This window comes from Nuphar pumila, chromosome 2 (genome assembly GCF_984573655.1).
Source record: "Nuphar pumila chromosome 2, dmNupPumi1.hap1.1, whole genome shotgun sequence".
Classification (NCBI taxonomy): Eukaryota; Viridiplantae; Streptophyta; class Magnoliopsida; order Nymphaeales; family Nymphaeaceae; genus Nuphar; species Nuphar pumila.
Window position 1 is genome coordinate 20,837,341 of NC_143250.1, and position 67,660 is coordinate 20,905,000.

The 67,660-nt window shown below is 38.4% G+C and overlaps 2 protein-coding genes across 3 annotated transcripts; one reads left to right on the forward strand and one right to left on the reverse strand.

Annotated features, from left to right (window-relative positions):
- The first annotated feature begins 2,504 nt into the window (after positions 1-2,504).
- Positions 2,505-5,055, forward strand: LOC149844984 (uncharacterized). Its single transcript, XM_089997406.1, has one exon. It carries the CDS (start codon positions 2,774-2,776, stop codon positions 4,550-4,552), a length of 1,779 nt encoding a protein of 592 aa, XP_089853532.1. The 5' UTR covers positions 2,505-2,773; the 3' UTR covers positions 4,553-5,055.
- A 13,760-nt stretch (positions 5,056-18,815) lies between these two features.
- LOC149844985 (deoxyhypusine hydroxylase-B-like) lies at positions 18,816-59,972 on the reverse strand. Of its 2 annotated transcripts, none has more exons than XM_089997409.1 (7): positions 59,647-59,972; positions 49,621-49,754; positions 49,254-49,486; positions 49,016-49,154; positions 20,970-21,096; positions 19,263-19,319; positions 18,816-19,190 (listed from the first exon to the last, which is right to left on the reverse strand). In XM_089997409.1, the coding sequence occupies exons 1-6, from the start codon at positions 59,801-59,803 to the stop codon at positions 19,285-19,287; spliced, it is 825 nt and encodes a 274-aa protein (XP_089853535.1). In that variant the 5' UTR covers positions 59,804-59,972; the 3' UTR covers positions 18,816-19,190; positions 19,263-19,284. The 2 variants fall into 2 exon arrangements, with proteins under 2 accessions (XP_089853535.1, XP_089853533.1); XM_089997407.1 differs by having other exon boundaries at positions 19,263-19,381.
- Between the last annotated feature and the right edge of the window lie 7,688 nt (positions 59,973-67,660).

The window sequence follows — 67,660 nt, forward strand, 5'->3', positions numbered from 1 at the left end:
GCGATATTTTTTAAAATATCGCAAAATCTTTATAAAAGTCGAAAACAGTGATATAATCAGTGATGTCTTGAAAATATCACTCTTTTATTGTTAAAAGAGATACATTACCATAAGGAAGGAAATGATAATTTGTTCTTATCAGCTGCAAATTCTCACGACAAACTTTGTTTTGATTTTGAAATAGTTTTAAAATGTTGAATTGTTACTATACACATGTATGTATAATTTGCCTTTTTTTTTCAGAGAAATTGTAAAAAGGATCGATAAATAAAAAACTGATAAAAATTTTAAAGAGTTGAAATTGCAGAGAAATTGTTACTCTAGAGAGTTGAAATTTTTTAGTTCTTTCGATAAATAAAAGGCCGATAAAATTGACGTTACTTTTAAACATAGACTATTTAACTCCTGCTGAAATATTTATAATATTAAAAAATAATTGGCGGGGAAAAGTAGCTTGAAGGATTAACATGTAAATGCTGCTCACATGGCATGATTAAGTCAGTCAAGCTTCATTTAAGATTAAGCATTTAACTCATGATTTTGGCAGAGTCAAATTGCTTTACTAAGTTGACCAAGTCCAGTTGTATGGCGCAAAGACTTTGGTTGACTTGGCTATGTGTTCAATATTATAATTCCACGTATAGGCTGGGCTCTGCTTGGTGGATCTAGTCTTAACCAAGTTCAAGTATTGTGTGGTTTTTTCTTACTAGGTTCAAGTTTGCTTTGCCACACGAATTGGCCGCCTTGTGTATTCAGCTAAGTTATTGTAGACTTGATTGAGCCTTTGACTAGGTCTGATACTTGGGGTTCACGGTCAATGGCTTTAATGGCCATCAATCTTGAACAGCGTCGACCTTCCCCTAAGGGCCAAAACAACCCTAATTCTACAGGTACAATCTCGTCCTAGAGATAAAGTCAACGGTCAACGTTTTTTGAGATTCTTCAGATCCCTCACCATACATACCCGAGAATCTGATGGTGCGGTGTAAATACCTAGATTTAATGTGTACGGCCGAGCCACCACCGGTTTGAACTTTGAACGGATAAGGGCGTTTTAGTCATTTAAAAAATTTCAGGTCGCTTTCTGTCCTTTGACTAGATACGTGTGAACATTTTTGTAGCAGCCCGGTTTGAATTCAAGCTCCGGATTGTTTGGCGCAGTTATTCACACTTCACTCTCACGCGTTTGAAAGAGTGACAATCGGCTACTTTGCATTGACCAAAACGCCCCTTGTCTACTTATCAAGGACGAAATCAAGTCTTTCTCCCTACCCCCCACCCACTTGAAGATGGATAGCTCACTCAGCTCTGCTAGCAAGCTGGGTTCGGCCTGGGAGGGCTTACTAATGATTCATGTTTGACCAAGTTCTTCGCCTTCTCGTGTCTTGCTACTGATCGGACATGGGTTCCTACAAGGAGACTCAATCCAAACATTTTTTTTCGATAGAGAAAGCTAGGGTTAGTCCGACCCCTACCAGTTATAAAACCCTACTATTTGGGGTTCGAACTTGCAACGTCAAAGATTTGGCAACTTGGTTCTAGTCTTGCTGAGCTCACACAACCCAATAATGTTTCTAAAATACCTTCACCGGAATCGCGCCATCTATCCTCTTAATGGGTCTCCTCCCTTACATGATTTTTTCATAAAATCGAATCCAAACTTGGACATAATGGGTCACATGAGCTGGTCAAGCCTTTTTTAGGACCAATGGCTCATGCATGGCGCAAGTTGTTCTTAGCGTAGAAAGGTTGAGGCATCGAACCATATTTTCTGTGTAACATATCACCAAGGGTGCCCGCATGGCCAGCAGGGTGGTTGCTGGGGTGCTGAAATGAAGGCACCAGATCAAACCCTGCTGGTGCACGGCTATGTCCATAGCTTTTAGAGGTGGGTCATAAAGCAGAGTGGTCGTGGGGCGCCACCAGGGTTCCTCATCATAAAAAAAAAATACCATTAAGGGTGTTATTGTCATTTTGTAAAATAAACCCTAGAGATAGTCAATGGTTCAGACCATCACAGCTGGTTATGCTTGAAATGTAAGAGTCAAAGGTTTGCGCCGTTTTGAAACTGCAGCCGAGTTTCAAAAAAAAAAAAAAAAACTCGCCGATTAATCGTCAATTAAAGTAGGTCAGGTACCCTTAACTTCCGGGCAGGTAAGAATTAAAAAAAAAAAATCAATTATGACGAAAAGCAGATCCAACAAAACCAATAACACTCTGACTTTGTTTTTACACTCTCTCTCTGTCTCTCCATTAAGTCTCAGAGCTATCCCTCTATCTCCTGCTAACCAAAAGGCCACTATTAATAGCATCATTATTCATCTTCAGGAGCTCAACTGAATGGTACCCACAAAATAATATCTTACTGGTCTTTGTGTTCTCTCTCTCTCTCCCCTCTTCTTAACTCTTCACTCTGTTAAATATCCGCCATTCATCTTCAAATGCTCAATTAAACACGGTTCTTGAAGTTCTTTCCCTCCTTTTCCTTTATCTCTGTGGTCCTCCCTCTGTTAGACCCTAAGCCATGTGCAAAATCTCCTCTTCCTAGACAGTCTCTTTGAGAAAAGCCTCCTTTTTCATGTTCAGAGTTTCATCTGAAGACAGCCCACACGAAGTTTCTCAATGTTTTGGCTCTCTTCTCTCCTCCTCCTTCCCTCACATTTGTGACCAACATTCCTAAATCTACCTCTCGGAGAAGGCCCCTTGCAGGGAAGGCCTTACTCTTACAAAAAGGCGAAAACCACTCTCAGAAAGAGAAAGAAGAGCAGTGAAGATGGTTTCCGAAACTTGGTTAGTCAAGATGGGAAGCCAGGTGAGTCACAATCTCAAGCATGCCTTCTTTCTTGACGAATCAAACAAGAAATCCACCGTGAGAAAATCCCAAACCATTGGGATTTTGTCCTTTGAGATTGCTAATGTAATGTCCAAAACCATCCATCTCTATAAGTCTCTTAGTCCCCAAGAAATAACTAGAATAAAAGACGTTTTCAAGTCTGATGGTGTTGCTTATTTGGTCTCTGATGATGAAGAGCTTCTGCTGGGTCTTGTTTTCATGGAAAAGCTAGCCGAGTTGAACCGAATTTCTGGGGTAGTTTCAAGATTAGGCAAGAAATGCAGTGAGCCTGCTCTGCAGGGTTTTGAGCATGTGTATGCTGATCTGCTGAGGAAGAGGCTAGATTTTCGGGAATTCGGTTTTCTGGTTAAGGATATGGATGGGGTGATCAAGAAGATGGAAAGGTATGTTAGCGCTACGTCTAATCTGTACGCTGAATTGGAGGCGTTGAACGAACTGGAGCAGAGTGCGAAGAAATTCAGGCAGGGCGAGGGTTTTCCGAGGGAGAGCTTCCGGCATTTCGATCAGAAGATTCAGTGGCAGAGAGACGATGTCAAACATCTTAGAGATGTTTCATTGTGGAATCAGACCTATGATAAAATTGTGGGGGTCTTAGCAAGGTTGGTGTGCACAATTTATGCAAGGATTTGTCTCATTTTTGGGAATACTAATTCCCCATCTCCTGCTGATGTATGTGATCTGAGTGGAGGTTTCTCCGCCCAAGTCGAGCTTCGGGAGCGTATTTCTTCCTATATATCCGGTCCACTTGAGAAAATTCCGATGGAGAAGAGGGGAATTAACACCAAGTCTGGACGATTGCTCCAAAATACAGAATTGGGAAGCTTCAAGGGCACTAATTGTGTTTTGCCTTGCGTGTCTGGTCCCGGGAAGCTTTTGAAAGAATGCCTGAGTTTAACTAGCTCAGCTTCATTTAGATATGATGATGCTGAGTTCGAGACACGGAGTACCAGTAGTAGCAGCAGCATACATTCTAGACAGCTGAAGAATGGTGCTGTCGGCAGAAATTCAACTAGTTCCAATCCTCAAAGTCGGCCAATGAAAGAGAGTCCCATAACGGGTTTCGATCGAATCAGAGCAGTTTCTCCATTTGGTGGAGATCAAGAACACTCTCCACCTATTTGCGGATTTATAAAACATTCTAAATCTCAATTCGGTCCAAATCTAAAAAGTGGGCTAATGGATGCACCACCCTCAACAGTTGGCGGATCCGCTCTTGCGCTACATTATGCAAATGTGATAATTATAATGGAGAAGTTTCTCCGCTATCCTCATTTGGTTGGTGATGAAGCTAGGAATGATTTGTATCAAATGTTGCCAACCAGCCTTCGGACATCCCTGAGATTGAGTCTGAAGTCTTACACTAAGAATTTAGCTTCTGCTATATATGATGCATCTCTTGCTCATGATTGGAAGGAAGCCATGGATAAGATCTTGACGTGGCTGGCACCGTTAGCGCATAACATGATCAGGTGGCAAACAGAGCGAAATTTTGAGCAGCAACAGTTTGTTCCTAGAACCAATGTCCTTCTCCTTCAAACTCTGTACTTTGCAGATAGGGAAAAGGCTGAGGCCGCCATATGTGAACTTCTTGTTGGTCTCAATTACATATGTAGGTATGAGCACCAACAAAATGCACTCGTGGAGTGTACAAGCAGTCAAGAGTTTGATGACTATCTATCATGGCAGTTGCAGTATTGAGATCTACTCTCCACAGCAAGATTTGTTTGTGATTGATGATACGGACCTCTGGAGTATAGTAGCATGATGCATTTGCTTGAGTGGCATTCTGGATTTTTTAAGTTGGAAATTCTAGAAAGTGAAAAGATATAAAATCCAAAGAATGCAGAAATGCCACTCATATTAGTAAAAGGATCATGTTACTAAATTCTGGATCACTATGGCTTACGCATGTGGCATAGAACAGAAACTAAAATTAGAATCACTCATTTGTGCAACATAGAGTAGGTTATTGCTCCGTAGTCTTCAAGGTATGAAACTTCCAATGTATATAATCTTATTTTTTTGTGGAAAAATTAATGAATAGCATATATACCACAGCATGGTTATGTGTTTCTAATCAGTGTCTCTTTCCTCCACATCTTAACAACTGGGTTTGACATGATTGCTAGAATGATTATCATGCCTGGTACACTGTAACAAACATTGTCTTAAATTGTAACCATTCATCTTTCTCCTTGTTCTTCTTACCTCTCTCTTAATTGTTCTAGTCAAGTATTGAGAAGTGGTGCCTCTCTCTCTCTCTCTCTCTCTCTCTCTCTCTCTCTCTCTCTCTATCTCTCTCTCTCTCTCTCTCTCTCTCTATATATATATATATATATATATATATAGCTACAAACACCTCTGGATCTCTATGGTGCAGGTTGTTTTGTTCTTGTTGGACCACACAGATGGATTCAGCACGTCCAAAATAGTGAGAAATGGCTTTTCAATTGAGTTGGAAAGTTCGCACATTGTAGGCCGTTGATTTTTTAAGGCATATAAAAACCTGCTTACAGTTCATAATCGGACTAAGAGCCAATTCCTGCTAAGAAAAACATGCTGTAAGGTTAGTTTCATGAAAAACAACAAAAAAAATGAAAAAAATAGGCATTTGTACCAGCAAACCACTGAAGCAAATATATATATATAAGATCCATGTGGTTCTGCAAGATGGCTAGAAGTATTGAATCATAAAGTGAAACTAATACTTCAGATGTGATTGAAACAAGGATTGGTCATGATAGCAATTATGGTAATTGACATCCCAAGTTGATGAAAAAAATACAACAGCCAATTTTGAATAGAAAAACATTGGCATGTTGATTTGAGTTTAGTTATTCCTCTTAGGCTGCATTCTTGGGAAACATCCATTTTCTCCTGTTGAGCATCATAGATATGCACTGATGGAAAAAGACAAACAACCAAAACATAATTCTGTTGTTGCCACAGAGTAGATTTTTCTCTGATTATTAGAGAATCTGGTGCCATTTTTGTGAATACTGGGAAATGCTGAAGCTGACCCTGATTTTATAGGAATAGCACCACTGTTAATCCATTTGGTGCCTACCTCCAAACTAGAGTAGGGCCAGGGTTTAGGTCCCCGATGCAACCATCATTTCATTATCTTTTTGTCCTTTTGTATTTTTATTATTTTCTTTCTGCTGATCAATGCACAAGATGACTTTCCATTGGTTAAGAATTTGAAATGAAGAACATGCATGACCATTAGTTAATTCATGGATATGAAAATATAAAATAATACTGATGTAAGCTTGGATCATTTAATAAAAGCACACTTAACTTTTTAGCTAATCCACAATAACTACTCTTATAATATTCTTTGTTTTTTAACAGAGAATGGTAGGTTTACTATGATCTGTCTCATTAGTGAACTCACTAAGTTCAAAGAAACAGTCGATTAGTAAGAGGTTTTGCCATTGTTGCTAGAAGGAAGCTTTCTTCCCTGTGCGCGAAGTCCTACAGAAGCTTTAAACTGATGCAGCTGTGGAGGCTTCACGTTGGATCATTAGTTCACTGTTATCATTAAGTTTTAGCTGCGTTAAAGACTCATAACGTTAGTAGCTTTGTGCATGCAGCATTGTTGCTTAGTGGGAGCAGGTTTACCATCTACTTAGTATTTTTCTACAGAAAAGTAAGATTCTTGTCTCCATTGCGATTATTTAAAATGGCAGATTCTTCCTGCGTGTGCAGCGCGTTGGGCGATGAAGTTACTTTTCTGTTGTTACAACAAATTTCAACACGCTTGAGATTTTCAATGGGAGCATGAATCAGTTCATTTAATTTTTTGACTTATTACCACACAGCCACAATCTTAGTTCACCAAGTTTAGACATTTAATCATTTTTGGTATTGGTCTATTATCGGACCAGTCCAATAGAAGTATGTAGGGTGGTTAATTTTCAGGGCTGCGCCTGACAAAGACAAAACATGAAACTAGCTCATGTGGCAAAGGGGCTGGGTTTAGGGGATCCTGTTCTGCATGTAGGGATGGCAGCGGACCAGGGCCCTGCCAACCCCCCCCCCCCCCCCCCCCCCCGTTTGGACCGGAGATGGAAAACATGAAACGGAGAATGGATCGGGGATGAAGATTAAATTCAAAACCCGTGTGGGGATGGAGGCGGGGATGAACTTACTCTTGTTCCTGTTCTCTATTTCAGTTAAGAAATTTACTATTATACTGTTATATACAACAACAACTACGCCTTCATCCCAAAACAATTGGGGTCGGCGATATGAACCAAAAAAGAAAATCATTTTGGGTCTTCCACATGAATCCTTCTCCTCCAATCATTTCTAACCAATGCCATGTCCTCGGTGAGGTTCAAAGCATTCATATCCTTTCCTATCACCTCCATCCATGTCTTCCTAGGCCTACCCCGACCTCTTTTAACTAATATATTTTCCCATTTCTCCATCCTTCTAACTGGAGCATCATTAGGCCTTCGCCGAATATGTCCAAACCATCGTAAACGATTCTCTCTCATCTTATTTTCAATGGGTGCAACACCTACCTTCTTACATATCTCCTCGTTCCGAATCTTATCTTTTATTGTATTTCCACACATCCATCTCAGCATACGCATCTCAGCTACACTCATTTTTTGAATATGATGTCTCTTGGCAGCCCAACATTCCGTACCATATAGTAGAGCGGGCCTAATAGTCGTCCTATAAAACTTTTCCTTCAACCGCAATGGCATTCTACGATCGCACAACACTCCAGTTGCACTTTTCCATTTCATCCACCCAACCTTTATCCTATGATTTACATCTCCATCAATTTCTCCATACTTTTGAATGATAGATCCCAAATATTTGAAACAATCATCCACAGGTATTTCTTGCTCACCAAGCTTCACTACACTCCCATCACTACTTCGTTGCTTACTAAACTGACATTCCATGTATTCTGTCTTACTCTTACTCAACTTAAAACCTCTTGCTTCCAATGTCTGTCTCCATAATGCTAACTATTATATATATATAACCCTAACATAAACCCTTTATCAAATCTTCGCTTCTTTTTAATGAGTAGCGCGAGCTCCTATTTTTCTCCTCTTCTTCCTCTAACAGCGGAAGGACTGGAAAAACGGAGCCCCATCCTGCTTCGGCCCGTTTGGATGGGAGAGAGGACATGAAACGAAGAATAGAGCATGAATAGAAGTTAAAATCAAAACCCATGCAAGAATGGAGGGGGGAATGGAGGGCAGAATTTTGAAATAGAGCGGGAGTGGAGACCTTGTCCCCCGGCCCCATCCCTGTCCACTGTCCACTGCCATCTCTATCTTCGTGAAGGTATACAACCAACTTCCATGAGGGTGTTGGTTTAGTTTTTGATTCAGACTTATTCGTGTAGTATCGGCCCAAAATCGATTCAGTACGGGCTGATTTCACCCTCGACTGATTCTTAATATTTGAATATTTTTTAAAATGTTTTAATAATTTAATAATCTATTCTTAAATTTGAATGATTTTTTTTTTAATTTAAAAAGGTAGAAATGATCGATTCAGCTCCATTCACTTCAGAATCGAATCTGCTGATTCTCTGAATCGATTTGAAAATTGATTCCGGTCCGATGTCAAGACAGACAACATTGGTCATCAGCTCTGGATTGTACCTTTTGTCCAGGCCCTTGGGGCCAGATTATCAACTCAAGAAACATCACGCCAATGCCAACCAATTGCATTCCAAAAGCATCTTGACTAAAGCTCTGACCTGTTTGATGGGACAGAGTTCAGTTTGGATCTGTCTTTTCTCTTGCGTTACAAGCAGGTACAACCCGACAGTGACTCGGGCTCGACATGGGAAATCGATTTTTTTTTTTTTTAAATAAGATACGGTGGCACGGGTTTTTTAATCAATGAAAACTATTTTTTTAATATGTAAAAATGTATTTTTTACTGAAATATTATTTAACTGTATTAAAATATTAAAAGCATTAAAGTAGTGTCCACGTCGTGTCCGATTCGCTAGCGACATCCATGACATGTAAATGGCGTGTCATTGCAACCTAGCTTTTCTCCTAAAACATAAGCAAACATAATTGAGGCTTGCACTGGGCGCGTGCACACACACACACTGAGTTCTTTTTGATAGGCAAGCTGAGGTTAGGCACAGACCCCACCAGTTATACAACACTCAACTGATATTGAAATAATTAAAATATCAGTGACATTTTTTAAATATACTTATTTTATAAAATTGCTTTCACTTTGTACCATAAAATAAAAAAAAAAAAACTTTTGTAACCTTTTAAAATTTATGTTATATCTATTTTTCTTAAGAAAATAATTTATATACATTGAAATTTGCCAAAAAAAGTATATGGCTTCAAATTCGTGGCAGCAAACAGTGGTATTTCGTTTAGAGTTGTTGGTGGTTGGTGTGAAGGAAAGGAATCACCAGATCTTCCAAGGGCAGTCCATATACATCCATTGGCAAATCATGGCCGATGTTTTTCATATGGTCGCTGCATTCTGTAAGGAGGAGAGAATCTTTACTGGCTTAAGCCCATCTTCTTTGCTTGGAATCAGTGTTGTTAAAAGCGTTGAGGCGTAGCGAGGCGCTCCACCAAAATCCGAGGCGAGGCGTAAGCCTCGAGGCGCAAAGCGTAAGCCTCGAGGCGCAAAGCGTAAGCCTCAAAAAAATTTTTTTTTTAAACTTAAAAAAAACTATAAAAATGATCTAAAATTATAAATAAATAAGAAATGCTTTATTGATGAAGCGCCAACCAACACGAAATAAAAAATCTCAAATTTTTAGCTACAAACTGAAAATTCATATCATGAAGAGAGAATTCAAACTTATACTAATTCACAGACAAAAACATACACAGATTCTTTTTTTCTTTAACATCCAAAAAGGGCATCGGCCTGCTCGTGGTTTCATCATTCTGAGGGCCTTCATGGCATCAACCTGCTCGTGGCTAGGCTATAACAACACACTTTCAATCCCTCTTTTCCTTCATTTAGTGAAGCAAGCATAGTGTTTTGCATGGCACCCATAACCACATTTAGGTTCCAGTCATCCATATCGCCATTCCTGTCATTAGGACCTCACTGATGCAAGTTGTTTTCATCAAATTGGACCCTGTGTATGTGATCTACATCATCCATTTAGTGAAGAACGGCATTTGAATAGACATAATCCGACTTATGTGCAAGACTTTTTTGTTGATTCAAAATTCAATAACCATTAATAAAAACATGGTTTTTTTGTTAAAGAACACTGTCAAAATAAATTGAAAATCATGTTTTTTTTTGTTAAAGAACACTATCAAAAGATTGATTTCTATTAAATCAATCGTGCTGAACCCATAGATAGGGCCAGATTGATCAAAATAACTTAGTACCAATGAGATCCCAGAGGGAGTTATGACCACAGAGGATGATATAGGGATGAGTGGAGCCGGGTTCCCCATAAACGTAGGTTACACGGTTTCACAAAGAACAAATGACAAAAGAAGAAGCTGGGGAAAAACACACAGATCTTACCTGTCACCGGAATGCGCAGAGGTCGCCGGAATGGACGGCGGTGGCGGTGAGTCGTTGGCCGATGGCGAGTGGTGGCCGGCGGCGAGTGGTGGCCGGCGGGTCGCCGATGGCTTCTTAGCAGAGGAAAGAAGAAGGTGGAAGAGTGGTGGCCGGCGGGTTGCCGATGGCTTCTCAGCAAAGGAAAGAAGAAGGTGGAAGAGTGGTGGCCAGCGGCGAGTGGTGGCCTGCGGCGAGCAGTGGCGGGGGACGAGAGGGGACAAAGTGGAGAGAGAAGGGGCGAGGGCTTTCCCTTGCCCCGAAGCGTCTGTCTTTTTTAAAGACAGGTTCTCGATCTTTCGAGAATACGGGCCCGAATCCGGGTCGATCTCGGGTCCGGGCCATCCGATTTCTTAATGCGCGCCTCGCCTCAAGGCATACGCCTTGAGGCTGTTGCGCTTTTTAAGTGCGCCTCAAGGCGAAAAGGGCCTCGCCTCGAGGCGAGGCGCGCTTTTTGCGCCTTGAGGCGCGTTTTTAACAACACTGCTTGGAATACTTATTTTCTGCTCTTATAGATAATTGCTCATCATCTTGAATAACTCTATGTACTTGTGCTTTGGTACTTAATAAAATTAGTTTCTCCCTTCGTTCTATATATGTATATAGAAAGTGGTAGCTGTGCAGCTACCAGCGGGACTCCACTGGCCGTTCATCGTGGTCTTGATGCATGGCAGGTGAAAAAAAATGCAGAAAAAAACGCAAAAAATGAGTTTTTTTTTTACATTTTTAAGCTTTGGCAGTGGTCCAGCCGAACCTTTAGCGACGGTCAGAAACCTGTCACTAAAAACCCAAGTTTGACTGGGGCCTTCAGTGACAGATTTCAGACTAAAGATCCGAGTGACCTTTAGCGGAACCACCACTAAAAACACGAAAAAGTTCATTTTGCATCTATCACGCCTGTGATGGACAGCAATATGGTTGTGCAGGTAGCTGTGCACCTAAGGGTTGTATAGCTACCACACACTCATACATGTATATGAGAACCGAACAAGCTAGGGTCCAGTTTCTATGCCCCATAGTTTGAAGTGTTTTATGATAGATCTGAACCATTAGATGTATTAGTGAGAATCAACTCTATGAAAAAAATGTATTTTTATGATCCTAAAAAAATTGATGCCTTCATAGCCATTGATTTTGGATCACCATAAATACTTGTATACAAGTCAAATTCCAGTGATCCAAAAGCTGGTTTCCACTAAACAAAACCTATAGATCACATTTATGGTGTTAGATGTGAGGAAAAAAAATTCAAAAAATGATGATTTTTGAAGGAGCCTAACAGGGCAGAACCAGCAAAATGAGCACATAACTCTCTCTCTTTATATATGAAAATTTATTTGCTATTAATAAAGGTAAAGAACTAATGGGCTAGAAATAATAGGTGCAATCAACATTGTTTGTTTGCTAAGGATCATGCTTTTTTATGTAAAAATGTGATATTTTGAGTTTTAAAATTTAATTCCAGGATTTGGATGTAATATTTACATGTCTTCAGATTGAGATCTGTGTTGGTTTTGGATTCACTTGGAACAATCAATACTGAACCCAGTTCCGATTCTGATTTGGTCAGATACCAGGCCTGAATCTGAACCATTCACATCACTAGGTTTCCCTCTCAATTTTTCCTTTCTCCTCTCCTTTGACGACCTTGGGCCTTGTGGTTAACATTTTTCTTTTCTAAACTAAGTCACTCTGTTGATCAATATTGTGGCCATCGTTATCACCATTATTATCATTATTGCTGATGTCTCCTACTACCACTACCATCTCATTATTATCATCATCATTATATCCTCCTGAAAGCCCATTGAAGCATAAGATTAATATAATTTTTTTTGTTTTTTTTTAAGGCAAGCTGGGGTTAGGCAGACCCCTACCAGTTAAACAACTATACCATTGGGTTTTGAACCTGACACGCTCCAACACAAGGTGACCTGCACTAGCTGCTCCTACCATACAAGCAGAGACCCCGTTGGTATATGATTAATATAATTACTGCCGCAGAACACATCATATTTTCCAAATGAGCGCACCATCCTTTATTTTTTCTTTTCTTCCAAAGGCAAGCTGGGGTTAGGCAGACCCCCACCAGTTATTATTCAGCCTACCACTGGGGTTTGAACCTGCAACGTCCCACTACAAGGGAGACGTGCATTGACAGCTCCTACCAAATACAGGGAGCCCACTTTGCTTTTATTTTTTTCTATAATTAGTTGCAAATACACCCTTTTGTCTAAAACTAGAAAATGACTCCTGGTTGTAAGGTAAACCATCATTTTCTTGGCCTTTAAAGAGAAAAAAAAAACGATAAATTTTCTTTAATAGTTCCAGCTAACTCACTAAAACCCAACCACCGAGGTGGTATCCCATGTGGTAAGCGAGGTTCTTTGCCAAGAAGAAGGCCCAGGTTCGAATCCCTCTGATACATGGGGCTTAAGAGACATTTGGTAGGGGTCGGCCTAACCCTTAGGGATGGCAGTGGGGTGGAGTGGGGTGGGGGACAAGGTCTCCACCCCCGCCCTGCCTCAAGATTAGAACCTCCATCCCCGGCGAGGATGGATTTTAACCTCCACCCCCGCCTTCATCCCCGGTTCAAACGGGGATGAGGCGGGGAAAAGTGGCAGGACGGGTGGGGCAGGGTGGAGAAAAGGGTACGTCCATCCCCGCCTCCATCCTCGAACGGGGATGAATTGGGGCGGGGTGGGGCGGGGCGGGAAAAAGGGTACGTCCATCGCCGCCTCCATCCCCGAACGGGGATGGATTGGGGCGGGGCGGGGTGGGGGACAAGGTCTCCACCCCCGCCCTGCCTCAAGATTAGAACCTCCATCCCCGACGAGGATGGATTTTAACCTTCACCCCCGCCTTCATCCCGGTTCAAACGGGGATGAGGCGGGGCGGGGCAGGGATGAGGCGGAGAAAAGTGGCAGGGATGGGAATGAGGCGGGGACGGGGCGGGGCGGGGAAAAGGGTACATCCATCCCCGAATGGGGATGGATTTTAACCTTTGTCCCCGCCTACATCCCCGTTTCATACCCTTCATCCCCGGTCCAAATGGGGCGAGGTGGGGCCCCACTTTCCCCGGTCCACTGCCATCCCTACTAACCCTAGCTTGCCTTTAAAAAAAAAAAAACTCACTAAAAACGAACTTGGATAGAAGCATAAACAATTAAAGGGGATGAGTTGGTGCTCGTGCTACACCGATGCCTAGTTTACAAAGTACAGCCTGGCGCCAGCAAGGCAGGCAAATAACCAAGCTGGCCTGGCCACTGTGCTACCTTGGAAATATTGAATGCATTAGGAGAAATAAGAAGAACCATGTTTGCAAACAATTGGTTGGTCAGATCGACCTGGATCTGGACATAACCCTTTTGGGCTGAAATGGACCTGATCTTCTCTAAGGATCCAGATCTGGATCTGTCTCAAGTGGGCACCTCACGGGATCCAAGAAGAAAGTCTTAGGAAAGTGGTTTGTGTCTTTCTTCATAGTCTAACTTTGCCACTATTAATCGGGTTTCTCGGTTAGATCTCTTTAATTTAGCTGAAAATGAAAGTGCAAGGCTTTGTTTTCATTTGATTAGAAGATTCTTACTTGGAATCATGGGTTTCGGATTCAGTTTTATCTGATTCCATCCGACTCCGACTCTGAATCCATGCAAATCCGATTAGGTCGGACTTGGTAATGCCTAGATCCAACCTGAGTCCAACCCGTTACATCCCTTGATGTAATCTGATTTGGATATCCATCAAATCCAGATATCCGATGGACTCGGTAGCAAGAAATCAAAACCATACCCACATCTGATTATAATTGGACATGGTTTTGGCTTATCAAATCCTGCTAAATGGAATTGTTTTAGGTTGGATATCGGATAAAATCCAATCGGTTGACATCCCTATCCACACTATTCTATGCTTTATTCAAACAAATGAATCTTGGGCTCACAAGAATCCTCAGTACTGACAAATTCTAACACCCAAGATACCTAGACAATTCTTGAGCATATAGAAAGTTTTTTTTTCTGCATTGTCAATCTCTGGTGCCATTCTAGACCCATCGAGCTTAGAACCCAGCAAGAGCTGTGCATATGGTACTACGAGTGAAATCTTCAAGTATATCTCAAAAGAGCTGGTATATGAAAACTATTAAGTATATAGGTCATGCCTTATGTAGATTTTGCCTTAGTTCAGAAACATGACTCCTTATAAGAAAAAATAGCACTGCTAATACCACCTATGGTTGGGATCTAAGCCTTTGAAACTTGCCCCCATTTTGCCTGGCAAAGTCTGAATATTTTCTGGCACCATGTGGTTTTGGTGTGTATCACCAATAAAGTATTGGACCCTACGTGATCATTCCTCCTGTAAATAGGCAAAGCCATTTTCTCTGTAATCAAGACTTGGTAGCAAACCAATTAAGGCATGTATGGCCGTACAGTAGCTAGCCTGGTACACTCAGTACATTTTGGCATATAAGGATGTCAATACTTCATTTATTGATTGAATCGGTTTTAACTGTGTATTGTGGACCCTACAAGATTCAACTAATTGATTGAATCTAGGGGAATCCCACAAACACAAAAATGAGTTGGGATTGGACATCTTTTTTTTTTTTGAGCAAAGTAGGAAATAGCCCCTGGGAGGTTGAATTCCGGATCAGATCTGCCGATCCGGCTATCACATAAGAAATGGATTAGTCTTTACATTTCAATGAAAAAGAAGAAGGGGGATTAATCCCCTAGTCAGGATTCAGTTGGGGAACTTCCAGCTAGGTCTGCGAAACAATATGAGCCGCTCATTGCTACGCTCATGCTCATTTGGACTCGTGAAATAAGTTTGGCAAGCCAAACAGGAACAACAAGTATTTAGCTTGTCTTTGCTTGTATAGTCTGGTTAACTATATAGTAATAAATATATTTTACATATACTTTATATCATAGTGTAGATGGTTGAAATTAGAGCTGGTAAACGAACCAAGCAGCTCATGGCCCTGCTCGGTTTGGCTCGCCTGAAGCTTGTTATCGTGATCGTCGAGTTGGTTGGCAAGACGAGCCATGAGCTGCTCGTACAGTGTAACCGAGCCAAGCATGAACAATGGGTGTTCGCCTCAGCTCGGCTCGTTTAGATGAACTTATATAGGATTTATGTGTGATGCATGTTGAAAAGCATATGGAAGCTCAATTGGTTTAGATGGATATGTAGCCAACCAAGAGGTTAGGGTTTCCATTTTCACTATGGGCCCTATAAAAAAATGGTTCTTAATTTAATGAGCCAACTCATGACTCCTCTCATCTGGCTTGGGTTCATACAAGCTCGAGCTCGGCTTGCACAAGCCAAATGAGCCGAGCTGAGCAGTGGCTTGTTGTAAACGAGCTGAGCCCCAACAACCCTTGTTCGATTTGTTCAGCTCGTTTACCAGCCCTAGCTGAAATGTTTGGCTAACAAGCAACAAGTTTAAAGTTCCAATCCTATAACTTATTGCATTGAAGCTGTCACGAGCTTAGAAGCGAAGGCCCCCGCTGGTCCGGAACAGAAGCAATGCATTTATTTTGCAAATCAGTTAGAGCTTGCTCAGTAGGTTTAGAGTCCAAATTCTATTATTTTCAGCTTTGAGAAAATGCATTTTCTTTATAAACGAGTCAGCTCAATTTCGGTAAGAACAAACCGAGATTGACACCCTCTGTTCAGTTAGTTGGGCTTGTTTAACATCCCTCTATCCAACTAGGCCCAAGTCCATGTAGGAAGCTGCTTAGCCTGGTACTGTGACAATACTGTACAAGAAGTCCTCACGCATTGGATTGAAGAGTACAATTAATAGCAGCACAAGGTTGGAAAATGTAGGTCAAGCCCCCACTAAAAAAAGGAGGTTAGGTGCCAAACATAAGCTGTAGCATGTGCCAGTTCTTGTCCTACACCAATGCAGGCTGCTAAGCAGATCCCATCCAAGAAGGCAACAAGAAACAACAGTAAATAAATGTTGCTTCAATTTTTTTTATCATCTGGAGTGTGAAATGCTCAAGTCCAAACCTAGTCTGATCTCACATCAGAACCCCACACCATTGATTGATTACTGCCTCCTTGACTAATAAAAACAAACAAAATAAAAGCAATTCTTCAACATCAAGTTACCAAACTTGGTCTCTATTGTCCATATTGTGGACAAGGCCTAACCTCAACCAAGAAACGACATAGACCAACATGCTACACGTTCAGCCAAGCCAATTAATGCATTAATAATTATTTATCAATATGAACAGAAAGTCGGGGCCAAAATACCAGCATGTCAGAAATGACCAGCTGGCTTTCTTACCTGGCCCACCTGTGCTAGCTGCACATTTTCACTGATATTACGAACACACCCATGTTTGAAAACTTCAATTTTGAACAGAGAACCTATAATTTATTCAGTATTGTGCAATTTGATATGTGGCAATAATAATTGATCAATAATTATTCGGGGTGCAATTTATGTTTGCATTCCATTTATTATGGTAGAAGTGATACAAGATCATGAAGTTCAACATGATACTGGAGGTGTTGGAGATTGGCAGTTCATGAACTTGCTCTTTGCTTCATGTAACCAATAAGATAGTACTTTCCTTTGGCTCCTTGACAAAGACCAAATGATCCGTATTCCGCCTGTTTAAATCAATCTCTAACAAAACAGCACTGAACCTCTCAAGCCATGCTAAGGATGATTATTTGAGTCCAATAATGGCTGTCTTCATTGCATACTTTCCCTTGCTCCCCTTGAAGAGCAATGGCCAGCGTTGCCAGATGAAGGTCATTGGTGTACAACTCACTCGGCCATGTTTTTTTTTACTGTTGAATTACCAAGTTGCACCCTTAGGAGAGTGATGACAGCAAGGCTAGGCAACCCAACAGATTATACTTAAATGGTAGATACAGACTGATGAAGTTACTATGTTTTCGGACTTAAATTGCCTATTCAACTCAAGAAAGGCCTAACCATTGAGGACGAACCATGACACAAAAATTGAGATCGTTCAGATAAGATATTCGAACCACTTTACAGGAAAAAACTTCCAGTTCAAAGTTGGTTGGATTGTCATTGAACTGGTTCAACTGAATGGTTGAATCCACTTTTCAGAATTTGTAGTTAGAAGATTTCAAAAAACCAAGTCATTCAGTTTGAATGTGATTGATCAGGTCCAACAATAAGCGTTTCAACAAGCCTTACAACGGGCTCTAAGAACTCTTGACTAATTGTTAACGGTGAGATACATTTATGCACCATCGGTACCAACTTTTTTTTTTGGATAATCCAAGGGAACAGCCCTCCAACCCACCCCTCTTCTCAATAATCACCTACTGTGGCTGCCCTCCGGTTGGTAAAACCCTTAAAATCCCCCTGCCCACTGGGGAGTACACCCAGCTTCGACCTTGCGGCAAGGGACGCCACCTGTGGATTTCAAACTTGTGATGCTTCTTCAACTTGGTGACATTCACAAGTCGCCCCTACCAGACTTTGGCATACTAAGGCCATAAAAAAAATAACCTTTTAGTCCTATAGGTATTGGACCGCTACATAAAAAAGGTTGAACCCAGGAGAAAGGCAGCCATCATTGTTGAAATGGACGAGAATCCTCACTGAAAACAAACTTGGCCACATCCAACGTCAAAGCAAATGGAACCAGAAACGTAGTTCACAGAACACCATTCTCATAACAGAAATATAGGATGGTCTGTGTGTAAACCCCATTTTTTTTGGCAGGCCTCCAGTTGGTAAAACCTCAAGGATTTCATTACCTACCAAGGAGTACACCCAGCTTTGACCTTGTGGCAAGAGTATGCTCCCTGTGAGCTTTGAACCTTGGTCATCTCATGTAAGGTGTCTTACCACGGTTGCCCCAAGCCAGGAAAGCAGAGCCCTTGTAGGCCTTCATGTAGATTTGATTATGCAGGTCAATCATATTTGAGAGTCCAAATGTGTCTGTGAAATCCCGTCTCCCACCGATCAATCATCTCAGTTTCGTGTTTGCTACTCCAAATGCAAAGGGCATACAAATGGGAACCAAGAAAATAGCTCCTCGTCCAAGAGTTGGTGTGTTATATGAACACCTTGTCAGTGCACGTCTCCTTGTGGTGGGACGTTGCAGGTTCAAAACCCAGTGGTACCTTAAATAATAACTGGTGGGGATCTGCCTAACCCCAGCTTGCCTTTCAAAAAAAAGAAAAAGAAAAACACTTTGAGATCAGATGCAGAATGTTTCTTCCCATTTGTCGCGAGCCACTTATTTCTCCAAAACAAGAGATCAAAGTAATTTTCCATGTTAATTGTGAAGGGCCATAGATGACAATGGCCCAGCAGAGGTCTTGCAAAACCAACGGGGTCCACCGAAAGACCAAAATGTATAGTCACAAAATCAACGTTACAAGCACACATCGAATATGAAGCTACCAACTTCAGCAGATATATATTATTATAACTCCACTTACATCAGATTAAGTTATTGTACATTACATTTCAAGTGTGAAACTATGAAAACCCTAAGTATGTGAAAGTGGAGACCTTTCTGGTAACGTCAGAAACTAAAGCCCACACGCCACTTGAACCTGGAGTAGGTAGTAGGCTGATGTCGCAGAAAATTCTCAATTGAACCCTTCAAAACATCCAAGGGTGGAATACAAACACAAGTTGTGCAATTTCAGCGAAAATTACAGCAGACTTCATATTGGTGTTGAGATCAAATTCATACTGTGACATTGCTTTATAGGCCGAGGCATCAGATCCCTATTTCACTTCTGGTGCCTGCATGTAAAAGAACTGAAAAAGGATTGCTTGATTAGAAAACCTTTTTCCAAAACCCAGGAAGTATCCCGAATTCACTTAGTTTACCTCAAAGGGCTTGCAGCATCTTTCAAACTCGAGAATGCTGAGTGCGACCTCGCAGCTCTGAGAAACAATGGGTTCAGGATCCCTTGTGAATTCCTCAAGAAGTGCAATGCTTTCACAATCTACAATTCAATCACGACAACACAATACAGTTTTTCCACAAGCATATCAGTTCAAACTATGGGATATCCTATTGAGCAGTGGAACTTCACCAAAGTCATCAAAGATGTAGGAACAAGGGGTAAGCCATGAAGCTGAAATGACACGCAGTATTTATATGTTGAGAAAACTCACTATGAAAAAGAAATTGTGCGGCTAATTATTCCAGGAGCAATTCATGATGAGTTATAAAAGTTTTAAACAAGAAAAAAACAGCTAATGTTTTGTGAGAAATGCAAAACTTTTATATTTCTTACATTTTCTTGGTGAAAAATTACCTAAAATAAATAAACTAAAAATAGGATAATATACGTAATAGGAACACAAAATAATAAATACATAAAATACATAACAAAGATTTTATCCCTAAGATATATAGCCAATAAAAACATAAATATCGCAATAAGATCATCATATCTTAAAAAAAAAGGTTTTTTCATATACACCCCTGCCTCATTGGCAATAGACAAAGACACCCCTTGTCTTTCCCATAATCCTCCCAAAATGCCCTTCAGGTTAACTCCCATATCAGGCCTTGATGGAAACAGTTAACTCTTTGTGAATAACTTTTTTGCCCTTCATCAAGGATGCTTTTGGAGAAACCAAATAAGGGAGCACACTCCAAACAGGATGGTGACATTAAAGACATTCTACAAATCGAGATGGTGACTTAGCCGACCGCTGGCAAGTCCAAGCAACACCCACATTGGTTCCCTTAGGCAAAAAGGGAAAACCAATTTGTCCAGGGGAAAACCGGTAGGAAGAAGAATGTGGCTGACTCCTTGATTCAGCCAAACAATGGATGGTAGAGAGAGAGAGTTGGATTATGTTTAGGGTTCAGGGGCAACAATTTCAAAATATCAGAATATTTTTACTATTTAAATCAACTGACAAAATATTGCCGAACTTTAAAAAATCTCCGCAATATTTGTCACACAGATTAGAACTCTTATGTACCCCTTCCTAATAGTGACTACCATACCATATGAGAAGCACCCAACCCATAAAAATGTCTAAGGGCATGCATATAGAATTATCTGGAAACCCTTGGGATCTTGATTATGCTAACCAAACTCAGATGACTAAAACCACCCAATGTCATTGTCTGCTTTGTCCTCTGCTCTGTACCTCCAAAGAGGAATGCTCAAGCAACAATTGGAGACTTGGTGCATAAGCATGACTTTGTTGAATATCTTTTTAGAGCAGTACTTGCGGAAGGAAAAGCAATTAATACAGTTCTGTAGGTAAAGCATATATTGAATATAACTTCTAAAATTTCGTAAGTTCTAGAAGGTGAGTCACACTGCTGAACACAACTGGAAGGGTCATCGAGCATTGGGAACTTGAAATTTAGAGTTCCAAACTAGCATGGTTTTATACCAAAATGAGGTAAAATTGTGCTTCCCCTGACTTGTGCATCTCATACTTCTAGTCTCTTTCATCTTCAGATAGCATAAGTTTCCTCGATGTATAGAATGGTCAAAGTAGTCTATCCCATCTTCCACAACCCAAGGGACCAAATATTAAAAATGTTAGTTTGTCAAACAATACCTGCAATAGAGCCAAGGGCTTCAGCAGCTTCATGCCTGACCATTGGATGCTCATCATTGTTTTTAAGTACCTCCGATAGTGCGACAGAAGCTGATTTATCCTGCAGTTGCCCCAGAACATATGCAACCTGGCAAGTAATTTAAGCCCCATGAGTGGTAGAGCACACAGACTTATTTCAAGTGAGTAACACAAAAAGAAAGAATTTTAAACAAGGCTGACATGATTCAAACATCTAATTCTATGACTTCATGGTAGAAATGATCAACATAGCATTATGGCATATATCATGCAAAAAGGACAGAAGTTTCAAGGTATTTAAAAAAGTGCTTCTATTAGTGCAGAGAACATACTTTTCCAAGCTCACAAAACAACCATGGCAATGCTCTGTAACAGGAACAAAATAACCTATACCGCAAGTAGGCAATATGCATGCAAAAGCTGACACTATAGTAACCTCACTGAAGGTACAATGAATGGATTAATTCATGTCTAGAAGGATTAGCCAAAACTGGAACAAAAAGCAATAAAATATGTACATTCCAAGGAGGGAAATGTGCAAGGGGCTGAAAACATCCATACAAGATGAATGCATATAGAAACAATTTGGCTACACGTCAGGTACATCCAGGTTAACATATACTCAGTTCTATAACAAAGTCACCAAGGAAGTTGAATCAAGAAGCGATACAAGAAGCGGAAGCAAGAATCAAGTGCTTTTTAGGCCCATGTGCAATAGGAAGTAAGAAATGGCTATGAAATGTTTAAGATGTGAACTAAGAAGAATTTTTAAATTAGAAGTAAAAAGGGACAATTTTCATACTATATATAGCACTATTACATTAATGGTTAACAAACTAAACATTTTTTACTTTAAAACATACTGATATAATCCTAAGTAAACTTTCTTAGTAGACATATACGATTAATTTCTTGTATACATACTACTATAGAAAAAGACAACAATCTGTATGGATGTATTAAAATGAAAAAATCATGACTCATTAATGTTGTAATAACAAATAATAAGAAATAAAGTTTAGCAAATTAAATATCTGGGTTATATGAAAAAGAGTACATAATAGTGTATACCTTATAATGAGAAAGAAATCTTGAAGACTTAAACTTTTAAATGATATCTTAAAATGGAATTGATTTTGACTAAAAAACATATCCTTTATGCAAAAAGTTAAAAGTAACTTATCATTTATAATACATTCTTTGATTCAATTAAAAAAGTCAATGCCAGTTTCCTTCTTAAAGGAATAGAAATTACTTAATTCTTGTGAGCATTTTACATTAATAGTTCTCATGTTTAATTTCTAGCTTCTGAAATGGTCCAGGGAAGTGAGCTTCCAAGGATGTCTAGAAACTTTGGTAACCATGTCCCATAATTAACTGGATTGATCATCATCCATGTGTGACCCATTTATATCTTGTGGACGTGTGTAAACATGTGTGTGTGTGCATGTGCATATGTGTGATAATATAAAAATGCAAGTTAGATATGGATGGATACAAATTCCATTTGAATCTTGATCCTTAAAAACAAATATGGTCTGGAGAAACAACCAACCTAAATATGCACACATATATGACAACGACCTGGACGTATCGAAAAAGTACATGGCTTTGCAATAGGAAATAAAAAGCACATAAAACATGCGTGTAATAAGAACCAAAATATGACCAAACTTCAATACCTAGATGCAGAAATAGATGGCAAAATATAGTGGAAGAAAACTTAGTTCAGTGATCCCAGTCAAATCAATCCATTATTTCATTTTGAGTCAATTGAAGAGGTTTTAGCCTATGTCACGTGGATATGGATGTGAGAGAGGAACACGACACGGATACGCTTAATACGATATAATAATTTTCAAAAATTAGAAGACTATGACACGGCCATACACACATATAGATGTATGTATGTGTGTGCATATAAAACAACAATTTTAAATCACTACATTTAGGAACATTGAATAATGAAACTAAGTTGAAATTGACACTAAATGTAATTGATGACAAATTTTAAAAGAAAAATAACTCACTTGAATATGAAATAAGCAAATAAGATCATAAAAGCAAACAGATAAACTTAATGACACAATGTTGACTGTGTCTGAAACTGGTTTGACTATGTTGGTGAAGTGTTGTATCATGTCCGAGTGTCATGTTGTGTTGTTACGGGATGCACATGTGACAGGTTTTAGTATATTCTAACTGCATTGCATCATAGGATATAAATGTCTATTCTTTAGAATAAATTTTTTAGTTTTCCTGTTATACTGGCTATGCCATGTGGTTGTCATGAAATGGCATGAAACCCAAGGCACAAGCACTAAAAAATGATAACATCAATGAAGTCAAAATGCATTTGACTAGATACAATAAACCATGCATAGCCATGAAGAAACAAGACATGAAAAATAGATATTTTATTAATGAAAAATGTACAAAAAATATACAAGAACACCTCACTACAAAACTCATGCACACAGACTCTCTACAAACATCCATCCTCCCTCAAAAGCACATAATGACGCATATGCCTCATATAAATAACCCACCAAAAGAATAGTCGTTGGGATAGTCTAGCCGACTAGCCATTAGATTATCCTAACAGTTAGAAGATCCCAACAACTAGTCCAACGGCTAGTTGGAGTAACTACCAATAATACAAAAAATAAGAATAAAAATAAAATAAAATAAAACAAAATCCTAAAAACCAAAATCCTACAATCCAATGTCGGGATTATACAAGTATACATGAGTATATTTATCCTAAAAACCTTAAGAAAAGGTATACCTAAAGTATACCTTGAATACAATTAAATTAAAAATATATAAGAATACACACAAAAAAGAGGAAAATACCCAAAGTGCACTTGTGTACTTTGGTATAGCAAGACAAATAACATAGGGGAATGTTACATGTATCTTAACACTCCCCCCTAAACTTGAAGTGGATCACCTCCGAAAGTTTGCAAAAACAAGATAAAAATAGGTCTTCAATTGCCTCCATAAATGATCTTCAAGAAAAGATCTCAAGCTTCAAGGCTCCTTCAATCATCATTAGAATTCTAAGCATGATAATCTTCAAAACTCCACAAAGCTTTGGTTCCATCCACAACTTTTCTTAGTTCTTATATGAAGGAAAACATAGAGCAACAACCACAACAAAGGGATTATAACACTATATATCTATATCTATATCTATCTATATATATATACAAAAACAAAGTTATAAAATTAGATGTATATACATATGGAGAGAGGATGGTCAAGCTAGCCAAAAACACAAGATAAAAAGTACAATAATCACTTAAATCACAATCAATCATGAGAAAAACTATTTATAAATATTCCAAAAACTTTTTCAATAATCATTGAGACAAGAGTTAGTAGCCATAATTTAAATCACGAACATTAACGAAAAGACACTAGAAAACTTAGAGATGTGATAATCCAACAAGTCAAACATCCATATCAATGTATCACAAAAGGTAGAAACAAAATACTAAATTACTAGAGAATAAAAATATAATCACCTATGTAACACGGACACTCCATTTAGGGTGTCGTACCCAGTGACTCGGTTGACTCAGCCCGGATCGCCCAATCACTGGGTCAAAAAACTCGCTGAACTCGATTTTTACAAAACATGACTCACCCATGACATGGCCGAGTCAGCCCATGATTCGGCTGAGTCATCATGGGCGAGTCATGCACATATATAATATATTTTATATATAATTACATATATTATATGAAATATAATATAAATATTATGTATATTATGTATAAAAATATGGCTATACATGTATTTATAAAATTACACATTTAATGCATATTATATATAATATATTGGTAAAATACTATAAAATATAGATAGTATATACATATATTTATATATTTTATATAAAATATAAAGTTAACATGACTCGACCGAGTCACCGAGTTGACCCGGCCGAGTCACTAGTCACTCAAGGACGAGCCGAGTGACGAGTCACTGGGTTTTAAAACCATGGTTAATATCACAATATTTTCTCAAAGATATAATTATTTTATTTTTAATTATTATTATAATTTATTAAAAGACATTGAGATCTTCTAGAGAAAAACATTTTCCCTTTTAAATTCTCCCAAGAGAAACCCTGGTTGATATTATCATGAAAATGATAGTGGTGACTGGTGGCTATAAAACACATACAAAGCTTGTAAGTAGCTCTTTACTGGATGTAAACTGCTGCGGACTTATTCTCCAAAGGCACCTATAGAAATCAACAAACACGTCAAAATATATTATTTGTTTTCTTGCCTTTTAAATTCTCCCAAGAGAAACCCTGGTTGATATTATCATGAGAATGATAGTGGTGACTGGTGGCTATAACACACACACACACACACACACACACACACACACACACACACACACACACACACACACACACAAAGCTTGTAATAGAGTGCCTCTTTAGTAGATGTAAACTGCGGCCAGACTTATTCTCCAAAGACACCTGTAGAATTCAACACTCCAAAATATATTAATTATTTTCTCCCATAGAGCAAATTTCTTTTCACAGCTGGTTAACCAACCAAGGAGGGAGAGCTTAGTTTACAATGACACCCTCACAAATAGCAATCTTTGAATGTGACTGCAGCACAGACAACCAATTCTATTATCTGGATTATTTGGAATTGATGAATGCTAGATAATCATGTCGTTTTCCATCTACATGCAGATCAACATAGGTGTTAGAAGCAAATGATATAAATTGACTGGGTTTTGAAATAAGGAAAATGTAATGACCCCAAGCTGACCCTTGAAAAATGCAATTTTTTTTTTAACAATTGCGGAACACCTCTCAAGGATTAAGGGCATATTAAAGATTTAATATTCACAACCCATCAACCATTTCAAACATAGAATAAGTTTAAACCATGAACTGAAATTGAATTAAACTTAACTGAATAGTCTCAATGAAGTTTCACACTGTTCCCAAACCAAAAAGACAAAACATCCATATTCGTAAGAACCCGAGTCACCAGATCCATAACCCTCGAGTTTTCCAGCCAGCCAGTCCCATCATCATGGAGCCTCTTGAAAAATATTTTTAGAAAACGGGCAAGAGCCGAAGTTCTTTTATAAGACCCTCTAAAATCCCAACAGTAAGAAAATAGCATAAAAATAGCATAAAGTAAATCAAGCATAAGTTTAAAAGGAATCACAAGTAACATATCATCAGAACAAACTTACTGTCTATGCAGTTCAAGCAAGTAATCAACAATTTTATGATAAATTAAACATTTAGGGATGCATGAAATTAATATTAAACATTTAGGGATGCATGAATCAATGCAACATGCATGAATAATTTTTTAACTTAAATTATCAGAATTGTTTTTACATGCATGTCCCTATTTAATGCACATAAATTTAATTTTCACTTTATTACAAACCATGAATATTCAAAATGGGCAAAATTTTCAAGGTTCAAGGCAGTTATCAATCGTAGCTTAACACACAATTTGTATTTTAATCACTGGGTTCTACACTTGTTCCCCGACTGATATCAAGAATCCTCACCATCCATCGTAACATTAAGAATCTTCATCTAATGTCGAGACATCAATGAAAATCAACATCCAATGACAACACTTTCTTGGTATACCAATAATTACAGCTGCATCAACAACAACACCCTCAGGCAAAGTTGTTGAAAGTTCCTTACAACCCTAACCGAGAACACGAACCACACATCGGATTCTTGAAGACAACAAATACACACGGTGTTTAATATCCTCACGGTCCCCCACGACCGCCATCCAAAGTTGCCACCATTTCAGAGAGACACAAGGAAAGAAAATTATTACACTGTTTGGTCTCTTTTACCATCTTAATTAATTAAAAGTTTTTTTACATAAGAACAATTATGCAAATCTACATACAATAAATTCGGGACCTTGTCTCATCAAATATAACAGTGTAATTAATTCAAGAGAACTAATTTCCAACAAAATCATTTTTGCAATGCAAAATTTACAATTTAATATTTCGTAAGCAACACATGCTCACAGCCCATCAGTGGATCAGACATTATCACAATAAATTAGTATTGCAAGATTTTTTAGTGAACATGAAACACACATAATAACCAAAATTTCATGTTCAAATGCAGCCAACATACTTACATATAAACACATATATTGTTGTGGAATCGTTCTAAATACAAACAACATTTATATACATATTTTATGTCGTGTAGCAATCCACATATATATATATATATATATATATATATATATATATATATATATATATATATATATATATATATATATATATATATACTAGGCAGCGAATCAGCTCAAGAACGTGGACAGAATAACGCAGGCAACATAATGCATATAACACACCGTAAACATCATAACCAGCATAACGTAGATAACACAACTCAGACAGCATGTGCAAGCAGTTAGTCCAGACAACATATGACATCATATATACCTATGTATATGCTGCTGCGAATCTGTCCATAACGTGGACAACACATATATATGTACATATATGCTGCTGCGAATCTGTCCAAAACGCGGATAACACATATATAAGTGTATATATGCTGTGGTGTACCTGCCCAGAATGCGGACAACACACACACACATATATATATATATATATATGTATATATATGCTGCTATGAACCTGTCCAGAACGTGACAACACATATATAAGTAAAATATATGTTGTTGCGTACCTGTCCAGAACACGGACAATATATATATGCTGCTACGAACACTTTCAGAACGTGAACAACACATATATAAGTGCATATATGCTGTTGCATACCTGTCTAGAACGCAGACAACACACACACACACACACATATATGCTGAACAACATATATATACGTAAGTATATGCTGCTGCGAACCTATTTATGACGCAGGCAACATGTATATGCACGAATATATGCTGCTGCGAATCTGTTTATGATACAAGCAACATGTATATGCGCAAATATATGCTGATACATGCTGTAAATCTGATAAAAAATGCAGAAATACATGGAATGCACATGCAGAAATTTGCAGACGTATTCAGGGATGCCACGTATTCAGGGATGCCAAGAATTGAATACAAGTATCAAGAACGATAAATCTATATATGATATGTGTTGAAAAGCAGTCACTGTTGCATATGGGTAGTTTAGTAACTACTCAAGAGGTCAGGGGCATTATTGTAAATAAGGTGTTTTAGTCTAATCTCTCTATTTAAGTGAGATTAGACTTAATTAGCAATATACGATTCTTCTCTCTCTCTCTCTCTCTCTCTCTCTCTCTCTCTCTCTCTCTCTCTCTTTCTTTTTCTTTTTCTGTTTTCAGGCAATCACCCTAGCCGACTTCAACATGGTATCAGAGCCACCCAACCTGGGTGACTAACATCGCCGACGACGACGCTGCTCAGCCGCCGCCGTGAGACGTCGCTGCCTGAAGACGCCTCTGTAGTATCGCTGGGGTCGCCTCCGTGCGTAGGTGATGCGAACGACGTTGCTCAGCCGCCACCGTGAGACATCGCTGCCTGAAGACGCCTCTGCAGTATCGTTGGGGTCGCCTCCGTGCGCAGGTGACACAACTGTGTGAAAGTCGTTGCCGCCGCTGCTATCGCTGGGGTCGCTGCTACTTCTGTCGTGACTGGACCGCCGTGTGGAAGACAGATCTGGGTTTCACAACAGCCTCATGACCACTGTCAAGGTTTGAAAAAAAAAGAGGTCGATTGATGGTGATGCAGCCAGTACTCAATACGGCTGAAGTTGTAGTCGATGGAGCAGGTATGTGCATGCAGCAGCAGGGAGACCCTGACCGTGTCAATGGTGCGTAGCAACAACTTTTAGTTGGTGTAAACGTTTCATGGCTGAAATGCAGAGGTCAGACATGAAGACTGAAACTGTGTTTGATTATAAAGCCTTTGCAAATCCATTTTCATATGAATCATATGTAAAGTTGGATGAGACTAACTATGCTAGATGGTCGCGTACGTTCATGATGTCTGTTTCAGGGCATCGTAGAAAACATATTTTGTTGGAAAATGAGCCTACGGACAAAACTGGAAAGTATGCTACATGGAAAGAGGACAATGATATTGTTATGTCTTGGATTATGAATAGTGCGCAACCTCACATAGCCGACGGGCTTATTTATTACACCTCTGCAAAACAAATGTGGGATAATTTGCAAGATACTTATTCTCAAGAAACTAATGTTAGTCGTATTCTTCAAGTAGAACAGCAGATCTATAAATTGCAGCAAGGAGAACAAACTCTAGCCCAGTATTATGCCTCCGTGAAAGTAGCTTTTGAGAGACTAAATGCTCATAGACCATTATGTTGTGACAAACAAAAACTACACCAGGAGCATACCATTGTCGCACGATTCTTGATTGGCTTGTCAATTGAATTCTCAGTTGCCAAAGTTCAGATGTTGACAGGCTCAGATGTTCCCACTCTTGCTGAGGCATATAATTGACTGAGCAGGCTTGCCATGTCCCTTCATCTCAATCGAATCACAAACCTCTGCTCTATCTGTTTTCTATGACCGAGGTCGAGGTTTTCTTCCTAATTCTCCAGGCCGTGGACGTGGACGTGGTCGAGGCCCGGAAGGACGAGGCAAGCTCCAGTGTACCTACTGCAGAAGATTTGGACATTTAGAAGATAGATGTTTCGACAAGAATGGTCGACCTCCCGCATCTTCAGCTAAAGTTGTTCCTACAACACAAGTGGCCAAACCCAAGTCCCTCACTGTTCCTCCTAATGATTCGGTTACACTCACTCGTGTTGAGTATGATGATTTGTTGGCACATATTCCATCTAGTTCCCCCGTGGCTGATATTGCATGCTCTACAGGTGATGAATTATCTTGCCAAGGTAGTAGGCGGATTATTGATTCCGGGGCATCTAGCCATTTGTGTGAAAATGAATGTGATTTTTCAAAGTTGAATAGTGTTGCTAATCATAAAAAGGTTGTTCTTGCCGATGGGAGTTCCTCTCCCATTGTTGGCCAGGGAAATATCTCCATCTCCCCTACTCTTCAGTTATCAAATTTTCTCCATGCCCCTTCATTCCCTCAAAATTTGTTATTTGTTAGTCATGTTGCAAAGGAATTGAATTGTCGAGTAATATTTGATCCTGCCTGTTGCACTTTTCAGAACTTGCTGACAAGGAAGATGATTGGTGGAGGCTATGAGGAAGGTGGAGTCTATTATCTACACCAACCAGTTGGCACTGTTCATTCCGTAGTTGAGTCATCTTCTAGTCCGTTGCTTTGGCATCATCGTCTTGGTCATCTTCCGTTGCTTAAATTGCGTAGAGTTATTCTTCACATCTCGTCGTCCACTACTCTGTTGTGTGAAGCATGTCAGCTTGGGAAGCATCATAGGAGTTTATTTCCGTCCAGTCAGAGTCCTTCAAGTCAAAATTTGTTTGATCTTCTTCATGTTGATGTTTGGGGTCCAAGTAGAATTCCTAGTCGTTCTAAGTGTCGTTATTATTTAGTCATTGTAGATGATTTTTCCAGATTATCTTGGGTATTCTTGTTAAAAGACAGGGTTGAAGCCCCCATTATTCTTAAATCCTTGATTATTGAAATAAAAACTAAGTTCAATTCTTGTGTCAAAGTTGTTCGCACCAGAGTTACCGGAAGCGCCTAGGTAAAATGGGAAGCGCAAAATGTCGTGCTTCTGAAGCGTGCGAGGAAGCGCCACTTTTAAATGGGAAGCGTGCTTCCCATCACGCTTCCCCCGCGTTTCCCCCACGCTTCCCCATTTTTTCAATTTTTTTATTTTTTGCTTCCCCCTCGCTTCCTAGTTCGCTTCTGGTTCGCTTTCTAGGTCGCTTTCGAGACGATTCCTGACTCGCTCCTAAGTGGTCGCACACTTCCCGCTTCCTAAAATTTTGAAAGTGCCTCGCTTCCCGCTCCCGCTTCCTCAACTGGCAACAATGGTTCGCACTGACAATGCTCTTGAATGCAAATCCTCTGAATTATTACAATTTTACAAAAATCTTGGGATCCAACCTCGCAACAAAATGGAGTAGTGGAGCGCAGGCATAGACACATTCTAAATGTTGCTTGTTGCCTTATTATTCAGTCTAATATGTCTGCGCCTTACTGAGGAGATGCGATTATAATTGCGGGATACCTAATAAACCGTACGCCTTCAACCTTTGTGGGGGATCGTATTCCCATTCAAATTCTCAGACCTGAAGCTCCTCTTTTCCCTATCTCACCAAAGGTGTTTGGTTGTGTGTGCTTTGTGCATAAACTTAGTCCCAATCGAGATAAATTGTCACCCCAATCTATAAAATGTGTTTTTGTTGGGTATCCCAAGCACCAAAAAGGATATCGTTGTTATGATCCCATATCCCAGAGAGAGTGTCAGTGCGGATGTTTCCTTTTTTGAGTCTATCCCATATTTTTCTAGTACTTCTCCGAGAATACATGCTAGTCAAGGTGATTCATTCCCTCTTCCTGTTCCTCCTTTTCCATTAGAGTCTGTTAGTCTTGAGCCTCTTGTTCCCAGTCTCACTCTGTCTCGTTACAAAATCCTCTTGTGGTGTACACACATCGAGCTCCACCCAACTCTATGCATGTGCCAGGTGAGTGTTCCTGACCCTACTGACGATTCTCTTGTTGATGGTGATTTACCTATTGCTCTTCGAAAAGGAAAAAGGCAATGTACACTTCATCCTATTTCTCAGTTTGTTTTCGAGGCAAGACTTGGTGAAAATATGAAGAATTTTGTATTAGCATTATCTGCTACCTCAGTTCCTCTCAATCATCATCACGCTCTTCTGGACCCCAAATGGGCGAAGGCCATGCAGGATGAAATGGATGCACTGCTTTCTCAGAGAACATGGGACTTAGTTGATCCTCCACCTGAGGCTGATATTGTTGGTTGTAAATGGGTCTATACTATTAAGTATAAATCAGATGGATCGATTGAAAGGTTTAAAGCTCGCCTGGTTGCGAAATGCTAAACTCAAACTTATGGGGTGGACTTCTTTGAAACATTCTCTCTTGTTGCTCGTCTTGGGACTATTCGTCTTGTTTTGTCAGTCGCAGTGCACCATGATTGGTCTCTTTGTCAGCTTGATGTGAAAAATGCATTTCTGTATGGAGACTTGGAGGAGACCGTTTACATGCAGCAACCTCTGGGGTTTGACGTTTCGGGGGAGTGTCAAAAGGTGTGCAAGTTGAATAAGGCAATCTATGGTCTCAAACAGAGTCCCCGTGCGTGGTTCTCCAAGCTGATTGAGGTCATGTCAGCATTTGGGTTTGTATGCTCTGCCTCAGATCACTCTCTTTTTATTAAAAAGACCTGCACAGGGATTGTGGTCATGATAGTATATGTTGATGATATTATAGTCACAGGAAGCAGTGAAAAAGACATTTCTGACACAAAATCCCATCTTTAGAAACACTTTGTGACTAAGGATCTGTGACCACTCAGATATTTCTTAGGCATAGAGGTTGAAAGGAGTAAAGACAGACTCGTTCTGTTACAGCGGAAATATGTCTTGGACCTGCTGAAGGAGACAGGGATGCTAGGTGCCAAACCTGCAAAGATTCCTATGGATCCCAAGTCTCGTCTGTTTGATGAAAAATCCGAGTATGTGGACGGTAGTCGTTATCGCTTCTTGGTGGGCAAGCTATTATATGTGACTGTGACCAGACCTGACATATCTTTAGCCGTGAGCAAGATAAGTCAATTTATCGACAAACCTACAAAGACTCACTGGGATGCTGTAATGATGATTCTCAAATATCTAAAGTTCTCCCCTGGTAAAGGACTATGGTTTAAACAAAACCCATCCTTAGATGTTCTGCCTATTCATATACTGATTATGCAGGGTCGGTTGTTGACAGAAATTCCACAACTGAATTTTGTGTGTTTGTTGGAGGAAATTTGGTTACTTGGAGAAGTAAGAAACAAACTGTTGTTGCCAGGTCGAGCGCTGAGTCAGAATATCGGGCTATGGCTCAAACTGCTGGTGAGATGATGTGGGTTAAATCTGTGTTGACTGATCTTCAAGTGAAAGTCTCATTACCTATGGAGATAATATGTGATAATAGAGCTGCTACTTATATTGCTAATAACCTAGTATTTCATGAACGAACAAAGCATATTGAGGTGGATTGTCACTATGTACGTGACCTATTCCAGACTGGGTACATTTGCACCAAGCACATATCTTCAGAGAACCAAATTACTGATGTCTTTACAAAACCCTTAGCGAGTTCAAAATTTTTAAAATGTTCTAACAAACTGAGCATTATTGATATATATGCTCCAGCTTGAGGGGAAGTGTTGAGAAGCAGTCACCGTTGCATATGGGTAGTTTAGTAACTACTCAAGAGGTTAGGAGCATTATTGCAAATAAGGTGTTTTAGTCTAATCTCTCTATTTAAGTGAGATTAGACCTAATTAGCAATATACGATTCTTCTCTTCCTCTCTCTCTCTCTCTCTTTTTCTTTTCTGTTTTTAGGCAATCACCCTAGCCGACTTCAACAATATGCATGCAAAAATTTTCAGACATGATTAGATATGAATAAACTTGGATTTAAGCATCAAGAATGATAAATATATATATATATATGATATGCATGCTGGAATTTTCAGACATGTTGAAGAATGCATAAACTTGGATTTAAGAATCAAGAACGATAAACATAAATATGATATGCATGTTGGAATTTTCAGACATGTTTAGGGACACATAAACTTGGATTTAAGCATCAAGAACAGTAAAAATATATATGGTATGCATGCTGAAATTTTCAGACATGTTCATAGATGCAAAAATTCAGTTTTAAGCATCAAGAACACAAAAAATACATAGAATATGCATGCATAAATTTGCAGACATGTTCGTGGATATAAAAATTCAGTTTTAAGCATCAAGAACACCAAAAAAATATGGAATATGCATGCAAAAATTTACAGATATGTTCAGAGATGCAGAAAATAATTTTTAAGCATCAAGAACATAAAAAATACATAGTATATACATGCAGAAATTTGCGGACATATTCAGGGATGCAAAAAATCAATTTTAAATGTCAAGAACATAAAAAATACATAGTATATATATGCAAAAATTTGTAGATATGTTCAGAGATGCAGAAAATCAATTTTAAGCATCAAGAACATAAAAAATACATAATATATACAAGCAGAAATTTGCAGACATGTTTAGAGATGCAAAAAATTAATTTTAAGCATCAAGAACATAAAAATTAACAGTATATACTGTTAAAATATAGCTTGCGTATGGATCTGGATCCAGATCCATACGCATGGTATGTTAATGAAACACATGCTGTTTTACTCTCATTAATGGCATCCTTGTAATATCTCTGATATTACAAGGATAGTTGTATTTTTGCTGATTATATAATATGGTTAGGGCTTGGAGGTCGAGCATTGTGAGCCGCCCCAGCCATTGTTCTCTCTCTCTCTCTCGCCCTGTTTCCTGTTAATGCTATAGCAGATATGAAATCTGATATGGTATCAAAGCTCAGGCCATCCTGTGCGTGAAGACCTTCTGAAACAGCGTATCCTCTTTCAGCGTGAACAACAGCGTGATCTTCCCCAGCGTATCCTCTTCCAGCGTGAACAGCAGCGTGATCTTCCCCTTCTGAAACAGTGTACCCTCTTTCAGCGTGAACAGCAGAACTCCCTGTGCGTGAAGAAGTTCTGAAATATGCATAAATTTGCAGACATGTTTAGGGATGCAGAAAATCATTTTTTAAGCATCAAGAACATAAAAAATACATAGTATATACATGCATAAATTTTCAGATATGATTAGCCCTTAAACTCATATGATTTAAGACATACTAAACCCTTTTCTATCGAAAAGAGAGGAACCCATGCCTTGCTTTGCTGAAATATGTGAAAAGAATAGAAGAAGAAGAAGGTGATGCCCTTCTTTTTTTCTCTCTTTCTCTCTTTTTCCTCTCTCTCTCTCTCTCTTTCTTTTTCTCTCTTCTTTTTTCCTCTTTCCATCCCTCTCTTTCTCTCTCTAGGTGACGTTTTTATAGGGAAATGTTTTCCCTCCTTTATATAGTAAAAGTCCTCTACGTGGTGACACCCACTCCCCCTTCTAGATAATTTGTTTGGGGTAAAGTTCTACCAAAGGTAAAACTCTACCCTATCCTAACTTCTTCTAGAATATGTTATTTAGGGTAGACTCTATTATAACTACTATATATATATATGTTTTTTAAAGTTTTAAATTCTCTTTGTTTTAAATAAATTATGAATAAATTATGGGTCTGGGTTGGACCCACGGTCCAAATTCATATCCATATCCATTTGGATTTCAGTCCATTCAAGGGCAATAATCAATATGGATCCTGGACCAGGTCCAGATCCATATTGATGTCAACCTATATATATACCGGTCTAATCTGATCCAAGTGAAAAAGACCCAAAATAGAGGTCGGTCTAATTTGAAAAATGCATTTTCTGAACCAACCCATATCCAAAATCGCCAAACCAGATCCCCTACAAGATCTACATTCCATAACGGATCTAACTAGGGTCCTGGTTTTATGTAACTTGAATTTCGCCTGAATTTAATCCGATTTTAACTTAAATTGTGCTCAATTTTAAAAGTTAAAAATGAATAAAATTTACAGGTGTTACATATCATATATGGATCTCTTCAATGGGCCTTAGACCATGTCCAGACCCATATTAACGTTAGCCCATATTTATTATTTTCATTTTTTTTGACATTTTAAATATAATTATTTAATTAAAATTTGTATTTGTAAACTTGAAAATATCAAAAAAATTTAAGAAATATTACATCTCTACCCTCTTAAAAGAATTTCGTCCACGAAATTATAACGTAACGAATAAGTGTGGGTAATGTTCAAGCATATCGATCTTAGGCTCCCAGGTGCACTCATCCAGCCCATGATGTTGTCAACGCACCTTCACAAACGAAATCGTCCTACTCCAAGTATTTGCTCCTGGCGATCCACAATCTCCACCAGTCTCTCCTTCGTCGTCAAATCCGATTGTACTTCGACTGCCTCATACTAAATAACATGTGAGGGGTCTGGTACATACTTCCTTAATATCGAGACGTGAAAAACATTATGGATCTGAGAAAACTGAGGCGGAAGTTACTCGGTACGCTGACTCACCAACTCGCTCGAGGATCTCAAAATGTCCTATGTATCAAGGGCTAAGCTTCCTTTTTTTCTCGAACTTGAACACACTCTTCGTAGGCGATATCCGAACAAACACGTGATCGCCTACTGCAAAACTAAGCTCTCTAAGCCATTGATCGGCATAGTTCTTCTATCGGCTTTAGGCAGAATGAATCATCCGCACTTGGTCTGAATAGTGCTGGATCGCCTCTGGACACTCCACTGCTCTAACACCAACCTCGTCCCAACACACCGAGGATCTACAAGGTCTACCATAAAAAGCCATAGCAATACTGACATGGTAATTGTTGTTGTATGAAAACTCTGCAAGCTTCACATGTTTATCTCAATCTCCTGCCCAATCCAACGTACACACTCTTAACATGTCCTCAAGAGTTTGGATAGTACGCTCTGACTGTCCATAGGTCTACAGGTAAAACCTTGTGATGAACTTCAATTTGGTACCCAAGGCTTTCTGCAACTAGCTAAAAACGAGATGTAAAACGAAGATCTCGATCTGATACGATCGAAAGTGGCACCCTATGAAGTCTAACGATCTCGTCTATATACAAATCTATCAGGCTCTCCAAACTTTAACTCACCCTTATCGGCAGAAAGTGGACGCTCTTCGGCAGTTAGTCTATTATCACCTAGATGACATCATGCTGATGACGGATCCTCGATAAACCAACGATGAAGTCCATCGATATGTCATTCCACTTTCACTCAGGGATGTCTAAAGGTTGTAGCAATCCACTAGGTCTTTGGTGCTCAATCTTAACTTGCTGGCAAGTAAGACATCGAGACACAAACTCATCAACGTCCAGTTTCATCCCATTACACCAATATGTTCTTTGTAGATCTTTGAACATCTTGATGCTACTAGGATGAACAGAATACTTCGACCTGTGGGCCTAGTAGGAGCTGATTTTTCCTTTTTTATATATATACTATTTTGTAATATGGCTGATGGGGCAGCCCAACGATTGGGCTGCCCGCACTCACTCTTGCTCTTCTCTCTTGTATTATAAATAGAAGTCTTTCCCCCTTTGTATTATTAACGTTTTTCTAAGCATTTTATGTAACGCCCCAAATTTCAAACTTGCGAACCTTTTCAGAAAAACAGGCAAGAGACTAGAAATATCTCTTTTCTTCAGAGTTGTTTTATGAAATCAGCGGAAGATTTTTCTTTTGATAAATCATAAGGCAAGCTGACAACTTTGGGCACGTTAGCTAAAAGAACCAAAACTCACAAGATTCGGATATCCCAAGGAAAATCCGATACAAACCCATAGCGTCCAGGACGCGAGCTAAGAGCAGGAAGAAGAAGTCTTGAAGTCATCTTGCAATCGCGCAATCGCCCGTAGAGTACCTAATCATCACCTGTACCCATAGAATGGGTTAGTTTCGCGAAAAACTAGTAGGTGCACAAGAGAGACTAACAGGAAAATGAATTAAGTACATTTAATTCAGTAGGCTACGCAGTTTAAAGCAAGTAAGAAGTTCAAAGCAAGTAAGCAGTGCAACAGAACAACGCAACATACGATCCATTTGATCGTAAGCTGTGAACTACTACCCAACAAGTTTGTCCTCGTTCCTAGAACGAGGTTTCTGCATCTAATCACCACCAGGACATAGCTTGTCACTCACTACTTCTAACCAACGCTTTGTCCTGAACGACCTTAATCTATCCTCATCTCTCAAAGTCTTACGCGGCTAACCGTCACCGGTTATGACGCACTAAGGCGTTATACCTTCTCAGAAAAGCTCACCCTTCCGTAGAAGGTCCAAAACATGATCACTAACTCAAATTGCTAACGATCTGATTCTCACACCTGAGTCAAGCATGTAATCATGCTAAAACAGAAAGCCGAAACTATGAATTCATAGTTGGCAATCACAAACAATCTCAGAAGATCGTCACAGTTCACCAAAACTTTCTGTGGTAAGCAAAAACACAAGATCCACATCGGATCGCTCGGTCCGGGAGATATACGACCTGACAAGGAATTACCGCCCTAGAGGGTATACTCGGTCTTGGACCATACACTTCCTCACAGGAGTTCACCGTCTTTGCGGCTACCCGTTCGTGGACAGTGTACATCCTCACAAAGATTTTACCGCTCTAGCCGGGTCAACTGATCTTGATCATACATACCCCCACAGCGAACCCTTTGGGAAGCGGGTCCCCAACAAATGCCATATCCAATGAAATTCATTGCGATACACGCATCAACACAAATGACCGCTCTCAGAGTCGATAGCCACTAATACAAACAACAAGATGAACGCCGGATCACCTGGTCTGGAAAATGTATAACCTTACAAGGAATTCCGCACTAGATGGTATACCTGGTCTTGGACCATACACTTCCTCACAGGAGTTCACCGTCTTCGCGGCTACCCGTTCGTGGACAGTGTACATCCTCACAGAGAATCTACCACTCTAGTCGGGTACCTGGTCTTGATCATACACGCCCTCGCAGATAATCCTTTGGAGATCAGGTGCTCGACAAACACCCTACTCGGTGATACACGCATCTATACAATCGATTGCTCCGAACAGTTGACTGCTCTCGATGTCAGTAGCCACAATATGGGCACAAGCATGTATATCAGCAATATGCAGCGTATCACTCCACGCAGAAGCATAAAATCCTACGTATCGTATGATTGCTACAAGGAATATTGCAATCCTCAAATAGGCCCTCAAAGCATGTGTAAACGACACATGAGAACGCGCAGATATGGCAATTCAGTTGATTCTATGGGCGAAGGGTAACTAACTCTACCCGTCAGCCAAACAAAACAACTGAATAAGACAAGCACTCATAACAATGCTCGTAAAACATATAATTACCATAAAATGGCTCAGTTCATCGACAAGTAATTAAATTAATTGTAAGGCATAAACCATTATATCACAAGCCATTCATAAGCAATCATACGACAACAGTTATATCACAATATGTAAGCAACTTATAAGACAAGCGGCCACATCAATCCTAGTTGCCACCAGTTCGTAGATTACGAGCTGTATGCAATCACATCAATCATAAGAGATGCAAGCCAACAAGTGCTACGCTACAATAAGCACCAAACAGTTCGACCAAGGGATAAAGCAAGTCATATGCTAATATGTAGCAACTGGTATAATGCTATTATTATAAGCATTTAACTAGTATGAGAAACTCCTTATTACTCCGTAAAGAACTGCGTAAGCAGTTTAACCAACTAGAGTAACGCCTTGACAGGCGTGCACAGTTCAACGAGTAGCATACTGAACTATCGAGCAAGCAAGCGAATTAGTAGTGCAAGCGAAGCAGTAGTGCAAGTGAAACAGTAGTGCGAGTGAAGCAGTAGTGCAAGTGAATCAGTAGTGCAAGCGAATCCGTAGTGCAAGCGAATCTCACGACCCACGACCAGTGTGAACAGACCTTATGTTTCGATAATTACTGGCCTGCGGGTACGCGCAGGCAAAACGTAGAAACAAATGAGACTAGTTCGGGCGTCTGTTATTCTATGTATTTTCAATGACCCGAATAGCTAGTTGAGTCCGCTCCAAAGGGAACGACATTAGCCGAGAGAGGATTCCCCAGAGGCTGAAAAGCAGTGCCACGGATGCATCCAACTTCTGCAGAAGTGTTGAGCTAACTTGTGTAGCCTCTATCCCCTAACTCCAATGACTGGGGAGGACGGATCTTTGCCCGTGGGGTGGTTGTTAACAACCTGTCCATTGGAGTTTTTGTACTGATTTGTCCTCTCCCTTGACAGACAACCAGAAGCGAATGGGTGCGTTAGGGGTTGCTTAACTAACGACCCATTCTATGCTGTGGTCTTTAAACCACTCGAGCATCTTGCCTGTGAAGGCGAATGTGAGGTCATTTATGTGATTACAGCATTTTGCATTTTGCGTTGTTCAAGGTCGCACGACCGTCTCATCCGATCATCGCAGTACTAGACGTGTCGTGCACGACTACAAGTACTCTAGGATGAAGGGGGTATAGCTCCTCAATAGAAGCCTTAACAAGAGTGTTTCACAAAGATGTAAAGTTTATCAACTTTACTCTATCTTTTGAAACAACAGTACCTTGTGCCAACATTATGCATGTGATTATCTCGAATCACATCCGCTATCGGGGTATCTACATGCCTCGCATGACTCGATACCGGCCTCGATAGACGGGATACGGGTTTCTAAACAGGACACCCGCTAAGAAGTTCGCTCGAACCCCCAATTCGAGATCACCCGAGATATGCCAAAAAGGGCGAGCAGAACCGACCAGTCACATCCTTCCAAATGCTTCGATTTGGAGCAGTCTTTGATGCCTTTGCGCAGCTCCCTAAAATCTCAAGTCGACTCTGCAGGACTGCGCACACGAAGAGCCAGGATCCTTGCGAGGTATCCCTCTCCTTAAACGGAGGTGTATCGCCAGCTCCCAACTGAACTCTTGTCGCAAGAGTGAGTGATAGATGTCTCTTGCATCCTCCACGAGGATGCCTTTAAGGCATACGCAAAGAGCAAGAACCTGCACGTCATCTGCAAAAGCAAGGCAATACCAACACATATGCAAAAGCAAGAGCCTAGGCGCAACGGCAAAGTAAAGGCGGTAAGCAGAAGTGCAACGCAAATCCTCGCACAACGTGCAACGACAAGTAAAAACTGTAAGCAGGAGTGCAACGCAGAACCTTTGCACGATGCGCAACGGCAAAGTAAAGGAACTGTAAACAGGAGTGCAACACAAAACCTGTGCGGGATGCGCAACGACAAAGTAAAGGACAAGGATCGCGAAACCGCGTCCTTGAGTTAAATGCGTACTCGTATAAATATATATGATATATATATGCATATATATTTATTTAATTGTCCCTTTTAGTTAATTGAACTCAATTCAATTGTCCAAGTCTTCTGTGCAATCTTCCCCTACCTTTGGGAGTTGCAAGCTTGCTGGCGTCTGCGAGTGTAAGCGGTGGACGGCTTGGGTCGCGGAACGCGATCAGGATCCGTCGTATGAGCTGCAAAAATAACGATCTTAGCAAGCTACCACCAAAAAATAGAAGGTCAGGGGCACTGTGCACATGCGCACCTGCTATAAGCGCAAGAAGCAGGGGCAGGGGCTGCGAGCCCCTGCTGACTTGCTGTCAGCGGACTCCGAGGAGGCAGAGGGGTCGTGCCCTTGCCCGAAGAAGACAACGAGAAAGGCTTCGCCCTGCCTGCCAAGAGAGCAAGGAGGCGAGGCCCTTCCCTGCAAGCCACTAAGGGGGAGGCAAGAGGCCGCACCCTACATGCCGAATATGCAAAGAGGGCTAGGGGACTCGATCATCTGCCATCTCTGCAAAAGGACAACAACGACGACCCTGCTCTGTCCTGCAAAAAGAAACAAAGATAGGGGATGAGCCCCTGTTTGCCAAGCAGAACAAAACACAGGGAGGGCTCGACCCTCCCCTGAACAATAGAGGGAGGAAGGGGGGTCTCGGACCCTTCCCAGCGAAACACGAAAACAGGGAGGGGATTGACCCCTTCCCTACGCAATAAACAAGCAGGGAGGGGCTCAACCCCTCCCCCTGTATAAAAGACAAGCAGGGAGGGGCTCGACCCCTCCCCTAACATCAAGGGACCGAGGAGGGGGCTCGACCCTTCCTCCTGCATATTACGAAAGTAGAGGGGGGTTGAACCCTCCCCTGCATGACAAAAAGAGACAGGGAGGGCTCGACCCTCCCTGTGAAAAAGAAGGGACAGGGAGGGCTCGACCCTCCCTATGACCAAGAAGAGACAGGGAGGGCTCTCGACCCTCCCTGTGAACACAAAAGGGCAGGCAGGGGCCCCAAATTCCCTGCCAAAACCCTCCTCACAGGCGGCAGGGGTTTTACCCCTGCCGACCTGTCGGCTAAGTGGCAGGGGCTTGGCCCCTGCCGACTTACCTGAACCAAAGGCAGGTTGGGGAGGTTCTAGCAGGTTGAGGTCTCGTTCGTTAACGGAATTAACCAGACAAATCGCTCCACCAACTAAGAACGGCCATGCACCCCCACCCATAGAATCAAGAAAGAGCTCTCAGTCTGTCAATCCTTACTTAAGGGCACCACAGACCTGTTATTGCCTCTAACTTTCGTGTCCTAAACAGCCATAGTCCCTCTAAGAAGCTGGCTGTGGAGGAGTACCTCCACGTCGCTAGTTAGCAGGCTGCCGACGATGCGATCGTCGGAGCTCGGAGGCCGCCCGTCAACTTCGATCGCCGGCGTCTCCAATTGCAGGCGACAGCGAGAGAGAGACGCGGCAGAGGGGAGAGAAGGGGAGAAAGTGGCGAACGAAAGAGGGAAAAGAGGGGCGTACCTGGTGGTCGCCGACGGCGGCAGCGGAGGGAGGTCGCAAGTGGCGGCAGCGTCGGCATCGGCGTCGGGTTGATAGGGGTCTCCAGCGAGAGGGAGTGCAGAGCCGAGTCGGGGAGAGAGAACGAGAGAGGAAGAAAGGGGGGGCCCCCTGCCTCGCTGTCTTCAAAAGACACGGGAGGCGGTGCCTCCCTTTCGGGTCCTGGTCCGAATCCGACCCGAATCCAAGCTTAATTTTTTTTTTCAGTTTATTACATTTTAAGTGAAATATACATTTTTATTTGTGTTTGCCCGTAGTGGCTCTTATATGCACTTATAGTGCTTTTGTGATTGCTTTATCTTGGATAATGTATTGTCTATTGGTAGACTAGTGTTTGTCACTTCTTTTATATTCTTGGTAACCCTGGTTGGGTTCTTTATTGTATTTCCATTTGTTTCATTAAATGGTATTAGAGCCAAAGACTCATATTGGTTCATTTTCATAGGGTATGACTAAGTTTTTATGCTGGCTGTCACAGGCCTACCACAACCCTCCTCCTTTATCCGGGCTTGGGACCGGCAGTGTATAACTAATCATTAGGCGAAGGCCTAATGATGCTCCAGTTAGAAGGTTGGAGAAATGGGAAAATATATTAGTTAAAAGAGGTCCGGGTAGGCCTAGGAAGACTTGGATGAAGATGATAGGAAAGGATATGAATGCTTTGAACCTCACCGAGGACATGGCATTGGATAGAAATGATTGGAGGAAAAGGATTCATGTGGAAGACCCAAAATGAATTTCTTTTTTGGTTCATATCGCTGACCCCAATTGTTTTGGGATGAAGGCGTACTTGTTGTTGTTGTTGTTGTTGTTGTTGTTTGTTGTAGAGCCAAAGACTCTTGGGATTGTGTAAAGCTTCTCCAAAGTTAGTTGCAAAGCAAAAGTTTTTTCAAAGTTTGCGCTTCTCTCTATCAAGTTTGCCTTCATCAAAATGGGCAAAAAAGAATATTGACAGTGATTGCGTTCAAGTTAAACGACTCAAACTATTTGATGTGGGCCGCCACTATGGAGCATCATATTAAAGGCAAAAAATTATGGGGGTATGTGAGTGGTACCAAATATGAACCATAACTCATACTCACTAAAATGGATGGTGACAAAGTTAAAGATCTTAGTGATAAAGAAAGAGAGAAAGTACTCAAAGAATACTATATCAAGGTGAAAGATTGGGAAGTCGAAAATGCCCAAATCCTCTCTTGGTTCCTTAATAACATGAAACTCAAGATTGTGGCAAGTATAGTTAAGTTCAAAAAAGCATGTAAGACTTGGATTTTTCTCAAAAACATGTTCATGGAAAAAAATTTAACACAAAAATATTTTCTTCAAGAGAAAATTCAAAGCATTAAACAAGAAGATAAGAGTGAGGGATTATTATGGTACTCTTTCACCTCTTTGAGACGAGTTAGCATTGTTTGAGCCTAAGAGGGAAGACCCCTCTATTGAAATGAGGTCAAAACAACTTGCGGAGGAACACTTGTTTACTTTTTTATTCAGGTTGAGACCCGAGTTTGAGTAACTTAGGTTCACCATATTACATAGCACCACCACAACCTCTATTGATGATGCTCTTGGAGAGGTGCAGTAAGCCAAGACCCGACTTGGTATGACTAAAGGAAGTAAGGAGGTTCTCATCGTGTCAAGACTCGGCAACAATGTTAAAGCGTATAAACCTCATTTTTTTAAAAATAACGATGAAAGAAGGAGAGTTAATTTGCCACTTTTGCCAAGAGCCAGAACACATTAAACTGGAGTGTCCCAAGCTCAAAAAGAAGCTAGCAACCGTTGAAGAGACACCACCCAAAAAGGATGATGAAGCTATCATGAAATGAGGGGACTTTAAGGATTCTAGTTATCATCTAACAAAGGCATTACAATTGTACCTTAAGACTTCCTCCACATCTACTTACGGTGCCGCAATATCTACTTCCTCTCCTCCAGATACGCTTTCCTAGATTCTTGACTCTGGTGTCTCCTTTCACATGACTCCTTTAGAATCTCTCTTATCCGAATACACAAAACTTTTTTATAATTCTTGTGGAGGAAGTCTCCTTTCACATTATTATGGTACTCTTTCACCTCTTTGAGACGAGTTAGCATTGTTTGAGCCTAAGAGGGAAGACCCCTCTATTGAAATGAGGTCAAAACAACTTGCGGAGGAACACTTGTTTACTTTTTTATTCAGGTTGAGACCCGAGTTTGAGTAACTTAGGTTCACCATATTACATAGCACCACCACAACCTCTATTGATGATGCTCTTGGAGAGGTGCAGTAAGCCAAGACCCGACTTGGTATGACTAAAGGAAGTAAGGAGGTTCTCATCGTGTCAAGACTCGGCAACAATGTTAAAGCGTATAAACCTCATTTTTTTAAAAATAACGATGAAAGAAGGAGAGTTAATTTGCCACTTTTGCCAAGAGCCAGAACACATTAAACTGGAGTGTCCCAAGCTCAAAAAGAAGCTAGCAACCGTTGAAGAGACACCACCCAAAAAGGATGATGAAGCTATCATGAAATGAGGGGACTTTAAGGATTCTAGTTATCATCTAACAAAGGCATTACAATTGTACCTTAAGACTTCCTCCACATCTACTTACGGTGCCGCAATATCTACTTCCTCTCCTCCAGATACGCTTTCCTAGATTCTTGACTCTGGTGTCTCCTTTCACATGACTCCTTTAGAATCTCTCTTATCCGAATACACAAAACTTTTTTATAATTCTTGTATTTCTACGACCGACGAAACTAATTTAAAAATTAAAAGTATTGAAATTTCTTAAACATTTAAAAAAAAAATCATGTACCTAAAGTTAGAGTTGTTCCAAAACTCAACTTGAATTTATTATCAATTTCTCAAATTTTGGATTATGGGTATGAGGTCTCCTCATAAAAAAAATGTTGGGTGTGGGATCTTAGTTAGGGAAGCTGATTGGAGAAGGCTACAGGAGGAAAAATCTCTACTACATGAATTTTCTTTCGTTTTGTAAATTTGTTAAGAATGTATTGTTAGAAAAATGAAGAAAATTCCTTTTGGCTCTAGAACTTTTAACTTTACTAAAACTTTTAAACTTGTGCATTTGGATGCATGAGGACCGGCTCCGATCATGTCAAAAGGAGGGGCTTTCTTATTATGTTATATTTATTGATTATACAAGGTATACTTGGATCTATTTTCTTAGGCAAAATCCAATGTATTTTCATGTTTCAAAGAATTTCACAATATTGTGAAAAACGAATTTCAAACCAATATTGTTGTCTTTCTGTCGAACTCAGGTAGAGAATACTTGTCTAATGATTTAAAAAATTATTTGAAAAAAAAATGGGATTTAACATCAAAGATCTTGTCCTAATACTCCCCAACAAAATGGCTTAGCTGAGAGAAAGCATCGTAATCTCAAAAAATGTTCAAAAGAGGTTTTGGGTTGAAGGTGCCTTAAGTGTTGTATATCTTATCAATTGTATGCCTTCATCCCCTTTACAAAACATGTTCTTAATTGAAAAACTTTATCAATCTTCTCCAGATTTAAGTAGACTAAGAATTTTTTTATGAAAATGTTTTGTACTTATTGAAAAAGGAGATAAATTATTGCCCAAAGCCATTGAATGTGTGTTTCTTGGTTATGCTAATAACAAAAAAGGGTATAGATGTTATGATAAGAAAAATGGCAAATTATATGTTTTAAGAAATGTAAATTTTCTATAAAAAAAAATGGTTTTGATTTTGATAAGCTTAAGGATAATCTTGAGTACTCCTTTTTGTTTGATTTGTTGCCAAAGAAGGCTTCTGATGAAATTATACATGTTGATGATGATCTTGATGATATGCATATTGATGAATATGGTGTTCCTATGGAGGATACTATAATACTCAATTCTATCCTAGAAGAACTGTTGAACACCCTCCATGTGAATAGGTATTCACAAAACCAAAATTTAGGAGAAACTAGTGTTAGAAAATCTAGTAGAACCTCAAGATTTTAAAGGTTTGTGTCATATGAAACTTTTTCACCTAGATATAGAGCATGTCTTATGTCTATCCATTTTTTTATGAACCTTCAACCTACAACAAAGTTAAAGAAATTTCTGAATGGATTGATGCCATAAATCTAGAGCTAGGAGCCCTTGAGAAGGCCAAGACCTGAGAAATCAAACATTACCTATAGGCAAAAAGATTATAAGATATAGGTGAGTCAGGTGAGTCTATAAAGTCAAAACAAAAGGGAATGAATCATTAGAAAGATATAAGGTTAGGTTAGTAGCCAAAGGTTATTCCCAAGAGTATGGGATAGATTATGAAGAGACTTTTGCTTCTGTAACTCATATGACCAATGTTAGAACACTCGTTGTTTTAGCATCCATTAGAAAATGACCTATTTATCAGCTTAATGTCAAAAATGTCTTTTTGAATGGGAACCTAAATGAGATAGTATACATGGATCCTCTCAGTTTTGCGATCGAGAGAGAAAAAGTTCATTCGTTAAGAAAAGCTTCATATGAGCTTAAACAAGCCCCCAATAGTTGGTATGATCGATTTAGTGAAGTTATGCTAAACTTGGGTTATAAGTCTTGTTATACTAACACTGCATTTTTTGTCAAAGATACAGGTACTAACATTATTATACTTTTGTTATATGTTGATGATATGATCATAACATGAAGTAACAAAAGGGAGTTGATGAAATTAAAAAAAATCTTAAAAATCATTTTGATATGTGTGACATTGGTTTTTTAAGATATTTTTTAGGTATAGAAGTAACTTATTCACCTAGAGGATATATATTGTCTCAAATGAAGCTGGTTGTAGATGTTATTGTCAGATCTAGAATTTCTGATGATAAGCAGGTTGTCATGTTGGAGGTCGTGAATGCAAAATTAAGATTGGAAGATGGAAGTTCTCTGAAAGAACCAACTCTAAACCGGCAACTGATTGAATCTTTGACCTACTTATTTATTACAAGACCAGACATTGCTCATGATGTGCATTCAGTTAGTCAGATTCAGCATGCACCAACTACGATGCACACGAACGTTGTGTTAAGAATTGTCAGATATATCAAGAGTTCTATAACAAAAGGGTTGTTTTTATCCTCTTCTTCTTTATATTTAATTGCTTATATTGATGCAGATTGGAGAGGTAATCCTAATGACAGAGTCTCAACCACTAGTTTTTGTGTGGTTTTAGGAGACTCATTTCTTTAAGGTGTAAGAAACAATAGGTCTCTTTGTCATTCACCGAAGTTGAATATCAAGCCATGACAACAACCACTATAGAGATCATCTGGTTGAGGAGTATTCTCAAAGATATTGGATTAATCAATAGTCCTTCGAAGATATGCTGCGACAATAAGAGTTTTGTTTGCAAGGAACCACACCTTTCACGAACGAACCAAGCACATAAAGATGGACTACCACTATGTCAAAAAGGAATTTTTGCGAGGAACTATTGAATTGTCCTATGTAACTTTGGAATGTCAATTGATGAACTTTTTCACTTAGATCTTGCCCTCACCTCGTTTTGTATCTCTTAACAAACTTTTAGTGGTCATACCGTAAATTTGAGGGGGTGTTAAATTACGATATATATATATATATATATATATATATATATATATATATATATATATAAACTGAAATACCCATCAAAGGTATTTCAGTCTTTTAGTAGGGGCCGATTTTTCCTTTTTATTTTTCTTTTCTTTACTTTTTGTTTTTATATTATTTTGTAGTATGGTTGTTGGGGTAGCCTAACTAGTCATTGGGAGTCATAAATATGACTGTTGGGGGCAAGCCCAATGACTAGTTGGGCTGCCCCCACTCACTATTCCTCTTCTCTCTTGTATTATAAATAGGGGGCCGACCCCAATTGTTTGGGATGAAGGCGTTGTTGTTGTTGTTGTATATATATATATATATATATATATATATATATATATATATATATATATATATATATATATTATATTTGTGTTTGCCCATAGTGGCTCTTGTATGCACTTATAGCGCTTTTGTGATTGCTTTCTCTTGGATATTGTATTGTCCCTTGGTGGACTAGTGTTTGTGCACTTCCTTTGTATTCTTGGTAACCCTTGTTGGGTTCTTTATTGTATTTCCGCTTGTTTCATTCCATAAAGTTCACATGAAAAAAAGGCATTTTTTTGCATAGACTAAACCATTGTTTACACTTAAGGAGAATCAACCCTTTAGCTTATATATGTAAAGAATAAAATAAAAAAATTAAGTTGAACGCTTATACAACCAAATCATTAATAATAAACAACTAGAATTGCAGCATCTGCCACATAAAGACCACATTAGGTCCTTATTGCGACCAATAAACAAGAACGCTATTATTGTCCCAAAAAATACTGAAACTTCAACAGAGATTCAAGAATGAAATATCCGTTATTATAATGTTCACACAGCACACACAAATATGATAAAGGATGCGGTTAGACACACCTCATGGCGCAGAAGAGCACTTTTAGCACCCAAAGAAGCAATAATAGCATTGACAGCTTCTTCCCCTCCATGATTTCGAAGAGCAAATAAAGCAGAATATCGCTCATACATGCCTTCCTCTTCATTCAAAAGAACTTTCCTATGATACAAAAGGAAAAGGAATCAAACCATTAATATCAAAAAAGAAAAAGAAATTCCATGCACCGGGGAAGGGAAACATGCACCTATAATGTTTTACCTTAGCTGGTCTACAGAAGAACTATGAGATGATGGTAAAGCAGGATCAACTGACAGAAATGGTGATGCAACTTCTGAAGATCTCTCAGAACTGCTACTATTTGCCTGTTCTGCTATTCGACTTAGAGCAAGTTCACATGTTTCACGAACTTCCTCTGCAGGATCTGACACTAAACTTCTTCTCAAGATTGGGATGTTACTCTCCAAACCAATTGCTCCAAGAGCTTCAGCTGCCTGCACTTCAAGAAGTCAAATTATTCTTATAAAGCATAAATCTGGAAAACCCGTCTAATTATCCAAATCTATGAAATAGGAATTTTCTTTTTCTGTAGACATGGAATTAACAATAGAATCGAAGGAAAGGGTACCTCATGGCGTACAATAGGGTGAAGAGAAAGATCTTCAAGAACTTTCTCTAAAGCAGGAATAGCTTCCACATCTTGCATCTGACCCAATACAAATGCAGACTCATGAGCAAGCAGATTTGATGAATCCCTGGTTGCTGGAAACCCAGAAAAGCAATAAAGTTAGTACTTGACATAAAGATTGACAAGTTCAAGATGTGACTAAAGAAAGTCAAAACCAGAGTTTTTGGAATCTATTACTATGAATATTCCAATGCATAATAAAATGACAATACTCTAGCAGTGAAACATTGCTTGATGCAAAAAGATACAAACGTGCATCCATTCATAAGATATTTGAGTACAACTTTCCATTAAAAAATCAGTTGGTTGAACGATGAATGATGAATTCTTTGACTGAACAACTTTTTGTTTATCTACTAGGGATCATGATAAAGTTGATTATTTACGTAGATGGGCCAATTCATCAAAAGTGATGGTTCACATATGAAATAATCAATACACCTTAAATTTATGTTTCAATTATGCTTCAGGTTTTTTTCTTGTTTTTTAGTTTTAACTATTAGAATCTTATTATAAGTTCCTTACATCTTGTAGTATTTTTTTTTCTTTTTTAGTTTTTCAGTTTTGACATGTTCTTAACAGCAGTTACTGCCTTATACCTTGGATGACCCAAAGCTTTCACCTTAGCCATTTTCAACTAAAAGGTGCTTACCTAGAGATGAAGTAGAGCCTGAAAGACTGAAGGTGCTAAAAAAGGAAATTTCAAGAAGGCTATGCTCCTCATGTATGTGAGGCAAAGTCCTAGTAAATAACTAGAACTATTGATACACAAGCTAAATATAAGAATATCTACCTTCCTCCAAAAAGAAACTTGCAAAACCAACCCCATTCATAACTGCATCAAATACTCACCAATCAAAAGAATGAACTAGTTGAGCTAATCCTCGTATATCCATAATGAATACTTTTGCATAAGAGGCATAGGCCTCTTAATAGGTTTGAGGCATATGCTTCTTAAATACAGAAGTGCTGTGTGTAAGTTATGCACCCAAGGATGAAACATTTTTGGTTGTGATTTTCTTTTCTTTATTTGAGAGGAAGGAGGAAAAAAAACTTTATACGCATGAAAACAAACAAAAGAGTAGAAACTGACCAAGCTTATGAAAATTGATGGTGACATTGAAGAGAAGGATGAAGATCATGAATCATGAGTTGTAGAAAGTTGGCAACTTTACTAAGGATTGGGATTGGGTGGTTAAGTGTGTGGTCCATGATCAGAATTTCATACAAGTAAAGCAGACGCACGTGCTATCCATAGTTTTCATGTTGGTGTCTAAAACAAAATAAATACTCTACACAAGGACAATCCTCTTTATCCAACATGGTCACTCTTGGGGAGGTGGACTGAGACTGATAAATGCTTTTATTTCCTTTTAAGCTCTCCTATGCTAAACTAATGGTACTCTCTTCAATTATAATCTAAAAAGCGATATTTATTCCTTCAACCAAGTTCTCATGATCCTATATAGCATTGAGGAAGATTGTAATATGTTGCCTACTTGGTTAGATTCTTATAGATACATCCCATGTTAGCTATAGTGTGTGTAACAAAGAGGGTTTTGAGAAATATAATTGTGTAAAAGGGGGCCCTACTTGTCAATTGGTCATTAGATTAGGGGTGAAATGTAAAAGGCGTGACCCTTAAGTGGTTTCATTTGATATGGGGTGGAAGGATTTTTTTCATAAGGAAATAGAATGGAGGCTCTCCCCCTCGAAGTGGAGAATTCCCATCGCATGAACCGATTATCTTAACCCCCCTATCACCCCTCTTCACTATCTCTTTCCTCCAATTTCATCTCCCTCTGATTTTCACCTGATTTTGGCACTATCAATGGTATCAGAGCAGAGATCATGCACAAAAAAATGACAATCAAGGAAGTTCAGGAAGAACTCGAGGCGTTTCGCAAGGAACATGCTGAGTCGAAGACTCAGCAAGAACATATGCAAGAGATGATGCACCAGATGCAACTCTCAATGAAAAATTTTGTCGATCAAATGTCAATTCTGGCTCAAGTGTCTACGACCAAGCCAAGATCGGAACGGTGGGAGGATGAAGTAGCGTGGGCCACCAGACGATCATTCAATGAAGGGGAAGGAGCAGGGCGCGTGGCATTAACACCTTCAGGACGACATGCAAAAATCAATTTCCCTTGATTTGTAGGGGACAATCCGCTCAGCTGAGTTTTCCGAGAAGAGCAATATTTCCTTCATTACAAAACCCTGATGAGCAGAAGGTGGGGATCACGTCAATTTATTTGGAAGCAGCAATTCGCTGGTTCCGATGGTATGAAACACAATTGGGAACCCAGGATTGGGGAGCATTTGTGAAAGCCATCACCATCAGGTTTGGCCATTCTACTTATCAGAATTTTAATGTTTCCTTGTCGAAAATCAGACAGATGGGTACAATTGCCGAGTACCAGACCGAATTTGAAAACCTTAGCAATATGGTTTATGTAATGAAATGAGGATGTTCTCACAAAATACAACCCAATAGGGTTTATGCACAAGAGGCAATAGAGTCACTCACACAACCCAAATATGGGTTCAAACACAAAATCCACTATGGGCCAAGAGAGATAATTAAAAATAATATTTTATTGATGGAGAAATGCACAAAGGATGTATTACTTACAAGAGGGCCATTTAAAATCTTTCCTTTTTACTTAAGAAAGTAGGTTAAGGTAAGAAATCCTTATTCTTTGCTTGTTATTGAGTGTTTTTGGGAGAACATGGCATCAGAAGATCCGTCATGGCAATGGTGTACTAAAGTAATGAGTGAAAACCAATTAAGAATCAAATGCAACTATTGTCAAAATAGTTTTTCGGATGGTATCTTTCAGTTGAAGCATCATTTAGCCGGGACACATCATAATGTGCAAGCATGCACGTCAAGAAAATTGTTGGATGTCGTAAAATGACAATGTCGGCAATTACTTGATGATCTGAGAGGAAAAAGAGAATAAAGAGAGATGAATGAGGCAAAAATGAGGTATTCTGAGCTCTAGGGGATGTATATTACGAAGATGAGCTCCCTACTTCTAATACTACAACCCATAGCATAGGGTCAAAAGTAGAAAGTTTTGCAGCGAAGGGAAAAGGTGTGGCTGATGCAAGTAGTAGTGTCGCGGGCACAAAAATAAAAGATGAGGGAGAGAAAGAAGAGGAGAAGGAAGGAGTTCCTTAAGAGGAGGACCAGGAGGCAGAGCTAGAGGCTCTATGAGAATTTTTTTCTCTCCTATAACTGCCCCAGAGATGCAGCCTGACATTCGTACTATTATGACTCCTCAGCATTTAGTCGAGCAGGCAGATGTCAGAGTTGGGTGATGGTTTTATGATACCTACATTGCTTTTAATGCAACAAATTCCTTTCATTTTTGGCAAATGTCATAACCAGTATTAGGTCTGGATACAAGATGCCTTCATATCATGCCCTTAAAAGGAAAGATTTTACATGCTATTGTGAATGAAGTGAAGGCTTATTGTGATTAGATGAAACAATCATAGAGAGAGACTGGGTGTAGCATCATGGCAAATGGGTGGACAAATAGAAAGTCGAGAAACTTGATAAATTTTCTTGTTTATTGCCTTAAAGGAACTATGTTTTTAAATCAATTGATTTGTCTAATACGCCCAAGACAACAGATGTATTGTTGAGGGTTTTTTATCAAGTTATGGAAGAAGCTCAACCTCAAAACATTGTATAATTCATTACTGACAATACAACAAATTATAGGGCAGTAGGTAAAGAATTAACAAAAAATTTTGAGTCATTCTATTGGACCATGTATGCTGCTCATTGCATAGACCTCATGCTTGAAGACATTGGCAGCAAAGATGAGGTACATTAGACAGTTGAATGTTGCCAAAAAGTATAACTCTTGTGGTATATAATAGAGACATAAATGCTTCATCTTTGATTTTATATATGTAGTTTGTGAAATTCATCATTATTTCATGTGATATGATTTTTTTAAAATTTTACTAAATTTTTCTGATTTTTCTGATTTTTCTTGATTTTTTTGAATTTTCTATTAAAAATTTACGATATGATGTTACTATTGGGTCGACCAATATGGGTAACGATACACTACTTACAACCTTGATGCCCTTGACAATACCTACAAAATACACAAGAAACACATAAATGAGAAAATAAAAAAAAATAAGAGGACAGTCCTGCCCCAAATGGGCAGATCCTAATGACCAAAATATCCCTAAAGGGTATTATTACCTATTAGAAACACTTAAAAAATATATATACATATATATGTTATATATGTACATTACAATAATCTTTTAACACCCCTTACAAAACTCATGGTGTCATAACCGAGATTTTGCTAAGTAGAATCTTGAAGACGGAAGGGCTTTGGTGAAGAAGTCCGACAGTTGATACTCACATGGTACTACATATGGCAATGTAATGGTTTTCTTCAAGAATTCTTTTCTAACACAGTGACAATTCATTTCAATATGTTTGGTTCGCTCATGGAATATATGATTGTCTGTCACGTAGACTGCGCTTTTGTTGTCACAACACAATTTTGAAAGTTTTATACCATTTGAGTCTCGTCGAATGAGGTCAGGCCAATGTTGAAAGTGATTGGGTATTGATGTTGACTAGGAGGAGTTGACGGCTCTGAGGACTATTGTACAGGTTGCACCCTCTCATGAATCATTATCCGTCTGTATTGTTGCTTTGGTATGAACCTGCAATTGTTATTGGGTCTCATTGACCACTTTAATTGTATAGGAAAAAGAAAATGTTGGGCTTCAAGCAAGGGTAACACAATAGGTATCTAGTTCCCCTTCATGCCTTTCAAGCCCTTTTTAATTTTTAATGCCTTTGTGATGATTTTCTTTTTCAAAATTTTGCAGAAAGCTCCTAAGGACAAATACAAAGAGTCTTATACATCTACCCATGCACGGTTGTAGATAAGGGAGATGATAGACAAGCTGACAAACCAGTGGATTTGCGGATACGGTAGAGTCGCCCCAGCAGGGACTGCCTTCAGCATCACGCCATCTTTGCCAGCCTGTCGATAGGCTATCAGAGGGAGGCACTTGGACCAGGTGGTTTAGGATACAGAAGGACAGAGTTCTCCGCGCACCCTAGTCCTAGGATCCTTATGACTAGACTCTTGTATGCCTATGATGCATGATATGGCAATGAGACTCATGTTGATTGACATGTGACAGCAACGAATGATTGGTCATTTAGGGTTAAAGATTTTGTTCTTTTCTCGATTCTCAAAAATTTAGAACCTTCCTGACAAGCTAATTCTTGCACCTCAAAAGCCCCGACTAGGCACTGACTAGTCCGCCTAGTCGGTCTAGGCGTAAGTAAAATGCCTAGGCTTTGCAATTCCTAGGTGGGTACCCTAAAAGGTACCAATTTTGCCGACTAAGCACCGACTAAGGCAAGCGCCTAAGCTGCCTCCACCTAGGCATGAGCCAGTTTAGTGATTTATTATTCTTATAAATGTTTTGTTATTTTTTATATATATAATTATATACATGTGTGTGTTTGTGTGATTTGTTATGTGAAATCATGAAAGCATGCATAGTTATTATATATATATATATATATATATATATATATATATATATATATATATATATATATATCTGTGTGTGTGTGTGTTACTTTGCTTTTGGGATTTTTCTGTGAATCATTGAAAGCATGCATAGTTAATTTTAATTCATTAATTTTTTATATATATGTGTTACTTTATTTCTTATAATTTTTTTTTATAAAAACCTGAAAGCATATTTAATATTATGAATTATGTAATATGTTATTTATATATGTATGGTTCATTTTCATAGGATATGACAAAGTTTTTATGCTGGCTGTCACAGGCCTACCGCAACCCTCCTCCTTTATCCGGGCTTGGGACCGGCAGTGTATAACTACCCAGGCGGAGGTAGGGGTAGGCCTAGGAAGACTTGGATGGAGATGATAGGAAAGGATATGAATGCTTTGAACCTCACCGAGGACATGGCGTTGGATAGAAATGATTGGAGGAAAAGGATTCATGTGGAAGACCCAAAATGAATTTCTTTTTTGGTTCATATCGCTGACCCCAATTGTTTTGGGATGAAGGCGTAGTTGTTGTTGTTGTTGTTTGTTATTTATATATGTATGGGTTATTGTGCTTCTGTGAAAGGTTGAAAGCATATTTTGTTGATTACACTGAATATGTTATGAATAATTGAGATATATATATATATATATATATATATTTATGTGTGTAGAATTATATATATGTATATTAATATATTTTGTGAAAGCGTGTAATTTTGTACTTGTGTAATGAAAATATCTTATTAGTAAAAGAATTAAACATATTTTTATGTATATTTTGTGTACTCTTTTATATTTTAATCCACCTAGTCCTCGACTAGTCCTTTTAGGGGTCAGCCTGTAATGAAACAAGGTACAATAGAACAATAGGGAAACAAACACAATGCCAACAAAGGGCTTTAATAAACTCACTTAAAGTTGGTCACTAATGGACCAAATACAATCTCAAAAGAGATAAAAATACCAAACAGCACAAGAGGCATACAAGCCCATAAGATGGGAAAAAAACTCTAGAGAAAACCCTCAAATGCTTCTAAAAGCATTGAGGAATAACAAGGGAGCGAGGCTCTATTTATAGAGCCTCACTCCAACACATGGGAGGCAGTCCAGCTCTTTGGACTGCCTTCCAACAGTCATTATTATGACTGTTGGGTGGCAGTCCAACGTCTAGTTGGACTGCTGCCCAATAGTCATATTTTAACTGTTGTGCACAACAGTCATATTTTTTACTGTTGTGCCTAAGCTGTATTGCAGTTTATTTATTTATTATAATGTTAAATTACATTTCAGTCCCTAGTGGACTGTACTATATGATAAAAGACAAAAATACCCTTATTGGGTATTTGGATACAATTTTATTTTTAACACAGCCGACTAGGCACCGCCTAGCTGTTTTGACTATATAGGTGACACTTGACTTCATTGGGATTTTCTTCCTCTAATTCTGCCTTGGCTTCAAGCAACTAGTTATGGGAACATGAGATTAAGCCTCAAGGCACACCGGATAGGTCTAATAGTCTCCACTAATGCTTGAATTCTAAAGGACTAGAGCTTAATGAGAATGCGTTCAAATACTTTTGCCCCTAGGTAAGTTCCCTGAAGTCTTTATTTTTAGCTCGAAATAAGTTTATTCCTCACTTTTGTTGTCCTTTGATCTGAGATTTGGCAATCATGGGTCTCATGACTACCCAGTCTAAGAAGGATGTCACTATCTATCCAACCTTTTGCCTTCTGAAAGTCATATGACTAGAGCCTGCCACCTCGACATAGGTCTAGAGGTAAGTATTGGTTTTCTCCTAACACACTTTTTTTGTTCCAACATTTACTCCTAATGTGGTCATATGATTGGAGCATGCCACTATACCATAGATCTAGATGCAAGTATTGGTTTTTCCTTTCTCTTTTTCTTGTCTAACCTCTACCCCAGAGGTCAGACTTATGACCGAAGCCAGACACTACTCCATAGACTCAGAGTAGGTGTTAGCCCTTTATGCATTGCCCATTTGTGCATTTTTTTGTAAACTTTTTCAATGTTTTTCCTATCTAGATAAAAAGAAAAGGCCTCTTAGGATATCAATCTATAAGCAGATTAACCTCGAAGGTATTCAACACCTAACTCTTTTCCTGGAGAGTTGATTGCCTAGGTGGGCTTCCAAAGGATCTACACTTATGGATTGATGATAATCTTGTGTCCCTATAATTCATCTTTATGGACTCATAGGCGAGAACTATTAGATTAAAGCACCTTGGCCGCACCGAATCGCTACCTTTTCTTCCCCTAAGAATTGAATGTCCTATGTGTAAGCTCTTGTATGCAGGAACCCACTTGAGGGAAGGGTCACTTTGAAAAGAACCGAATCATGAATAATATATTTTAAGATGTGATGCATTGACCGGATGTGACAGCTCGACCCCATGAGCATTGAGGAGCTGATATGAGTTCCCAAGAAGAACCTTTTCTACCACATACAAACTTTTTCAATTTGGGCATTGTTTCCCTAAAGGATGGCTACCAGTGTGGTATATCAGTTTGAGGATAATATCCCTAACCTTAAATGATCGCTCAATCACCTGTTTTATATAATGATACTATCCTCCTCTCATAATTGTTTGAATGAAGGTGAACTGGGTTGCCGAAACCGTTTGGGTCTCACCGAACGAGGTTGGGCCGGTTCAAGAGACAACTAGGTTATCAAGATTGTATGGGTCTCGCCGAACGATGTTAGACCAGTATAGAGAAAAATTGGATTGTCAAGATTGTTTGGGTCTCGCCGAATGAGGTCGGGCCAGTGTTGGAAACAACTATATTATCGAAACCATTTGGATATCGTCGAACGAGGTCGAGCCAGTTTGGTAGCAATTTTTTTTATGCTCGGTTGCTAGAAGTTCCGGCTTATCTAATGGAGAAGGATTTTCTTGCCTTTCAAAGAGAAACTTGAACTAGAGTAACTTTGTGATATCCTCTCTCTTGGTACCATGCTTAGGTTCAAACTCCTTCTATTTGTCCCCATATGATTTTGATAAAAAGGCATCATTGGATAAAACAAAAACAGGGCGTTTGATAAAAGCATCCTTAGCCTTGTCAATAGGAATAGTATGTTCCTGCAATGAAGGGGATAACTTGGACCCTAGGAAATTTGATTTTTTGGGATCTTCTTAGGTTTACTTTTTTTTTTGGACTTTTGAAATATTTTGTTTTGTTTTTTTGGATTTTCAAAACTTTTTTATTTTTTTGAGATTTTTTACTTTCTAAAAAAAGCTATTTTACATAATTAGGTTTTTAAGGCTTACTTAGGGTCATGGGGTGATGCAGGAGGGTTTTTTTCCTCCATATTGTTGCAGTTATGTTTTGACTTGTTGCTTTGGGACGAGCATGTTGATCTTCTTTAGATGGAGGAGAGACAGTAAAGTTCAAATGGCTGCTCAACTTCTGAGATTGAAGGTTGAGTTCATGCAAAAAAATTGTCAATCCTATGTCATTTAATGTAATCGGACCCCCTACTTAGCTGATAATGGTGGCCCTCTTTCATGTGAGATCTTCTTGATCTTCCTTCCCTCTAGGCCTCTTATAACCAAGACCCTGGGTGCTACTGTGAGAGGTACTCTTATACCCTGTTGGTTTCTTCCCAGTCCCTCAAAAGGTTTGTACCCCATGTACGGGGCAATTCTCCACCCATTAACATGCTTTAAAACTTGTTGATATTGGGGGTGATGTTTGAGATGAGAATCATTTATCCTTCCTTTAAGTCCAAAGACATTTTCTGGTTGTCTTTTTGACATATACACATCCAATTGATTTGATAATGCCTCAAAAACATTCATTCTTTATTTCAAATTGACAGATATTAAATTGTAGACGGACAGAAGCACACACACAATGTGGGAAAATCCTCACCTTCACTAACACATTAAGAAGCAATAAGTATGATAAACCAATAAAAGTTTGCTCTCTAATAATTGAAACAGAATTTTTTCAAGAAAATAAAAGGAGGCAAATTATCTATCACCAATTCAACGGGCTCTCTCTCTTTTTTTTGAGGGAAAAAACAAAAAATCATTGAATAAGAAACAGATTGCACATGTACATCAGAATGTGGTGAAGTAAAGCAGAGGAAAGTAGGTCTCACATTGTAGAATTTAAATGAAAAAAATAAAAAAGATAAAAACATGATTATTGTATAAATCAATTCATAAAACAGAGTAATATATATATATATAAACAATGAATCAAACACAGTTCTATTTATCTAAACTTGACAAAAATAAAAAATCTCCAAAATTTCATACAAAGACGAAACCAAAGAACAAAAGTGCAGATAGAAAAGGGATGACAAAAAAAAGGCTACAACTATGAGAATTCACAAAAACGACCGAACCTTGAATGAGGGTGTGGCGAACAGCATGGCCGGTGAGGTTGCGAAGGGAGAAGAGAGCCCTAAACCTCTCGGCGATCGGCTGGCTCCGGTCGAGCAACTTGTCGCAGAGGAACTTCTCCATATCCGACGAGACTTCGAACTCACATCGAGAGCCCATTGAGGGAAAGGAAGGAAGCAAACCTCAATGATTCCTTGGCTCGGGCCTTCTAGACATACCGGGACAAGAAGATCAGAGAGAGAGAGAGAGAGAAGGGTTAGGGTTTTGCGTAATTGTAACGCAGAATCTGTGTCTCGGAATAGGGGGAAGGTCCTGTGGAGCCTGTTCGAATTCGTAGCCCCAGTTCGACAAATGTCGCGACATTTTTGAAAAATTTGCGAAAATGTCGCAAGAAATTACGCAAATGTTATATAAATGGTAATTTCTCAGGATATTTAGAAAATATCGTGATTTTCGTAAGAACATAAATAACGCATTTCAAACGTGATATTTGTGTTTTTAACGGTCATTTATCTTTAAAACATTGTGTGTGTTATTTTAAAAATAAAAATTATTTCTATTTATTTATAAAAATATATTTTAAATTTTATAAATTTGTTTATTATTACCTATATTTTGCTAAAAAAAGTGAGTTTTTTCAAAAAAAATCTATTAATTACAAGTTTTTAGCTGCCGATATTTTCCGTTTTAAACTTTTGTCACTATGCTGGTAGGTGGTCGGCTCCGTTGGCATGGTTGGACTCGTATAAGCTCATTAAGTAATGATAAATGAAGGAGCTGCCCATTAAATATTTGGGTCTGCCTTTATGTGTGGGAAAATTGAAGGAGAACTTATGCCAAAATGTTCTTGCAAAAATCCATCAAGGCATAGATGTGAAATTCCTCTCGTATGTAGATAGAATCTTGCTGCTCTCTAGTATTCAGGTCTTTTTGTTGCTCTCTTTTAAGATGTCAAAGAAGGTCTTAAATCAATTGGAGGATATCTTTCAAGATGTCAAAGATGTGTATTGCAAAGACTCGTTATGAGCAAACTTCATGAGAAGTAAATATTTGGAAAATTTGAAGCTTTTGGTGGGGTATATTCATCTGCCTATTCTGGAGCATGGAAGGGTGTGGTTTGGGGTTGGGCTCATATTGAGGTCTTCATGTCTTGCAAAGTGCATAATTAGGACTGATCCTTTGAACGGTCCGCTGCTTCTTTCTTATCTTTTCTGAATCCGACAAGAGGAGCCTTTCAAACAACAAGAAGGTTATTGCAGAGCTACCGAAAGCTTCTTAGATAGGTGGGAAGGTCGCTTCTCGGAAACTCATTTCGGAAGCGTGATACTCCTCGCTTTTGGAAACTTGATGAGAACCTCGATTCCCCACGCTTCTCCTCTGCTTTTCACATGCTTCATTTATTCTTATTATATGTTCTCTTACTCAACTTTTTATGCTTTTTATGTGTTTTCTCTAACTCTTCTCACTCATTTCCATGTGCTTTCGCTAAATTGGTATTCATTTTTTTTAGATTTTGTTAATAATTTAATTCTTATACTAAAAAAATCATAAAATTTAATATTAGTCATTTTTATTTTAGTTTTTATGTGTTTTATTTTTATTCTCATTCAATTCTTATATTTCTTTTTTTAGTTTTTATTATTATTCCTCGCTTCCCGCTTCTTATGTATTTTTAAAATGCATCGCTTCTCGCTTCCACTTTCGCTTCCTAGTATGTCAACCTTGGGTTATTGTCTATGAAGGCATAGGGTTTTTTTGGATTTGACGCTTACGCTTCGTTCCCAGTTTTAGATGCAGTTTGGTCCACGTATTTTTCTTTTCATTTATATCAAGGTGAGGATGAATTATGGTGGAAAGGTAGTTGTGATGCAGCAGAGGTCTCTAGAAGAGATATATGGGAATCCATCCATAAAGAGGTTGCCCCTTCTCAGTGGCATAATTAATCTGGTTTGGGTGAAAAGTATTTCCCCAAGAGCAGCAGGGGTGATTTTCTCAGCATGTCACCAAAAGCTTTTGACTGGGGACAGGTTGCACTCTGTTTGGTGTAGCATTTTCCAATAGGTGTCTGATATGTTGTTAAAAAGAAGTAATGTTCATCTGTTTTTTACATGTAGTGTGTCTTAGTATATCTGAATTTTTTTGTGGAAAATTCTGCAAAAGAAGAATTCCACACTTGGGCGTGATATCAAAGCTAAAGTGGTGGATGGCTGTAAAATTTAAGTATCCTTGGCTCAAGAGGTGCTAGGATGCAGTGTTTCACGTGTGCATATGGAAAATCTGGTCCATTCGGAATGTTTGTTATCATAAAGGTCAGCAACCTAGGTGTGAGAACTTTGCTCATAAAACCTGGTTGTCATGTATTGACCACTTTGCTGCTATGGATTGGTGACCTGATTAGGATCAGATTTGTCTCTTCTACATTTACAGAGGCTGTCATGGTTTCTTTTGCTGCTTATAACAACCAAAAAAATTTACTCAATGGAGGAGTTAAGAGGCAGCAAGTTGCAACGCCTGAAGAACAGGTGTGTAGATTCTTTCTTGATGAATTTTCGAATGGGACTTGCGTTCAGGTGTTGCCCAATAGCCCTAGATGGTGCATGCAAATTTATGCATCTCATGAAAGCCGTGGACGACCCTCCCTAGTGTTTTCTCTTGTTTCTAAATTTATTGTGAGGGGTGTCTCTCTCAAGTGTCCCTTTGAGGTTATGGGTCAGGTCCTTCTATTATTAAGAAAGTGTAATTATCTTTGTTGGAAAGATAAATCTCCGAATTGGCATCCATCGCCAGATAATCATATGTAATTTGCTTATTAGCCATTAATATAATATAATCCGAGGTAACCCCAGTGTTTTTCTTCAAAAAAAAAAAAAGATAAATGAAAGAGTGTAGAACAAATGATTGATGAATTTGGTTTTTAAGCAATAGGCTCAAAAATAAAATCTTATTTCTACTTCTGAACGTTTCTTTTTTTTTGTAATCTCTAGCGATTTCAGTTTTGAAAAAATGCATTGTTCTATAAACAAGCTTGAGAGCTGGGCTGGTTTAGCCCAAGCTAACTATGAGCTCAAACTTGACTCAACTCGCCCCAAGAATAAGCCAAGCTTGAAAACTTTAAACTTGACTGGTTCAACTCGTTTGCCAGCCCTACACAAGGCTTGTTTGAATCCCTCTTTCACTGCCTGTATAACAAATATTGTTGAAAATATGACTATTTTATCATAGTATTTTTAGAAATAAATATAATATAGAGATTCTATTACTATTAAATTAAATCATTAAGAAGCATACTTTTTCCTATTCATGATTTTTTTATAGGTTCGTATAAAAGTGATTGAAAGGAGATGAAATACTGGAGAAAATCAAATGGCTCTCGCAATGTCCTCAACCAATAGGAAAAAGATTTAATAAAGTATCTTATAAATGGATTTAGGTTTCACACAAGAAAGATAGAAAAACATAGAATATTGGTTGTTCTAAGAACAACAACGTCAAGTTATTCTAGTGCTAAAGATAAAAGCCAAGTTGGATATGTTATATACTATGGGGTTTTGACAGATATCATCAAGATTTATATTATGAAAAACTGAAGTTTGTATTTTTAAGTGCAAATTATTTGATGTTCTTAGACCACGAAATGGGGCATAAAAAATGATGAATTTAGTTTCACATTGATGAATTATAAGCTTACATGCAAGGAAGATGAACCTTTTATATTGGCCACTCAAATAAAGCAGATATTTTATGTGCAAGATCTTCTTGATCAAGATTAACAAGTTGTTATTAATACAATGCCTAGAGATTTCTATGATATGATGTCACACATGCAAATTAAGGTTGATCATTGAGCAATTGTGATAGAATTTATCATGGAAACATATCAAGTGATTTCATACTTGGTGATAATAGTGATGATTGAGTTAGGATAGATTTGCTTGGCATTAAATTTGACATACATGTTAAAGAAAGTGAAAAAGATTGCCAACTTGAAAATAGATATTGTGTTCAATATGCTAAGAACTCCAAATTAAGTTTGTCGGACAATATATTTATTGAAACACATATTGCATGCTCATTTTTTTATTACTTGTAATGGACTGAAATCCGTGTTAATATGCCATTTTGTTTATGACATATAAACTACATAAAATTGTTTTTAGCTTTTAAAAGTTGTAACTTGTAATGTATAACTAATATTTGGAATGATTTACAACAAATAATTGTTGAGCATAATGGATGTTAAAACTTGTTTGTTATCAGCTTCTCAAACTCATAATGGTATGATCGTTTTAATTATTTTTTAATATAAACAAATGCAAGTTTGGTATAATTTTTATTTTTTATATTATGGTAGATTGATTACCTAAGCAATGGAAAGGACAAGGCTCAAAAAATTGTTGGAAAGTTGCAAATTTAAAAGATGGGAGAAGATAAAAATGAAGTGCAATGAATTTAGCAAATCAGTAGGAAAGGATATATCAACACTGACCAATTGGATGGGTACTTTCGCACGTGATGAAGATATTGTACGTCTAGATTATCCAGAAACATAAATGCCACAAATATATAAAGTTAGTGTGGAATCACATTCAGGTATTACAAAATAAATTGATTGATTTAATTGATTATGGTTAGATATATCTAATAATGTATGCTATGGTTTTGTGTTATGTAAGATATGTTTGAAATTATTGACTACATGAAGAAGATATGAAAACATTGAATAACATGCATAAGAATTGGAAGTGGGCATTAAAAAAACATATTTCTACCCATGTTAAAATAAAGAAGAAATTCCCGTGTCCCTGATAGAGTTGTAGGTGTACAGTGGGAAGCCATTGTCAAGAATTGGAAATTAGAAGATGAATAAATATATAATTTAAAATTATTATTTTTTTATTAACATATTTTTAAAGATATTATATTAGTGTCTTAAAAATTATTCTTATAATGTAGAAATTGAGTCAACAAAATAAGGCCAATCGTTCAAAACAAATGGTTCCTCAAACTATGGAAAAAAAAACTTTGCTTGTAGAAGTCATGACCGGGTAAATGGTTATTAGCCTTTACAATTATATTTGTTTATTATTTGCATATAGTTAATTTATGTATATTTTTTTAATTAATGTAAAAGAAGAAGCATGGAGTGAAACCCACTTCAGCAGAGATGTATGTTGAATTGTGGTCAACAGAGTGTAAACAACAAGTAAATGTTTAGGCAACAATAAATTTCGTATGTTTTATACTTTTTAATCATTTTTGTTATTTTTTCTTTTCTTTCAAATGTATACATAATAGTATATATATATATTTCAAATTCAGGACAAGCTTAAGGAATTAGCATCTTAGATGCCTAAAGGTGCACAAGAAAAAGCAAGTCGAAATGATACAGGTGATAGAGCATGATCAATGTGGCCTTGTACGCATAGATGGCGTGGTGCTAATCCTAAAGATGTTTTTTGCCAGTTCAATATGCATAATTAGTTGAAGATCTAACAACAAACTTAGAAATTGCCCAAAGAAAAAATCAGTACTTTGAAAATAATGTTTTTGCATTGTAGTAGGAGAATGCAAAAATGAACCATTGAATGAGGTTTTTCATGAGTTAAATGTGGCAGCATTGCAATGGATCTAATTTTCCTATTAAATTTGACAACTTTGGTAGTTTAGGTACACTAGCCCATGGAATTTTTGTTTTTGAACTCTAACATAGTAAAAAATAATTATATATGTATCAACTGGTATCTCATTCTGTTATAAATATTTACTTTTTATAGGTTCTAGAGGACTTTGATGTTACGAAGCACTCTTTGGGAAAAGTTATTTCATTAGATCATAGATCTTGAAGTAGAAAAGTTTTTTTCCATTGGAATAACTTTTTATAAAGATCGTATATAGATGGATTTTATCGACTTCATTTTCAAATAAGTAGCATTTGAAGCAATGTGTTGGTTATTTGGTGGTCAGTTTACATTAATGTGAATTGTTTAGTTAGTTTTTCTTATTTTGCTCACTTATTTGATGGTGTTTGGTGCATATGATATTGTTTGAAAACATGCTTCATTGGTGCAATAAAGATGGATGTGTGATGATGATATTTATTTGATTTGTTGGGTGTTTGGTGGATCATTATCCTTTGTGCTTGTATTTGTTGTCTTTTTTGTAACAACAATTGTTTGAAGATGTTATCAAATACTAATACCATAACCGTCATTATGAAAATGGACAAATGAATGACATGACATAAGTGTAGCTACCTCATTTCATTCTTGGTAAATTCCTTATGTAATTTGTCATTTCATCTAATTTTGATTAATTCATCTTGAAGATCTAATTTAATCTAAATGCTTTCATTGTGATTAGTTTTGAGCAGAACTAGAGTTTATAGGTCCAATGCCGCTTGCCTTCTGGTGGTGATGACTGGGTAGTCCTTCATCCTCATCTTCATGTATGATATATTCATTCTCTATATTTATATTTATATTTGAGCAGTACAACTTTTTTAGCTACCTAAATTTTGATGGTTTTTGTTTTTTGTTTTATAGTGGTAGTGGTGTTTCAATTCAAAACTTGAAATGGCGATATCGCAGCAACTCCAGATACAGTTTCAAACTTCTATCAAGTAAGATCTTCGTGTAGCTTCTACATTTCCTAAATATTATTTTAGCATAAAATTGTTCTCCTTTTGACCTACAGGGGATTTAGTTCCTTCCACAGTCCCTTTATATATATATATATATATATATATATATATATATATATATATATATATATATATATATATATATATATATATATATATATATATATATATATATATATATATATATATATATAAAAGATAATTTTATGATTGCTGATTTATCTCACACCAGGTGATCTTAATTAAAAAGCTATTTTGATAAGTGATGTTAATAAAATGCTTCCAGTGTTTTCTAAATATTTATTTGTTAGAAAAAAATGTTGGCAACTTCCTTATCAATTTCTTAAATCTCCAAGTTTTTCTTTATTCAAAATTATCCAAGTTTCTCATCAGGATTTATAGGATGCCTTCTTCATGCATAATTCAGCATGCCCCCAGTCTTGCCATCCACGTGGATCAGCCCTTTGGCTGTCTTTCTTTGTTAAACATTGGCACATCAGTTCTCTTAATATTGCACACTAATTATGCTTTGCTGCAAAGTTTTGTTTTGAGATTTAAGCACATATCCAACTCTTCATATATCAAAGTTTTATAAGAAATATTTTTTTAAAATAGACAGGAGCAGGAGCAGGAGCATCTCTTTCTTATCAATCCCTATATTCTGAAACATAATGACTTCTACCTTAAGTGTTCATTTAGTTTCTTAGCTTTTATGTAGGTGAGCATATGTATAGCACTTGATGACCTAAAATTAGAGATGGCCAAACATGTACTACAAAAAAATGTTGTACCCATTTTCAATTCCAACCATTTTGGAAGTCTATTGACAATGTGGACCCCAAGGTGGAATATTGTAGCACAAATATGTCTTATACAAGGTAGGGTCACAACCTTGGCGCATGTACCATGTATCTTGTGTGTCCAATGTGAGTGCATCATTTTATAGACTCATTATAAGCAAAAGCATGGTATTCTTGTCACAAAACTTCTTAGGGTTTCGAGTGTTTCTCTAGTTGGTCTTTTGCAGTCATGCAAACATAAATTGATCGAGGCATCCTTGGTTCACGAATTGCTTTATGGTACTTTTATGTTAAGTCATTTTTGTTCTATCAAATACATATCTAAAACCTCTGAAAACATGGGATCCTTGACTCTTGAATGTCTTAAAATGCTGCATCCCTTTGTTTTTTGTGACGAATTGCTATTCACGACTGTTTATAACTAAGCATAACAAGCACAATTGCATATTGTCTTTACCATATAACTCTTTCTTTTTACATTGCTGGTGCTTTCTTTTTCTTTTTCTTTTTTTTGAATTCTTCATTCTTCGTGTAATGTCTTGCATTTTCATACTTAGTCAATTTGAAATTTCTGAA

What these genes read in the sequence shown, in the direction of transcription:
- LOC149844984 (XM_089997406.1), top strand. Translation starts at nt 2,774, where the DNA reads ATGGTTTCCGAAACTTGGTTAGTCAAGATGGGAAGCCAGGTGAGTCAC.
- LOC149844985 (XM_089997407.1), bottom strand. Translation starts at nt 59,803, where the DNA reads ATGGGCTCTCGATGTGAGTTCGAAGTCTCGTCGGATATGGAGAAGTTC. An exon ending in GTGCTCTTCTGCGCCATGAG is followed by an intron (nt 21,097 to 49,015) that starts GTGTGTCTAACC and finishes ATTACTTGCCAG; the next exon opens with GTTGCATATGTTCTGGGGCA. An exon ending in GATGCTGCAAGCCCTTTGAG is followed by an intron (nt 19,191 to 19,262) that starts GTAAACTAAGTG and finishes ATCCTTTTTCAG; the next exon opens with TTCTTTTACATGCAGGCACC.